Raw genomic sequence first — 71,823 nt, forward strand, 5'->3', positions numbered from 1 at the left:
CATGCAGTGTGCAAGTCTAGGGCAGAGAACACTTTAATTTTACAAACACGATTTTGGTATTTTAGAAATGAACACTTAAATTGAGCGCTGCTGTGCAAAAGAATGCAGTCTACTGCAGGCCAACAGAAGTAGCTCTCTTATTTTCCTTGAATCCAGCACTCACAGGGTGCAACATGGTCTACACAGAATACTCAAGTGCATGCATGATATCAGCGTGAAAACCATAAAAAAAGCATGATCTAGAATTGCAAATTATGAAAAAAGTTGATGTTTGTGAATAAGATAATTTATTGTCTAATACTATTTTTATGAATGGAAAATGTAACACACGTTCGCGCACCTAAGGGTCCTTCCACCTCCGCTTTGATTAAATGCACCAAAATTTTGGTCACATGCACTGAGAGCATTCAATGGAATTTACTCAAACGTATTTTTTATGCCAGGTGCTTGAATATGTTTGCAAAAAAATTGTTTGGTTTCACACTAAAGCCACACTGATAAACTCCCAAACGCATTAAACGTCACTCGTCTCCGATCAAAAAAGAGGCCTTGATAAAATGCAATTGGGCTTATATTCAAGGGGAAGACCAAAACTAGAGTTTTAACTTTCCGATGATGTTTTTGCTGAAAAACAAAGTAATTTCCAGTTAACAGAGTGATTCCTTTCCACATAGATGGATCTGTTGACAGTGGTCAGAAAAATCCATTGTATTTTGTGCAAACACAGAGTGAATTCAGAAAAAAACAATGCACTTATTTCAAACAGACCAAAATTAAAAGTGTATATCTGGGGGGTGAGTGACTGTCCAGCTAACACTATAATTAAAATAAGTACACTTTCTGATGTGAGACTTGAAAATGGATATGTATTTATGTAAAGTACTGAATGTATTTGTTCCCTTACATAACCCCTTCTGCCTCCCACCTCTTTCTCCTTTTTCTCTCAACCTTTCCCAGGTAGGGTGTGTCACAGTTTATCTTCTGACAATCCCTCCCTACCTGTTCTACAGGACCAGCCACTCCTGTTCTTCTGAGCCGGAGGCATGAAGGTAGGGAGGGACGGCGGTTGGCCAGTAAAAGTGAGAGGAGAGGTTGTCGTGATGAGGATCCTCCCCTATCAGTTCAGCTCAAGCATAAAAGCAAGCAGTCTTTTCGGTCAGACACTCAGAGGGACTCGACTCTCCTTTTAAGCCTGCACACCTCCAGTTCTCTGTCCAGCCGTGACAACCCCAACAACTACAAAATGTTCGCCAGGAAGTCTTACTCAGTCTCAGGCTCAGGTGGCAGCACCAGGAGGTCCCTTGCGGGGCCAGTAACTAGCAGCTACACGATCAAGAGAAGCAGCTATGGTCTTGGCTCATCTGCCGGTGGGTTCGGCGGTGCAGGCTCAGGTTTCGGCGGTTCCTTCAGCTCCAGTTCAATGATGAGCGGTGGCATGGGTGGCGGTGTTTATGGCAGCGGAGCTTATGGCAGCGGAGGTTATGGCAGCGGGATGATGGCCGCCCCAATCACCGCAGTCACAGTCAACCAGAGTCTTCTGGCCCCTTTGAGTCTGGAAATTGACCCCAGCATCCAGGCTGTTCGCACCCAGGAAAAGGAACAGATCAAGACCCTGAACAACCGATTCGCTTCATTCATCGACAAGGTTGGTTTCATAGTCTATTTTGACTTGGTTGTATAGACTACGGGTTGACTGAGTTTGTTTGTAGGGATCAGCAGAATACAGCCAAACAAATGCTTACTTGTATTTCATTGACTAATCCGTAGAACTGGGACGCTTATCTGTGCTGCACCGTCTCCATCAATAAGTAACAGATTGGCCTGTGGGGGTGATATGAAAAAATGTACTTTATTATAATTTGGAATAATCTCAGAAGGCGTACTTCTGCTAATATTTGACTTTTTTTCAATGAAGATATAACATATTATGTTGCTTGCATTACCTGCTGCTCGATAGCTGAAGAAACTTTGGTGTTGACATGCAAACAAAGCAACAGAACAATTGTCCACAACATTAAGGCTTTTTTCAAAACGCAAAGAAGTAGTGGTTTAGTGCTGCAATAGTAAGGGGCGTGGCTCTTTGCAAAGATCATACCGTAAATCTCAGACTCCGCCTTTATTTAATCAACAGTCTCATTGATGAGATTGGGAGTTGGAAAACAGTGCTGTGTAAAATTTTTGCAAAAACATAAAAATGTAATCCAATAATAAAAGATAAAAAAAATGTTATAAATTTTGACATTTGTCTGATTTTTTTGTCTTTCCAGGTACGTTTCCTGGAGCAGCAGAACAAGATGCTGGAGACCAAATGGAGCCTCCTGCAAGACCAGACCACCACCCGCTCCAACATCGAGGCTTTGTTTGAGGCCTACATCTCCAACCTTCGCAGGCAACTCGATGGGCTGGGCAACGAGAAAGTTAAGCTGGAGGGAGAATTGAAGAACATGCAGCTCCAGGTGGAAGACTTCAAGAGGAAGTGAGTCTTGAGTGGATTTGTCGTTTGTGGTCATTTGTTTGCGCTAATGAAGCTGATTGAAAGACAAAATGTCCTTCGTCCAATAGGTACGAAGATGAAATCAACAAACGCACAGCTGCAGAGAATGAGTTTGTAGTCTTGAAGAAGGTAGGAATTAATTCCTAACGTACTGATTGGTGGGTGACTGTTCCTCCAAAGTACTCGATTCAATGCCAACAAAAATCTTCCTAGGATGTTGATGCTGCCTACATGAACAAGGTAGAGCTGGAGGCCAAATGCGACGCTCTTCAGGATGAAATCAACTTCCTCAGGGCAGTCTATGAGGCTGTAAGTTCAAATTTGCACTTACTTTAAGTTATTGTTGAAGCTGGCCCAAGTTGTGACTTCTTGCAACGATCTGGTTCTGCAGGAGCTTCGGGAGCTGCAGTCCCAGATCAAGGACACCTCCGTCATCGTGGAGATGGACAACAGCCGCAACCTGGACATGGATTCCATCGTGGCTGAAGTGCGCGCTCAGTATGAGGACATCGCCAACCGCAGCAAGGCCGATGCAGAGGCCTGGTACAAACAAAAGGTGAAGGCATCACTAGCGATCATTTATGATCATTTTACCTGCTTGGTAAGCAAAATATAATGACTTGTATTTTCCACAACAGTATGATGAGCTGCAGAGCTCTGCTGGTATGTACGGCGAGGACCTACGCACGACCAAGGCTGAGATTGCAGAACTGAACCGCATGATCGCCCGTCTCCAGAATGAGATTGAAGCCGTCAAGGCACAGGTACAGAACTATCCTAGAACATTTTACAGTGACTCCTGCAAAAAGGCCACAGAGAAGAGCTTGTGATAACCTTCCCACAGAGGGCCTCTTTGGAGGCTCAGATTGCAGAGGCCGAAGAGCGCGGTGAGTTGGCAGTGAAGGACGCCAAGCTCCGCATCAAGGATCTGGAGGAAGCCCTCCAGAGAGCCAAGCAAGACATGGCCCGCCAGGTGCGCGAGTACCAGGAGCTGATGAACGTCAAGATGGCCCTGGACATTGAAATCGCCACCTACAGGAAACTTTTGGAAGGAGAGGAGACCAGGTAGGGTTGATATTAAGACACCAACTATCTGATAGGTAGTCTCAATCATGAATTAAATTGTTAATCCAAAATGTACAATCCCTAGGCTGCTTTCTGGACCTGCTTCCGCAACCATCCACGTGCAACAGTCAACAGGCGGTAAGCAATTAGTACTCTGCAGCCTTCACCTGTGCTTTCTCATTAGAACCACTAAATCTCACTGCCGTTCCCTATGCAGGATACTCCAGCTCAGCCGGTGGCTCTGGATTTGGCTATGGTGGCAGCAGCGTATCTGGCGGTAGCTACGGCGGTAGCTACGGCGGTAGCTATGGCGGCAGCATGTCCGGCGGTTATGGCGGTTCCACCACAGTCACCAAGTCCACGGTGTCCTCAAGCAGCTCCAGCAGAAGATTGCTTTAAAAAGGAGAGCAGTCCCTACTCCCTTTCAGAATATCTGGAATTGACCTAAAATCTGTTTACAATTTCACGGTGCTAAGCACATACAACAATCGAGCAAAAATGAAATTTCCAAATTTTTTATTTGCCAAGTATGTCATCTTAAAAAGAGTTACCCGTGGTGGTCCAAAAACCATTGGGTCCATTTATCTGTCACTCAAATGTGACCTTCATCATCATGCAAGTGTTTCTGTAAGAGAGTGGTGCTGTAGACCTAAGGCAAAAAGTCATGCAAAAGAGGCCGTTAAAACTTTGCAGGGGGATGTTTGGATATCTGTTAATAATCCTGACAGTGATGCTCACATATGGATGAAAAGTAAGACATTTCTCATATGAGCGCCACTAAGGAGAGACCGAGACAAGTAATAGATACTTAATAGGATTAAGATCAGCTACCAAGGTCATTGCCTTGATTTTTGGGAGCTGCTATGCCAAATAATTCTCTTCTTTGTTAGACATTTCTTTGCCTCAATGCTTCAGTGATCTGGAAAGTGGATATATGTTTGAATAGGCACTTTTAAGACTATGATGGATGATTGTTGCAACAAATAACATCAACAATAAATTTGAGTCCCCTACTAGTCTGTCTTGTTTTTGAATTGAAATTGCTTTCAAGATGAGTTGGAAATGCACCACAAGAGGACAGCCCTGTTCCAGTTTTTTAATATCGACACCTGCTTGAGACAGATTTTAGTCTTATCCTGAATATACAATTCATACATGGTTGCTTTGATGGTTAGGGTTAGTGTCTGTGGAAGGATTATTTTTTTCAGCTGAGCAGAATATTTTATCCCGCAGGTTAATTCATTAATAAAAATCTCATGTTTCTTTATGAATGAATTAATAACTAGCTTGGAATCATAAGAGTCGTCCAACCCATAAAGGTACGTACGTGTACAAAATGTTTAAAGGAGAGCTGAGCTATTTCATCATCAGGTTCTTCATTTTTACTTGATTGTGAATATCGGCAGGTATTATTCGTTGGTTTATGTGAATTAAAAATAGGTCAAAATAATTCCTGTAGCGACTCATGCCCAATACTAAAATATTATGTCTGCCTTCTGCCATAATACTGACACATCACAAATAAGAACATAGTTTTGAGGAGAATGAATATACACACAAGTACAATTTAAGTTCAAACACGCACAAAGGTGCTGTAATAGAGCATAAAGAATGTTAAATGCTTTTGCCCAAGCATTGAATAGAAGCTTGAGGAGCGACTATTGTTAACCGTAAAGCATTTCTACAGCATGCTTTTGTTGAGAACTTTCACATAGGGCCCCTCCTTACTCTTGTCTTCTTGCTGTCCACCCAAACCAGCAAACGATGATTATAATGGTCCATATTGTAGGGAGTTAACATTTTTTGATTGACCTTAAGTTTGTATGAATAAATTATTGATAAGAGAAAACATGCAGCATATTAAAGGAGAATGTCCTCAAAAGGTTTTGATATTGAATTTGGATGCATTTAAGGGCCCATTTAAGTGGAAATTGCAAAGTGGATAAAACGTTTCTAGAACACTGCAAGAATCAGTTGCAACATTTAATATTTGAATTGCAGACTCATGACTGCATAAACAATGAGATCAAAACTCAAAACACAGTATATACGAATAAACTGGCAGCAGTTAAGAAGCTACTGCAGGAGTAAAGACATTTCTCAATCGTTTTCAATGCAGCACTGGTGCAGCAGCATTCAAGAACACGCAGGAGAACTTGTTTCTCAGCATTGATTTGTGGCAAAAGAATTCAAGAATTGAACAGTGTTACGTAAGCTACAGAACCCTGTTGGGCTAGAGCAAGGGTTGGCAACCTAAGATGTTGAAAAAGACATTGGAAAAAAAAATTGTGCTTGGCGCTGCAAAAAATGAAAAGCTTTACATAAGCATTTAAGGAAGGAAAATACATGCTTGTATATTCTATATACATATATATTCTATATATATATATATATATATATATGTATATATATATAAAACTTATTATACATATATACACTGTATGTGTCTATATTCCTTGGAAAACTTTTAGAATATTTTTCTTATCTATGTCCTTCTACACAAACCATATAACAAATATATTGAAAAAGCTTGAGGGAGCTACTAGGGAGCGCCAAAGAGCCGCATGAGGCTCCAGAGCCACTGGTTGCCACCCCCCAGGCTAGGAATGGTGGACACAAATACTCTTTGGACTTTGCAGTCATTGAATAGGAGAAAAAAAAACTATGCCTACAATTAGGACCTACACATACTTGTTTTGTTGACTTTGTTAATGCATGTCTTATCACAAGGAACGTTGCAGGTTGGAGGGTGTGGCAAAGCTTTCCATCTTGTACAGTGAAATTTGAATGCATTCCTCATGGGGAGACACGCCTTGTGTTGAAGATTCTGTTAATTAGTGTTTGCGGTGATGAGTTAGTGAGTAAGGGGAGGGATATCTGAAGTGTCAGGTAAATAGACTGAATGATGATGATTAAGGCTGCATGCAATTGACATTATAATCTCAGTAAAAAGGAGAGTGAAATGTGATACCGTCATACATAAAATGCCTATGGAAAGTATAAGGCAAGTGCAAATTTATGATTCATAAATGTGTACTTATACGTGTGTAATTAAAAATATGACTCTTTAGGGTCTTTTTCCAAAGTGGCCTGGCCAGTCTGCCTGCCTTTTCTGCAGTCATTAGGCCTCTCTCCTTAGGTGTGGTGCCTTTTACTCACACGAGAAATACCTTCATCAATAATTATGAGTGACAATGGTGAACAAGTCATAGCCCAGTAAGTACTGCTGACTTTGCTGAATTTTACGACCCGACAGAAGACAAATAGTTTAATAACGGTTTGTGAGGCACTTGATAATGGATGACACAAATTGCAATAAATGACAAACCTTTCGCAAGTATGGCTCACTAATAAGACGCTGCAGACCTGTAGGTTGATTTCGATTTGATTTGTATGTACACTGATGTGATTGCAGAAGATATTAAAAAAAAAAATCGACCATCAAAAGTTTCACCTACAAAGTTTGAGGACGATACTGGGGAATGCTGGAAACATTCAGTGGCAGAGGGAATGCGTGTAACGCATATAACGCACCGAAGAGAATTTCACACGAGAATGACAGGCTGACAGCATAATCAAAAACATGCAGGGTTTTGGAAAAATGATCTTCTATGCTAGAACACACTGCAACACATGATGGCTAAAGCTACACCTTAGCTTCCAAATGTTTAAGTGGCATGAAATTTTACTGCCCCCTGTTACTTGTTGAAACAAAAAATACTTCTTGCTTATTGAAACTACTACATCAAAATCAAGTCTGCGTAGTAAAGCTTGTCGAATGTTGGTACTGGAATTATTTTTCTTTCACGTAGCTAAACTGGGGTAGAATTTACAAAGCAGCACTTTACATTACATAACCTTTTCAGTTTTAATGATACTTATCTTACCTCTATGGTACATAAACAGAAACAACCCTGAAGATCGTAAAACCTAAACTCTCTGATCACTAAAGTAACTCATCTGCCAGAGTGTTCCTTTAAAGTGGTCAAGCTTGTCTACCTGGCTTTCTTTTGGCATGACCTAAATGCTTTGCCCCCTGGCTTAGGCGTGTCAAAGTGCAAAAAGACTAGAAACTTGCACTTGTTTTGCAAAAACTGAAAATAGTCTGCTTAATAGTAGACCTTCATCACACTCTTTGTTGCTGATCTTTTATAAACGGACCAGATGATGAATTGGAAGAACTGCATCAGGGATGATGTTTCAATAATTGAATGTTGCGAACATATTTCTTAAAAGGGAGGGGTGTCTGTGTTTATTGAAGAAGCGCATTTTGCGTGTTTTCAGGACTGGAAAGTCCTGTTTAAACGCTCAAGGCATGTAGGGTAGGAGGCTGTCAGGATGGCCAGTAAAAGTAAGAGGACAGGTTGTCATGGGGAGGGTCCTCACTCCGCCCACCTGTCAGCTCAGCTGACATAAAAGAAAGCGGAATCCCCGGTCCAACATTCAGAGGGACTAAACTCTCCTTTGAAGCCTGCACATCTTCAGTTCTCAGCTCCCCCTTGACCACCGACATCTCAAACATGATTTCCAGGAAATCCTACTCTATCGCAGGCTCGAGCAGCAGCTCCAGGAGGTCCTTGGCGGGGCCCCAGGGTGGCTTGAGAACAAGCTACACCATCACTTCCTCTGGTGGTGGTTTTGGTTCTGGCGGGGGTTACAGTGTCGGCGGTTTCGGTGCTGGCGGTTATGGCGCGGGGGGCTTCGGTGCCGGTGGTTTTGGAGCTGGCGGCTCTATGAGCTCTAGCTCCATGCTTGGCGGTGGTTTTGGAAGCGGTGGTGGCTTTGTGGCTGCACCAATTACCGCAGTCACAGTCAACAAGAGTCTGCTGACCCCCCTGAGTGTGGATGTTGACCCAGCCATCCAAGCCGTCCGTACCCAGGAAAAGGATCAGATCAAGACCCTCAACAACCGCTTTGCTTCCTTCATTGACAAGGTTCGGAATTTGAATTTTGCGTTTTTGTTTTTTGTCTTAAAAAAGATTGTCTTTTTCCAACACTTTGCGCTTGGAAGTTATCATTATCGCAAGCGAGCAAATACACAAACCATAGTATTGATTCTCGGACGGGTGTTGTGGCTAACTGATTGAAGCATGTTATGATCTTTCTGACCTAAAATATTACAACAGTAGGGTGTGGTTATTCACATCGGGAGGATGAATTCACTGCCTCAGTGGGAAAAGTGGAGTTGTCAAAGCTCGATGGAACATGCTAAAAATATACAGTAGAATTCTAAACATTATCCCTTGCAATAAAGAGAAACCAAATTCAAAATGTGTCTTAAAGAATGTTTGGCAAATACTCATTTGTGTGGGGTGTCTTTTCAGGTGCGATTCCTGGAACAGCAGAACAAGATGCTGGAGACCAAGTGGAGCCTCCTGCAGGACCAGACCACAACCCGTTCCAACATCGAGGCCATGTTTGAAGCCTACATCGCCAACCTGCGCAGGCAACTCGATGGGCTGGGCAACGAGAAAGTAAAGCTGGAGGGAGAACTGAAGAACATGCAGCTCCAGGTGGAAGACTTCAAGACCAAGTGAGCATGAGCAGTCAAGGTTTCAAACATACTTTTGAAACAACAACAGGATACCAATGTCTTTGATGTCTTGTTTAGGTATGAAAATGAGATCAACAAGCGCACAGCAGCAGAAAATGAGTTTGTCATCTTGAAAAAGGTAAACAGTTAAAACAACTTTCTGTATTCCACAGTTTGTTTAACTTAATTAAAATCATTATCTTTTCAGGATGTTGACGCTGCTTACATGAACAAGGTGGAGCTGGAGGCTAGAGCCGATGCTCTTCAGGATGAAATCAACTTCCTCAGGGCCGTCTATGAGGCTGTACGTGCAATTATCAAATAATGTGTAAAATAATATGCATAAATCAGGCCTACGACATGACTCTTTTGCAACAACTTGGTTCTGCAGGAGCTTCGGGAGCTGCAGTCCCAGATCAAGGACACCTCCGTCATCGTGGAGATGGACAACAGCCGCAACCTGGACATGGATTCCATCGTGGCTGAAGTGCGCGCTCAGTATGAGGACATTGCCAATCGCAGCAAGGCCGATGCAGAGGCCTGGTACAAACAAAAGGTGAAGGCACCACTAGCGATCATTTATGATCACTTTCCCTGCACGGTAAGCAAAATATAATGAGTTGTATTTCCCACAACAGTATGATGAGCTGCAGAGCTCTGCTGGTATGTACGGCGAGGACCTACGCACGACCAAGGCTGAGATTGCAGAACTGAACCGCATGATTGCTCGTCTCCAGAATGAGATTGAGGCCGTCAAGACTCAGGTACAAAACAACCCAAGAACATCTTATAGAAAGACAACAGAAACAAACTTGTGATGACCTTCTGCAGAGGGCCGCCCTGGAGGCTCAGATTGCAGAGGCCGAAGAGCGCGGTGAGTTGGCAGTGAAGGACGCCAAGCTCCGCATCAAGGATCTGGAGGAAGCCCTCCAGAGAGCCAAGCAGGACATGGCCCGCCAGGTACGTGAGTACCAGGAGCTCATGAATGTCAAGATGGCACTGGACATTGAAATCGCCACCTACAGGAAACTTTTGGAAGGAGAGGAGACCAGGTAGAATGTGAAAGACATGTGATTTATCATCAGCCTGTATCTTGAACTAAATCAAGTTTCATTCTTAGACTGGCTGCCGGACCCACAAGCGCAACTATTCACGTGCAGCAAACTTCCGGCGGTGGTCAGTATTCCTCTGTTCTATAATGGATGCTTAAAAGCAACAAAAGAAAACAAATACAAACATTTATTTTTCTCTTTTAGGATACTCCAGCTCCAGCTCTGCTGGTGGCTTTGGTTTTGGTGGCGGCAGCGCCATGGCAGCCGGTTTGGGCGGGGGCAGTATGTCTGCTGGTTTCGGCAGCAGCAGCATGTCCAGCGGTTTCGGCGGCAGCAGCATGGCCGGCGGCTACGGAAGCAGCAGTGTCACAAAATCCAGTGTGTCCACGACCAGCTCCAGAAGATACATTTAAGAAAAAAAGCAGTTCTTCTGTGCCGTTAGTGTGCTATCCAAAATAGACAGAATGTTGAGGTATCTAAAACAGTTATCAGATATGTCTTAAAATCACTGGTGTTATGTTGACAATTCCACCCAACATTACTGAAGAACTCCAGTTTGGTCAGACCCTCGCGGAATTCCCATTTATGTGATGACCGCTGAAAAGTAATAAAAACATATAAACACATTGCCCACGCGTCTTCGCTTTTTCTTTTTGTGAACTACCTTTGGGAAATCCTTTGCTTCTTGCAAACAAAACACAGTTTTTGAGGTCTGTGCTAAGGAGTTGTCTGACGGATGGTGGATGTAAGCAGAGACAGAGTGTCTATCCCCAGAGGTCTGACAATGGACCATTCTGCTAGTAGAAATTGATAAATGTTCAGGCCCATGATAAACTTTGTAGAGTAAATTCACCTTAAGAGAAACTCTAATGGATAACTGGAGAACAGCTGGAAATTCCTGATAAGAACCGCTCTTGTCTCCAAGTCCTTTGTGCCTTTTAAACAGTCACACGTGTTTAATGGTGACAGTCAAATTGTGTCTTGTAAATTGTTGGGGCACAGGCATCCTAATGAACACAAAGGGTTCACTATTGGTAGAATGAGAACGTAATACCCTTAAGATTTTAAGTTAACACTAAATGGATATGGAGGATATGGATATATGCACACAAATTACAACACAAAATAATCAGCTTGACGATGACAAATAGTCATAGCCACATTCTGGTCGTATTTATATGAAAGGAGTGTAAGCCCTGTAGCACCTAATTACAATAAAAAAAACTTGGCTAAGATTTATTGAATGCAAGAATGCGTCCAATATAGTGCAACACATTGCTTTCTTGCCTGAGAAGAAAAAAAAAGAGCATTTAAGATTAGGAATTGTCCTATTTACATATGCCACAGTTTTTGCCAGGCGTGTCTTTCCATTTCCAAGCTATTTCTCTTTTTTTTGGTAACAAATTGCTAGTTCAGCTTCAAAGAAAAAAGGGCAAACATCATGGAAGTGCAACTTCGTTGAGTTAAAGGTTGATAAATTCAGGTCGGATGTCGTATCTAAACATTACCTCTGCTTTTCTCCTCAGGACATTATCGACCTGGGAGTTGGTTTTTGGGCCTAATAGGCCAACGACCAACATTGTTTTTGTAACCTCAACCTAAACATTACATTTCATGCCGGGTCTCACATAAGTCATTAATCACTGCAGGTTTGTAAGCGACAATTATTTTGTCTAGCTCAGCATATTTCAAATAACTTAGTTTACCTGTTAAGGCTATTTGCCTCTCCCTTTTGCTAAGAACATAAACACTCTTGTCAGAGTCTCTGTCACAGAAATTACATTCAACAAAAGGAAACCAGTCTGTCTTGTTTGCTAAAGTTTGGCCTGTGTCCACTCTTACTTTACAACATGATCCTGCTAGTATATAACGTAGTCATACCGTAGGCCTCCTTCAAAGGAGTAACAGTATACCCGCACTGCAGACACAGAAAATAAACAAACCAAGTCAGGCTTTACTGTTTATGTGAGCTTCTCTGGATGTCAGCTTGTGTTTGCTTTGCTGAGTTGCTGATTGACTGTGAGAATAAAAAGTATTTCAAAATAGTAGCAAGTGTGCTGCTACTGCAAAGATCTCCTACACCACCAACTGATTTTATTATTCTAGATTGGAAACTAGAGAAGGGGAGCATGACACTTTTTCGCCGTGTTTTTTGAAAGTGCACCTGTGTGAGTCGCAAAACGATTCAATCAAGAGAAATGTTTCTAAGTACAGTAGGTTACCCACATATATTACTAAAATCCTTCCCTGGTTGCTTATTTTTTCATAGTGTTACAGCACCCCCTATTGTTTTAGAAGGGGCCAGCTCTAGGCCTGGAAAAAAATACCGTGGCTCATCATTTTTCTTATTTCAATAAACACAATATGCTGGATAAATGGGATGCCGATATTTTGCTGTTATAATATTTTTCCAGTATTAAAATTTGTAAAAAAAAAACGTTAGAATTGGCATAAAATATCTGCCATTTGCCATGTGACTGACAATTTTAATTTGCATATTTTACCCTATTTTTATTACAGTGTCTATTTTTGGGAACATTATTTAAATGCTCTTTATTTTACACGTTATATTGGGTATTTTTGTATTCTATATCTCTTATTTTATTTTTTTAACACATGGATACTGCTGGAAATGTGAATTTCCTTACGAATGAATAAATTATCTATCTATCTATCTATCTATCTATCTATCTATCTATCTATCTATCTATCTATCTATCTATCTATCTATCTATCTATCTATCTATCTATCTATCTATCTATCTATCTATCTATCTATCTATCTATCTATCTATCTATCTATCTATCTATCTATCTATCTATCTATCTATCTATCTATCTATCTATCTATCTATCTATCTATCTATCCATCCATCCATCTATCTATCTATCTATCTATCTATCTATCTATCTATCTATCTATCTATCTATCTATCTATCTATCTATCTATCTATCTATCTATCTATCTATCTATCTATCTATCTATCTATCTATCTATCTATCTATCTATCTATCTATCTATCTATCCATCTATCTATCTATCTATTTATCTATCTATCTATCTATCTATTTTATTTTTTTGCAACATTAACATCTTGGAAACGGATGAAATATAATGATATGACAAAAGATCACAGATCAATTAAAAGGGGGGAAACCACTGTAAAGTGAAAACACGTTAAGTCGTGGGTCTACAGTACTAAAAACGAAATACATTCTACAAAATAATCGCACCATTTTCCATTTTCATCTAGCCAATTTATAATTCCTGCTGAGAAGTGGTAAGCTAGAGTGTTATAACTCAAGAAGCTTGCATGGCTTTTTTATAATCTCACTCGTGCAGATTACAGGATGCTTTGCTGACAAAATGAGACACATTTTCAGGTCTGGGGGGTAAAGAAGGTGACTGCACTGAAAGAAGTGTTGCTGGAATGAAAAAAAATCTTTATAAGATATTCTTACCGTGGACTGATGTCCTTAAAAGAGGTCAGCAATGCAACTCCTTCCTCCTTTACATGATCCAGGGACACCAGTGAACTGTGGTTAGGCAAAACATGTAAATGAAATGAAGTCGCTGCTAATTGTGATTAATTTTGCAAAGATGGCATGGTATAGCTTGTGTTTACCTGTCAGTAAACGCACTGAAAGTAGGCTCTAACATCACAACCAATCAGCTTTTTCCAAGCCCCTCAAGATCTCCTCAGCACAAACGTACCCGTTGATGACACCTGTCAAGGATTGGTTCCATTTTTTTAATCATCCATCAATTTCAGTATTTTTTTTAACCTTTACCAAGATCCACCACCTTTTTCATAATTTCAGCCTTCACCTTATTCACAGGACTCTTGTGTAGAGTGCAATATTTTTGGGGGGGGAGTTATATGTTGGGTTATCTAATTTTATCTAATAAAACCAACAGCAATCATTTAAATGAGCAAGAAATGTCTAAAGTATCTGATCGCTCTATTGCAAAAGATTACTAAAGTCTCTGTTTTTCTCCGGAAGTGGGTATTCTTGGGGGGGAGAGACAGACAGAGATGGTCCAATCCATCCTGTGAGGACCACTAAATTATTTTTCTGCCTTTGCGTACATTTCCTTACAAAAGTTAAAATAAGATAGATTGCAATACAGTAGACCCTCAGGTTACTGCTTACACTCCTTACAATTAGTCAGACCCTCTATACGACATCAAGACCAAATTTTATGACAAAAGCTTACAAAATTTAAACATTGCGATGTTAGTGTGTATGACTGTGGGAGTTAAGTGCTTCATACGTCTCAAAGACGCCTGTCTGCTATGGGTTGACATAATGTAAGATGCTGATCTGCTATCGGTTTGTGTCACAGAATCAGAAAGATGCCAATATACTATTGTCTCAACTACCGTACACAATGGTTTAGCTTTCTCTCTTTGTTCAGTTCAGAATCTTGTGTAACAAACTTGAATTTGTTTAGCAATGTGTCCCAAGGCTGGCAGTGATGTAAAGGGAGAAGCAAGAACAAGATAACAATGGAAACAAAACTCAAGGTAATAAAGAAATACAAAGAAGGCACAGGCATTGTTACCCACGCTGCATACTATATCCGTAACCAATCAACAATTGGGACAATGATTAAAATATAAGGAGGTGATTAAAGCAACAAAGTCTTCTAAGGGCATGTAAATCCTCACAAGTGGAAGTTTTCAAATCAGTTTTCATTTTATTGCACTCCTCTGTGTGTAAAAGGGTAAAGTGTGAAGCACATTGTAAAGCGCTTTGGGAGGTCTTCATTGACTTGAAAAGTTCTATATAAGTGCAGACCCTTTACATTTAAATCCATCCTGGTTGGGGAGCTCTGCAAGCATCCTTTATTCCTACAAGCAATACCTTGTAAATATTGCCTGTATATCCTAATATTATCAAAATTCTTCTGTAAACAGTTTTATTACATGTTAATCCTGGAGTGCCACGTATAATCTTGTTTTGAACTGTATTACTATGTTGTTATCAATGACAATACTATTCTTTTTCTGTCAGGACCAGAACGGAGACAGGACCCATTTGCATTGCGTTTCTCACAAGTTTTATTGGAAGAAAGAGAAAGGGCTGTGCCCACGATCCGGTGTTCACTGGACGCGGGAAGCAAGTCGCTCTGATACTCGGATTGTGCTCCGAACGCGGAAGTGGATCTTCCGTGGCAGGCGATGGCGGTGTCAGGGACGGAAAAAGCGGGTCAGTAGGCGGGACAGGAGAGCAAAAACGTGGTCGGGGTCGGAAGCGAGTCGTAAGCCAGAACGGGAGAGTAGACGTAGTCGGGGACAAAAAGAGGTCATGAGCCGGGACAGCAGACGTGGTCAGGATGAAAAACGGGTCGAAGCCGGGGACAGACGGGAGCAAAAACCGGGACAGGTGGGAGTCAGGGTCGAAAAACGCTTGCCTAGTGTTCACTGAGGTTTGCAGATGGACTGACAAAAGGGGACTGACAGGACTGGGTACAAATACTGATCGGGAGACAATCGGAACCTGCGGCAGTTTTCGCCAACGGAGCGGGCATAGCTGAGTCACATCAGTAATCATGACAATTTCATTCTGTATGGGCGAACATTTTGAGAAAAAGTCTCCAGTTTTCACAACTAATCTGATTTTCCAATCGGATTATTGCCTGCTTGTCAACTTGATCAATAATTTTCTTTTGACAAAAAGCAAAGCACAGCCAGTTACCATAAATACTGTTTGGGATCAGAGTGAGAGAAAAAATTACATCTTCAACCTTCTTGACTGCACACATAAGGTTGACCTGTGATGCTCTTGTATAATTAAACATAAAGCATTTTTTTCCTTTTACACACTGATACCGTACCACCACAGCTTTCCTGTCAAGCTTGAGAGAATCTTGCAGCCCAACAAGGAAAATACTCATCCTGTCGGTGCAAAGGATTAGCTGTGGTGACAGGTCATTAAATACCTGGAAGCCAAAGCTAATCAGAATGTCAGCAGAGCCGCATGCCTCGGGAAATTATCACCTTGGTTCTAGTGTTTAAAGCTCATCTGTACTAATAGTATTGTCACAGCTTTGGCATTTTTATGGCCACCTACAGCCCATTTCAAATGCAAACACCAAGACAATATATCAATAACTCAATGCTTGAACAAAATTCAGCACAGCGTGGCTGGAAATGCAAATCTTTGGAGTCGGGAAACCGTGTTTACGCTGCGTGTAAGAGTTATAGCCCCATGACTTGTAGCATCATTACCTCCACCAGTGAGGTTATGTTTTAAACGGCCCTCGTTTGTCTTTCTGTTTAGCCACTCACAGAATCTGTGAAAACACAAGATTTGAAAAGCTTATTTGAGCTGTAAAAAAATACTTGTACCGTACTTTAATTTACAAAGTAGAAAAAGAATGAAGAAGAAGAAGAATTTACTTTTATTGTCATTCTTTGTAACCATGCACACAGAACGAAATGTCGATACACCCGTACAGTTAAAATATAGCAAGCCGACGCAGCCACAGCCAAACAGGGCACCGCCATTTTAAACCCAACTGCTGTATTTGGAGTCATTAGGTGACCAAACTCCCCTAATTCCAACCCTTAATACCAAGCAGGGAGGCAATGAGTACCAATGTTGTAAGTTTTAGGTATGACTCAGCCGAGGCTTGAACCAGCAACCTCCCAATCTCGGTGCGGGCGCCCTACCATCTAGGCTACCGAACTGGTGTAAAACACACAGTTGAACACGCTTAAGTAATTAATTAGTTCGTCTATAAAAGGAGTAGGCAAACTTAAGTCATGGGCTGCATTGGGTTAAAACATTTGGCCGAGAAGCCAGGCTAGGAGGATGACAGGACCAGAACGGAAACAGGACCCACTTGCATGACGTTTACCACAAGTTTTATCAAGAGAGAAAGGAAGGGCTGTGCCCACGATCTGGTGTTCGCTGTGCGCGGGAAGCAAGTCGCTCTCGTAATCGTATTGTTATCCGAACACAGAAGTGGATCTTCTGTAGCGAGCGATGGCGGTGTCAGAGGCGGAAAACTGGTCGGCAGCCAGGACCTGGGAGAGCGAGACGAGGTTGGGGTCGGAAACGAATCGTAAGCCAGAACGGGAGAGTAGACGTAGTCGGGAACAAAAATGGGGCGTAAGTTGTAACGGGAGAGCAGACGTGGTCAGGATCAAAATGGGTCGTAGCCAGAGACAAACGGGAGTAAAAACGGGACAGGCAGGTGTCAGGGGTCGAAAAAGGCTTTCCTTGAAAAACAGAGGTTCGCAGACGGACTGATAAAATGGGACAGACAGGACTGGCTTTAAATAGCAGGGAAGCCAATCTGTCAACGAGCTGCAGCTGGCGCCACACGGGCAGGGCCAATTGGGCGCCATGGCAACCGTGACAGAGGAAAAACAAATAAATGGCTGCAAGATTTTACCGTATTTCTGGTATGCATTTATAAATAAATATAAATAAAGAAATCTATATATACTGTACATGGCATATTTCATATTATATTTGTTAGAAAACATACAATTTCAAAAATGGGTTTTGAAATACTTAGAATAAAAAGTAATATAAAAGGCCCCCTTTTTGTGTGTACGTGTGCCTGTCTAACCACTAGGGTCCTTGGGGCAGCATTTCCTGTGGTGTGTCTTTTTCTGTATGAAATTTAATAAATACCTTGATAAATAAAATAAATACCTGATAAAAAAAAAAGTGCAAGTAAAGGAAAAAGTATGCAGCTATTTGCATGAAATTAGCCTACACGGGAAGCGAAACTGGGGAGAAAACAAAACAACAATTTAGCTAGTAGCACATTATTATTATTTTTTTTGCAATTATAAAATTACAATTTTGTTATTTTTAATCAGGGGCATAATTAAAGGCATGCATGTGGGCTGCAGGTTGTCGTTTACCCACCCTGGTCTGCAACATTGGCATTTGATTTTGAATATTAATTTTACAGATATATTTCACTGTCAATAAAATTAACAGAAGTCCGATGACAAAAACATCAAGCCAATGGATGCATTCAATACGTCAAAGCACAGAATGTTTACCAACTCGTATCTTTTCACAATGAATCGCCTCTCTTCCCCTCATGATTTTGCACATCGCAGCAGAGCACTTGTCCAAATTTGCCAGAGGGGACTAAGTACGTTTATTGGGATAGCTTGCACGACTTGCTGCAGTAATAAAAACCCGTCTGCGTGAAGATGTGACTCAGACAGTATTGTGCGAATTAAGCTAATGATTGGCATGCAAGAAATACTTGGTTATTTGTTTTAGTGGACTGAATCGGGTGGTTTGTTAGGAAATACAGTTCACTTTGAAATGGATAAACAATTGGCGGATGGATTTCATACTAAAATATGTTTAAAAAGATAGATTAAAAGGGTTGGTCTGTAACAGGCGCAGGAAAACTTTTAGCCTATCTAATTTCTCTCATACTGTAGCTGCTATTTAAAAAAATGTATTTCGGGGTTTTTGGGGGATACATTTTAAACCGTTTTTGCATTTTTCACTTATTTTAAACATGCATTTATTAAAGGAGAAAAATGTGGATAAGTCTTTTTTTGGACAGATACGATATACTGAAATTTACTTGAACAATTTTTCACATTTCTATTTGTCTTGAATAAACCATTTAATCCCGAACTGTTTTAAAACTCTCATAGTTAAAGCAAAGTTGTCAGGACCAGAACGGAGACAGGACCCACTTGCGTTGCGTTTCTCACAAGTTTTTATTGGAAGGAAGAGAAAGGGCTGCGGCTACGATCTGGTGTTCGCTGGACGCAAGTCGCTCTGGTACTCGGATTGTGCTCCGAACGCAGAAGTGGATCTTCCGTGGCTAGCGATGGCAGTGTGAGGGACGGAAAAAGCAGGTCGGTAGCCGGGACAGGAGAGAAAAAACGTGGTCGGGGTCGGTAGCGAGTCATAAGCCAGAAAAGGAAAGAAGACGTAGTCAGGGACAAAGAGAGGTCGGAAGCCAGGAAGGGAGAGCAGATGTGGTCAGGATCAAAAAACGGGTTGAAGCCGGGGACAGACGGAAGCAAAAAGCAGGACAGGTGGGAGTCAGGGTCGTAAAAGGCTTGCCTAATGTTCACTGAGGTTCGCAGACAGACTGACAAAAGGGGACAGGCAGGACTGGGTTCAAATACTGATCGGGAGCCAATCAGAACCCGTGGCAGTTAGCAGGCACAGCTGGGTCACATCAGTAATCATGACAAAAGTAATATTTAATGTCCCCTTTGAAGCACAGCATTTGATCAGATGCTTTAAAAAACAAATTTAGGATGTGAAATTTTTGCATGAAATCTGATAAATATTTTCATAAATAAAAGAAATACAGGATAAATACAGAAAAATGTTGGCAGCTATGTAAAGGTTTCCCCAAAAGCAGAAAGGCTTCATGAAAACTATTTATTATGGGGGGAGACACACTAAGGGACATGTGTATTTCCAATCAACGATAAGAATTCATGTAATTTTCAGACCCTAAAAACTATTCTGTGAACTATTTGTTTCATATATAAGGAGCACTGAACTAAAAGTCGCATGAAATAAAAAGGAAAGTAAAAGCGAGGGTTGCATTAAAAGACATCTGAAAATTAGAAAAAAGAATGATTTCATAGATCATAAATATTTTGAAATCAGGTTTCACAACAAAAGTAACTTAATTATTTCATGAATGGTTACTGTATGTAGGAGTACTTCATTGCAATTATGCATTCCCGATTTTATTTACTGGATTTCCAGTTTATAAAGTGCACCAGATTATTGAGAGCACCGGATAATAAAGGGCACTTTCAAATTCCTGGCAGCTGTTTGTTTTTTGGGTGAGCCTTATAGTCAAGGAAATAAGGTAATTTTTATATGTAGTACCTTTTTTCGACATTATAATATATGTCATCTTTATATTTTTAACATTTTTGTTTGGCGGGCCAGATTAAACAGGCTCGTCGGCCATACGTGGCCCACAGGCCATACCTTGTCCAACCCCGATCTGGACCTTGCTCTTAAAAGCATCCTTCGGGTTGTCCATTTACAATCCCTGTCAATTGGAAGGCTGTAAAAAGAACCTGAGTGAGCAATACTGGTAAAAATTAGGAGATGATTGGGAAAAAAAAAAGAGTGAACTGTGATTCTTGCCGACTGTGCAGAAATGCCGATGGCTGAAGAAAGTGTACACGTAATTAAAACTCCTCCTGCGTAACAACGTGAAAAACAAGCTTGGCAATAGAATGCTCTGCTTGACAACCAAAGTAGAATGGTCCTGTCTTAGTCACCATTCACCAAAATTCAAGTAAATTCATACTTATTTGTGACGGCCCTAATCACAAGGAGTCACAAAGGGCTGCACAGACCACAGACTATGATGACACTATCCCTTGATCTAAAACCTACATGAGGGCAAGGAAAAACTCAAAAACCTCAAGTCAAGTCATGTTTATTTGTGACACCCTTAATCACAAGTAGTCTCAAAAGACAGCAGAGACCACAGATTATTGAAAACTATTATGACACCATCCCCTGATCTCAAACCTACATGAGGGCAAGGAAAAACTCAAAAACCTCAAGTCCAGTCATGTTTATTTGTCACAATCACAAGGAATCTCAAAGAGCTGTACAAACCACAGATTATTGCAGACCACGGACTATTATGACACCATCCCCTGATCTAAAACCTACATGAGGGCAAGGAAAATCTCAAAAACCTCAACATGAAGAAACCTTGAGAAGGGACTGCACATGAGGCAATCCCCCTCCCAGGATGACCAGGCAGCCAGAAAAGAAAGCAAAATAGACAAAATCAATTCCTTTAAGACAGTGTTCCTTCAATAGTGGGGCGCTCCTCCTGGGGCTATTACCAAGGGTGTTGCGAGAGGATTTCTTCATCCTAGGGGGGGCGTAACAGAAAATAATTTAGAAGCTCTGCTCTAATAGGACATTTTAAGCTACAAATGTGTCCTCATTTTTAATTCATAAATCACTCAGATTGTTCCTGTCCCGCCAACAGCATCTTCGAAAGAGTCGGGCGTGACTGGAGTTCTGGTGGAGAAATTAGAATTCATCAAATATGATGCAAGGCGCAATCATCAGCAGCTCGCAAGCTGCTCCATCTCTATTCATTGCGTGTTTTCTGTCAAGCGACATTAGCCTCGGGAGGACGGCGGCCTGCAGAGATTTGCTCGATGTGGCGCAGCTGCTCTCTCTTGGCTTCTCAACAATAGTTGGTTACCATTGCGCCAGGAAGAAAGGGTTAAGATTTACCAGAGCGCAAAAAACGTGTCCAGTGAAGCAGAAAACGATGCCGTGGTTTTTGGCCATCATGTAATTCTTTCTAAATGGTCAGCAGGACGACAATGACAGAGGAGATTGGTGGGCTGACCATCTGTCTTGCTGCAAAGTGATGAATTCTGTAGGCTGTGAAAACACTTTGTTCTCCTTGGGATCAAGAATTAAGGTTCCTTGTTCATCCTTGGGTTGATAAAGGTAAAAACAATCGATGCCTTTAACTGTTTTACATCTGCTGCTTTTGAATGGCATTAATGAAGACGCTTTATTTCTCTCTTTCAATGTAATGTTGCTTAACAGGACTTGACACGCTGCAGTATTTGAGGTAAGGTATAAAACATTGACATAAATGTACAGGGCGAACAAAAAAACATCATTTGATAGAATATTGTTAATTCTTCCAAACATATACATTGCAAAATAAACTAACATATACGCGTACATTAAATTTGTCAGCTGGAGATTCGACTCCTTATATTGTAGTCACAAAATAAGAGTTTAGAAAAGGATTATCCATCCATCCATCTATTCATAATCTGCAACGCTTATCCTCAATAGGGTCGCGGGAGTGCCGGAGCCCATCCCAGCTGTCTTCAGGCAGTAGGCAGGGGACACCCTCAACTGGTTGCCAGACAGTTGCAGGTCACATAGAGACAGACAACTCACTCGCTCATTCACACCTAGGGCCGATTTGGACCGGCCAATTAACCTGAAACTCATGTTTTTGGAATGAGGGAGGAAACCGGGGTGCCCGGAGGAAACCCACGCAAGCACGAGGAGAACATGCAAACTCCACAAAGGAAGGTTCGATCTCATGACCTCAGAACTGTGCCGCACACATGCTAACCACTGTGCTGCCGTGAAAAAGATTAATTAACAGAAAAGGGATCATCATTGGACAATGTACGGAAATAACGTTTACTTGGATCTTCAGAATTCAAAGACATGAAAGTTACTCTAACCAGTGTTCCCTCTAAGCTGCGTGCGTGCGCAATTGCGCACTGCTTGCACAATCTCTGCGCACAGGAAAAAAAAATGAGGGCTCAAAATTACTAATCAAGAAGCGACTTAAGTCAAAGTTACAGTGGATGAAGGTAAAAATACACGGGTTCCCCTGACGTTGTGTCCTAAATGCGGTATTTTGAAGTCGAGTCAGAGTAGATTGAAGTTGAGTAAAGTTAGTAGAGTTGGTCGAGAACCGGCTTCTTTGGCTCGGCTCACTAAAAGGAACTGGCTCTTTCGGGTCTTAAACGGCTGTTCAGGTTGTTTTTGCTTCTTTAATCCCAACATGACCAAATATTATGTAAAACTATGCACAAAATGACTTAAAAGAAGGGGGGATAGAACAAAAAACAAAAAATACCAAAATGAAAAAGTAGTGAAAAGCTGAGAAAAAACAAAAGGAAGAGAAAAAAAGAAGGAAAAATTTAGGAAAAACCCAGAAAAAAAGAAAAGAAAGAAATGTAGGGAACAAGTAAACAGAGAACAAAAATGAAAAAAGTAACAGCTCGTAATAAATAAACTCAATGAGATTTTTTTAAAGGAATTTAGAAAAGTAGAAAAAAACAGGGAAAAAATAAGAAAAAGTTTGTGTTGCATTCAAATAATTTCCAATTATATCAAGTCAATCTTGTTGCCAACATTGTACTTTCACTAAAAAAATGCGATTAAGTACAGTTCTGTATCTTGCAACCGACAAAATAAGCCCCCAAAAATGTTAATATTATGCGACAAAATATGTAAGGAAATAAAAAGAAATGGATATCTTGTGAAAGAATTGTAAGAACAAACCACGTTTATAGGCCGTACAACCTTTGCAATAGTACATGAGTCAATTCATTCAAAAGAGAAAAAATATTTTGCATTGCCGGAAACTCAGCAAAATGTAACTTGATGTCAAGTTTTGGACATGTTTGATAATTCATTATCTTGCCACACTTGGGATTATGGTTGCTCACTGTTGTTTCAAGCGTTGCTCAACTACTTTGTGTGAACGCTCAGACCCGTGGAAAATAAGAGGGAACATTGACTCTAACCCAGCTTCGACTAAACATCCCTGTCACAAAATTCTGAAATACTTACTACATCATAATAAACACAACATGAAAGCGTCTAATAACAGGCACCACCCGAGAAATCAAACTGATTCCTGAGCACAAATTCATCATATTAAGGTTCATGAATCCCTTAACCACCATGGTCATAGGGCCACCACTGCCTGCTTGCTGTGTCTTTGGCAGGTACAGCCCATCCCTCACGAAGCCATTTTTTTGGGCAAGGGGTTTGCTCCCCCGCATGAAACAAACAGTATTGGATTCCAAGGTTACAAGTAGCGGGATAAGCTCCCTAATCTGACTCAAATACAGCACCTTCGTCATCTGGCCGCCGTTGTTTTTTCAGAGATGAGACGGACCTCGGCATTGATGGGAAGCAGAGTGTGACATTAGTGATACTAGATCCTAAATCACAGTTAAAACTAATTCTGTACTGTAAGAAGACCTAAAACATGAGACTGCTTTAAAAGGCCCAACTGAAACCACAGCGCCATTGTGACAGTTCTGTTATTGAGGTCACGCCATGTTGCCAATAAATTAAATCTGCGAATCATTAAAAAAAGACCAATGATAAATCTTACTAAATCTTTTTAGTTCAAACAAGAATACATCTTATTAATGGGTTCACATTGTTAAGACTTTCGAAAATTGTATTTAAGACATTTTAATGCCAAAGAAGGCCTTATTTTTAGAAAAATGAATTCAATGCCTTTTAAGACTTTTCAAGAATCCGCGGGAACCCAGATTACTTATTCACAGGAAACATATATAATTTCACACTGTACTGTACCGCATTGTTCTTTCTTTACTGCAGGAACTAACATCTTCTTCTTTGCCTAAAATTACAGTATTGTTGTCTTCTTCTACAAAATAAAAATAGTTTCTTTGCTGAAAACTGGCCTTTGCTTCTTAAACCTGGAAAGCTATCATAGTCTTTTTTCACACTGAAAATAAGTGTCATATTCTACCACACCAAACAATTGTTTCACAATATTTAAACGTGTTATCTTATTCAATTTCAAGTTTCTCTAAAAGTAATCACATACCTGTCAACCTCCACGGCTCCATGCCCGTACAAACTGTCATATTTTCCCGTACAAAATACAAAATAATTGTACACTATATCTTTTTTTTCTGAATGATGCATGATGGAAAATCCCCAGGCGGAAGACGCAAGTGATTGAAAAATTTGTGTTTTTCCGTACAGATTTCCTTGTACGTCTTACTTATCTTAAAATGCATAAAAAACATACTTTGTACGGCATAACCGTACAGGTTGACAGGTATGAGTAATCATGTCCAAAAAATGCTCTGGTCTGCCCAAAACTCAAAAGGAAGATGCTTTCTTGCGCCAACAAAGGTGAATTTCTTCCCACACTCAAAGAAGGTAAAAGCAGTTTTACATACCATCCACATCCTGGCGGCAAAATACCATGTGAAGTAAGGCGGATTGTTTTGAAACATTCAGAATTAATCTTTAATTATTTTTTTTAATATGGCCTGCCAAACAAAACTGGCAAAAATATAATGATAATATATCGTCTCAGTAATACATACCTGTCAACCTGTACTGTTTTGCCGTCCAAAGTATGTTTTTTATGCATTTTAAGACGAGTACTACGTACAAGGAAATCTGTACGGAAAAAACGTAAATTTGTCAATCGCATGCATTTGCATTTGCCGCCTGCGGATTTCCCATCATGCATCATTCCGAAAAAAAAGATATATTGTGCACAATTATTTTGTATTTTGTACGGGAAAATATGACAGTTTGTACGGGCATGGAGCCGTGGAGGTTGACAGGTATGCTAATAACATACGAGTATAATTCAATTTTTGGGCAAAGTTGAGATTTTTACCTAAGATATTCATTTATAATGCACATCCCTAATTTTCCATTAAAATCTTTAAAAATGCCGTTTAACTAAATTAGATCAAACTAGTAGGCTGGGCCTACTAAAGCTAAGCATATATCTTTTACTGACTTCTAGCGGCCAGAGTGAGCTTTTGGTTTGGAATTATCCCCCAAAAAAATCTGAACGTTTGATAGAAATGCATACCCGTCAACCTGTACGTTTTTGCCGTACAAAGTAGGTTTACTATGCATTTTAAGACGTGTACGACGTACAAGAAAATCTGTACGTAAAAACGTAAATTTGTCAATGATGTATACCATCCGGTATACACCGACTATCACCAAATGGCAAATCAATCGAGTCAAACGAGTTCGCAGCGGTAGCCTTTATCTCGGTATTGTTTTTTTTCATTGCAAACGAAGCCAGCGGTTTGATGCTACTGTGCGCATGCGTCTGCCGCCTGGGGATTTCCCATTGCATCCGTGTGGTAGTTGTGTAGTGAAGTCCGTCTCTTTAGAGAACCGGCTATTTCAGCTCAACTCATTAAAGAGAGCAGGCTCTCAAACGGCTCACTTGCATTGATGCATTATATTACGAATTATTATGTTGTATAAAGAAGTTGAGAAAAAAGAGGAAGTATAAAAGGAGCAAATGAAAAAAGACAGGTTTGTGGTTATCCCTTTAATCAGTGTATTACCAACAATAATTTAATACAGAAAATGAATTCATAATTTGAATAAGAAAATGTATTATTCTACTTAATTATATTTTCATGTATTTTTTCCTTCTACGGTGAACGTCCAAGCTACTTCATTTTTGAATTTTGTTTATAATAAACCTCATTCATGTCGAGCAACTCAGTATCTCACAACAAAATGTTAATTAACAATATACATGATATAATAAAACACATGTAGAATATAACATGTTAAACTACATAAATAAACATGTTTGAAAAAAAATGGTGTAAGATTATTTTGTATTTTGTAAGGGAAAATACGACAGTTTTTAAGGGCACGGAGCCCTGGAGCTTGATAGGTATGGACATTACTTAGAGACTTGATTTTTGGGACACTTGGGACTACTTGGAGCGGGCCGGATAACACCATCCAAGGGGCTGGGTGGGGCCCACGGACCATGTTTTTATTATTGCTAATTGACAGGAATGAAGAAATGTAAAACCACTGGGAGTCGTTATACAATACACACTGGGGACTGCACTTCCAGTTAACACAGATAGGGACCTGTCCTATTGGTAAATGGTCTGCATTTCTATAGCGCTTTTCAAGTCAATGAAGAGCTCCCAAAGCGCTTTACACTTACCCATTCACACACCCACTCACACACCAATACCGTACCCCCTGAGTTAATACCACCCCCATAGCCGGTTATTTCAATTCTATGTCACAATTATTTTAAAGTTGCTAAGTGGGTAAACATAAGTGAAGAAAGGATTATTATATTTTTCAGTACAAGCTATTTGAAGTGGTATGGTCATTTTAGCAACGTCATGGCGTGTAAAACGAATTTCATGACTGGGATATTTGACTCAACAACAACACATTCACTTACGGTAATTGAATTGGCTTTTAAAAAAATAGTAAAGAAATTGCAAGATGTTCGTTACAAAAACAAAATAATAACTTCAAAAGTACAGTTTATAATTCGACGATTTAACACTCGGCGCCGATGGGTTTGAAATTGAAATCCCTCCGCGTAATTGACCGTAAACTCTAGCCGCTCCACAAACCCTCCTTCGGTGTGACTCCTTCCGCGTAATGCCTGGTCACGGGCAAAGCAGCAAACTAGTCCCCGTGGCGCGTCGCTTCAGCAGCAATTCCACGCACTGTTCAGTTTGATGTCCGAGACGAAAGCGAGCAGAATGCTCCCCACCTAAAGAGTTTTTTTTGCATTTAGTAAATATCTGTAAGCGATGAAGGGCGTCCTGGGATTATTGCAATGCGTGGGACTTTACCTTCAACTTAACGCGGTGATCTCTGGAGAGCACCCCGATCTGGATAATCGTTTATCTGGAAATGGTAAGTTTTAATTCTCCCATGTTGTGGTGTTTTCAACCTCTAAATTTAGAAATATTCGGATGATTTAAAGGTATAGTGGTCTTTTTTCAGCGCCTAGAATATTGATATGAGTAATAAGCAAAAAAGGAATGACCAAACACGGGCTTTTTTTGCTGGGGCTTGTTCAATCCAGAACAAAAAAGACAAAGAGACACTTGAGCTTGATTTACACATGCGGGAGTGCAGCATTTTGCACGTAAACTCCTCGATTTGCATCACATTTACATGGTTAAAAGACGTCATGTCCAGTCTCGCAAGCTTAAAGGGACAGTATGTATTATTTAGTGCACCCTGGTGGTGAAAAAAACAATATTAAAACAAAGCAAAAATATTTGAACTATAATGCAAGCGTGTATTTCCTGTCCAGTATTGTTCCCGTTTATTTTGTCCGGGTTAATATCGGTTTCCAGTTTTGTTCCCGTCTAGTTTGTCCTGTTTAATTTCGATATCCTTTTTTATTATCAATCCTGTCTGTTCCGTCCTGCCCGGTATCATCCACATCCGTCCGATATCTGCTCGGACAATCGGTATCGATCTCGCTGGCCTCTGGCCTCCTGTCACTCCACGCCAGACTGCTGCCTAACGTGCATGACTCCCCATTTCCTGTAAAATAAAAGGCTTGTGTGAGAAACGTCACGCGTTTGGGTCCTGATCCAGTTCCGGTTCATGACATAACCTGGAGGGAGCTGACATCATTGTCTGCCATCTTGCTTCTTTTATTTTTCTTTGTTTTTTATTTCTATAATTGTTTTTCTCATTTTTCCTTTCTCCTTCTTTTTCTTTATTCTTTCCCCTTTTCCTTTATTTCTAATTTTCTACAAGAAAAGTGAAGTGTAAGGTTTGATTTAAACTAATGCTCCTTTTCCTTTAATCAATTACGTTTTTTAACCACCAGGGGGTGGTAAATAATACACACTGTCCATTTAACATTGATTAAAAAAACAATATACTTCTATATCCAACCTTGGGCTGGCGGGCTACTGTTGAGCCTTAATTGTATTTTAAGTGAAGAGGCACGGCAGACGGGTTCTTAGCACGTTCTGAAGTCCCAGGTTCAATTCCAGCTACCCGCCTGCCTGTGTGGGGTTTGCACGTTCTCCCTGTGCCTGTGTGAGCATTTGAATGAATTGAATTGTCTTTATTGTCATTGATATCAACATTGTGCAACATTGTATGCAATGAGATTAGACATGGCACTCCAAGGGTAAACAGGTAATAAAGACACATGACTATCAGGATAAAAAGCAGAAGAAAACATATTTACAATGTAGTGCAGGGGTGTCAAACCCATTTTAACTCAGGGGCCACACAATGGAACAAACATCCTCTTGGGGGCTGGACTAGTCGATTGAGGAGAAAGAAAAAAAGAGAGAAAGAAATAAGAGAAAGAGAGGGTGAGAAAAGGAGAGAGTGTTGGACAAGGAAAGAGAGAAAGGGAGAAAGAGAGAAAGAGAGAGAACATGAAAAACAAAAGAGATAAAAAGAGAAATAGTGAGAGAGGGGGAAATAAAGAGAGAGAAAGAAAGAAATCCAAAGAGAAATTGAAAGTGAGAAAGAGAGAAAGAGAAAAGGGTAGAGAGAGAAAAGGGTAAAGCGAGAGAGAGAGAGAGAGAGAGAGCAAGAGAGAAAAGGAAAAAAGGAAAAGAGAGCAAAAGAAGGTAAAAAGACACAGAGGGACAAAGACAAAGCGAAACAAAGAAAGAGAAAAAGCGACAGAGAGAGTGACAGAGAGAGATACAGTGAGAGAAAAAGGGAGGAAGAAAGAGAGAGCGAGAGAGAGAAATTACAACTACTGCGTCTTTGTGAGAGGCACCTGGCTTTGGCAACATTAAGTGGACATATTTCAACTTGCAGCTCGGTTTTCTCTTGGGTTTCCCTCAGAATTGGCTCGTGGGCTGGACTCAACCCCTTAGTGGGCCTGATCCTGCCCGCGGGCCGCCTGTTTGACACCCCTGAAGTGGTGCTTAGAGACTGGCCCATGTTATAACAATAGTGCAATGTTTGTGAATGAAAAAAATAAGTATATATTTTCACAGTTTTATGCAATAACATTTAGCATCAACAAAAAAATAAAATATATAAAAATAAGTTGCAAGATATGTTTTTACAGTTTTGTGTGCTTGTTTAGGGTGGTGATGGCCCTGGGTAATAAGCTGTCTCTGAGCCTGTTTGTCCTTGTTTTGAAGGGCCTGTCCAGTAGTGCCTACTAGAGAGCAATAGGCCAAAGAGGTGGGCAGAGACTAGACTAGGCAGAGATCAGCCGATTATCTTCTGGGCTGTGTTGACTTACTCAACTTATTGGATGTATAAATTGGTCCACCATTAATTACAGGGAATAGATAAGATAAATTAAAAAGTCGAGGATACTGGTTGCTGGTTATTCATGTCTCATTGAACTTCATCAAAATTCTGGAAAACCGAAATTATCTCAATTTGTCTCTGTTGTAGTTGACAAGGGCGGCACAGCGGCTGAATGGTTAGCGTGTCTGCGGTAGAGTTCTGAGGTCATGGGATCAAACCTTCTGTGTAGAGTTTGCATCTTCTCCCCGTGCTTGCGTGGGTTTCTTCCCACATTCCCAAAATCATGCATGTCAGGTTAATTGGCTGCTCCAAATTGTCCCTAGGTGTGAATGAACGAGTGAGTTGTCTGACTGACTGGGAACCAGTTCAGAGTGTCCCCTGCCCACTGCCTGAATCTAGCCGGGATGGGCTCCAGCACCCCCGTGACCCTACTGAGGATAAGCGGTGCAGATCATGGATGGATGGATGTCATTGACTACAGCATAGAGTACATATTTCTCAAAATTGTGGCATTCCAGGATAAACATGTACAATAATCAAATTGAAAGGAAAACAAGTTTGTTAGGATAGGCAACACTGACAAAATACTGCTCTGTTCCTGATTCCCCGTTGTCTTTGGCATCGACCCGTTTTTACCTTTTGACCACGCTCTGATCTCCTGCTCCGGCTATCGACACGTTTTGCCCGTTTGACCACGCTACTATCTCCCACACCGGGAGATCCTCTTGTGCATTCCGATCACGCTCCGATCCCGTGAGCGGTTTGTTTCCCTCTTCCAGCGAGTACCGGATCGCTGGTGTTTGTTTTCCTCAATATCTCATTAAACTTGTGAGTATGCGTTACGCGTCTGGGTCCTTCTCCTGTTCTGGTTCTGACATTACTGATGCTGTGGTTCCGGGTCAAATTTTTAACCGGTCAAAATGACGGCAGCCTCAACCCTTAAAAAAATCTGTCAATGATGGAAAATTGCTTGTTAACGAAAGCCCAGCAGACAGCGAAATATAAAACATGAACATGTTTATTGAAAATAGGATAAGTTACAAAAGACAGGCTTTGTGTTGCTCGTCACATTGGGATGCAGAGCAACCAGGGGATAAACAAAGAAAGAAAGCTGACAGACGATTTGCAATTATTTAATATGTATTCTTTGATAAAATAGGGCGACACGGCAGATGGGTGGTTAGTGCACAGCCCCACGGCGCAGAGGTTCAGGGTTCAAGTCCAGATACCGCAGCTTCCTAGTGTGGAGTTTGCATGTTCTCCCCATGGCTGCGTGGGTTTCCTCCGGGCACTCCGGTTCCCTCCCACATTCCAAAAACATGTATGTCGGGTTAATTGGCTGGTCCAAATTGTCCTTAGGTGAGAATGAGCGAGTGAATTGTCTGTCTTTGGATGGGCTTCAGCACCCCCTGTGATCCTACTGAGGATAAGCGTTGCAGATAATGGATTGATTGTCAAGAACCAGGACAGGATAAGGACCCAATCGTGTGACGGTCTCACACAAGCCTTTTATTTTACGGGAAATGGGGAGTCATGCACGTTAGGCAGCAGTCTGGCGTGAAATGATACAAAGCCAGAGGCCGACGAGATCGATACCAATTGCCCGAGTTGATATCGGACAGATGGGGACGATAACGGACAAGTAATGAAACAGGATATCGAAAATAAACCGAACAAACTAGACGGGAACGAAACCTGGAGAAAATAATAAACAGGACAAAAATAGACAGAAACAAAACTGGAAACCAAAATTAAACAGGACAAAATAAACAGGAACAATACCGGAGAGGAAATACCAACAGGAACAGGACCGAGTCGAAACCCACCTCTTGTGGGGCGGAAGTTCGTTGACGGGCTAACACTCTCATCCGCGTTGACTGTTTTTAGGAATTAAATATTAAAATGTACCGTTTACCAAATTGTTCGAATGAGTTATCTGACTCCATTAACCAAACACAACCTTCATTCTCCTAACAATGCGTGCTCATTTCTTTTTGGGAAAATATGAACAAGAGACCGACATTTCCTCACGGGGGTAGATTTAATTTTATTAGCAATTGAACTAAGTGAAGTCCATCGAATATGGCCGAATTAGCCAAAGTAGTCGAATTAGTGTCGTTGGAGTCTCTGGTAAGCCTTTTCTGAAGTCCTCAGCCTTTCTTCTCTCGGCCCATGTCTTTCCGCACGCTGGTGTGCGGGCTCCTTCCATGGGCTTGCCAGGAAGGAGTCCCTGCCTGTTTACCCTCCACCACCCCGCCTCGATGTCTGGAAAACTCATAAGAGCAGAGCATTTTTAAAAACAATGCCTGCCGTCCTTCGTCATCAGGGCCTTTTCTGCGCCTGGATGCGCTGATTATCTTATCAGTCTTACGTTAGCTTCCGCCACTCCTGTAAACAATATTCTCCACTGGGTTGCACTGACCTTGCACCACAGCCCTGCCAGTGAATATCTTTTGCATTAAATGTAATTTGTATTCGATCGTACAAAATCCTTTATAGTCAAATGTATAAAATCCTTCACTGTGTCTAAATTTATAACTATATCTTACACACTTTTCAACCGAATAAAGCTCTTTTTGGACGGAACGTTGGTGTCTTTTAACATCCATTCTCTGTCTTTTCAACCAGTATTTTCTGGGTGATATCCTTTTGACTCAGGACTACATCCAATTTTCCACAGAATGGCAGCGTGACTATTTCTCTCTCTGGAGTTTCACCCCGAGTAGGAGTTGTCAACAAGGCGCGTTATTACATGTTCTCACACAGCGCGAGACATCGGAAATAACCTCCGAGCGTTCCGTCCCCGAGGCGATGACAAATCCGTCCTGCAGGTCTGGATGATCTGCAGCAACAGGGCCAACATCTTCTGCCCCTCTCAGTTCATGATTTTTACTTTCCAGCTTGAATTGTTGGGGTAGATGTTGGGGGGCCTCTCAGCATCCACTTATTTCCCCCAGGAGCTCCCTGCCTGTTTACCCTGTCGCCGGATGGGAAGCTAATGCAACGAACGTTATTGACTTTCTGGCAAATCCCCTCGTGACTTATTTTTATTTATCGCTATGTAATGCTGTGTTTTCGGGGCTTGCCGGCAATCTGAGGCCTGTCACTGTAAGCCGGAGTGATCAAATGTTTTCATAAGAGAATCGTCGCGGGAAATGTAAGACGTCTACATTTTCATACCGTATTTTCATGAATGTGATTAGTATTAGTGTACAGCGTGTCATGATTACTGATTTGACTCAGCTTTGCCCGCTCAACCACCGCGGGTTCTGATTGGCTCCCTGTCACTATTCGAACCTAGTTCTGTCCGTCCCCTGTTGTCAGTCCGTCTGCCAACCTCAATGTATACTAGGTGAGCATTTTTTCGACTCTGACTCCCTCCTGTCCCATTTTTGCTCCCGTCTGTCTCCGGCTACGACCTGTTTTGTTCCTGACCACGTCTGTTCTCCCGTCCCAGCTTACCACCTCTATTTGTCCCCAACTACGTCCACTCTACCGTTCTGGCTTACGACTCGTTTCCAACCCCGACCACGCCTTGCTCTCTCAGTCCCGGCTACCGACCAGTTTTTCCGACCCTGACACCGCCATCACTCGCTACGGAAGATCCACTTCTGTGTTCGGATCCCAGTCCGAATCAGAGAGCGACTAGCTTCCCGCGTCCAGCGAACACCGGATCGTGGGCGCAGCCCTTCCTCTTTCTTCCAATAAAACTTCTGATAAACGTCACGCACTTGGGTCCTGTTTCCGTTCTGGTCCTGACACAGAGGGGTGGAAAAAATATCAAAGCCGTTCATTGGAGGGATAGATTTCTTCGTTCATTTCAAGAAATGATTTGAATCTGTTGCAAAATACTGTGTATTTTTGAATGCTAAGTGTGGATTATGTTATGACCCAAAATGGTGTAAGACAATTCATTTATTTTAATAAAACACTGTTTGTCAGGAACCAAAACTGTATCAGGACCCAAACGCGTGACGTATCTCACACAAGCCTTCTATTTACGTGAAGTCGGGAGTCAGGCACATTAGGCAGCAGTCTGGCATGAAATGATAGGAAGCCAGAGGCCGACCAGATCGATACCAATTGCCCGAGTTGATATCGGACAGATGGTGTCGATACCGGACAGGACAGACAGGATAGATAATGAAACAGGATATAGAAGAATAAACAGGACAAACTAGACGGGAACGAACTGGAAACCGATATTAAACATGACAAAAATGAACGGGCACAATACCAGACACGGAATACCGACAGGTAAACAGGACCGAGGCAAAACCCATGTCTTGCGGGGCAGAGGTTCGTTGACGGACTGACAAAGTAAGAGAGAGCGCACTGAGCAATGGGCAACTTGACTGCCCCATTTCCCGTGAAATAAAGCTTTTGTGAGAAATGTTACGCATCTGGGTCCTCCTCCTGTTCTGGATCTGACAACTATTTTTGGTGAGATATTATTTCAAAATAGCCAACAACTCTTAAAAGTTGATTGAGCTGATTTTAAAGCTTCCCCGAAGGTCTAAAAATTGTAGTTTTATAACACTAAGATTTTCCTCTGACCTGAAGAGAAAAATATCAAATTGTGATTGATGGCTCTCGGGTATTAGTCAATGTGTTGGAGTGTGTATACATTTCCATGATCTCTCTCTTTCCTTTCTCCCCTCTTTAATTTTTAATGATTTTTCGGTGGCCAGCCAGCAACCCCTTTACCAAGCCCTCGCGGTCTATTCGCTCTCTCGGAGTTCAATATTGGGACGCTGTGAAAAATGCAGCTTTAAAAAATGCATGAGGTGTTTCCTGAAACAATCTTTTGCCGCTTTTGCTTGTTAAAAAAGGTCAGTTCAAATACTCGGAGACATACGTTCGGTATAACGATTTACACTCGATTTAATTGAATGATTTTAGAGATTCTACATATAGAGTTAGATAGATAGATAGATAGATAGATAGATAGATAGATAGATAGATAGATAGATAGATGGATGGACGCCAGACGCGAGTCAAAAAGTTCGACGTCCCTGCAGCAGAAATCTTTGTGCCCAGGGTTACACCACCTCGTGTTCACGTAGATAGCGAGTCCACCTCCTCTCCGCTTTTGTGTCTCTGTCTAATAGCGCTGAAGCCGGGTAGCTCCGGGTATCTCCGGGTATCTCCACGTTAGCGTCCGGGATGCTAGACGTGACCCACGTTTCCGTAAAACACAACTTCACTCCCTGTACGCTTTGATGTTTTTCACCAGCACAGTCAGTTCGTTGGTCTTCTTTGGTAGAGAGTTCACATTTACCATGATTTCGGACAGTACCGAAGACGTATAACGCCGCTAGCCGCTTAGCCTTCACCTTAGCTCCGGCTCTTCATCCACAATAGGGCCCCCTCATCACGCCGGCATGAGAATTCTTCAGGGCAAGGAGTTGAGTCCTCGTATAAACACAGTTAAGCTTTTCCCTGTAGTTTTATATATTTGCACACACACACACACACACACACACACACACACACACACACACACACAAACAAACACAAGTGTATAAATTGCAAGCGAAGGGAAGACGGACAAAAAAAAATCTTGATGAGATGGCAGCAAGCACCGACTCGATTGCAACCTAATGGGACGGCAATCACGGCGCTGGTGTTGGGAGACAAGCTGATTAATCCTGTGTGGCGAGGAAAGTGAAGACGAAATGGACCTGTCAAAATACCGCGTGATGTCAGACTCTAATTAACGATAAGTTACATTCAAATGCATACTACCTGCGCCTCTTATTTTGCTGTAATTTCCGACTCAAATGAACTGCACTTTCCGCGATTCATTATCTACGATCCCATACTGCTGCTAGTGGGGAAAAAAAGCACTTTTCTCGGGAGGCGTTATTTCAGACACTGAAATTTTCCTTTACATTTTTTTTTTGGTACAGCGTAGTGCGTTGAGACTGACTGGCAACCAGTTCAGGGTGTCCCCTGCCCACTACCTGAAGATACAGCTACACTAATGAGGATAAATTATGCAGATAACGAATGAATACATGAATGAAACATTGTAAAAGCAAAAGTTTGGTTGTGTCTGGTTCAAGGTTATGTATTGTTGGACTGCTTTTGAGTGAGACTGTAAAATAGGCTTAAACGTATTTACTCAAGGTGTGTATTTCTAATCAGTTTGATGTTCCTTTTGGCCGTCTCCTAGTTTTCCTGCCTTTGTTGAAAGGTGTTGGTATGTTTCCAGGGGGTGGTCTTTTGTCTTGTGTCTCAACATACCAGTGCTTTTCCATGTCTTCTGATTTCAATAAAACAGAAAGACATACGGGGGAAAAGCCAGAAGGAGCGTGACCAGCGAGACAAGAGCGAGTAAATTATCCGCTCCTCCCGCGCTTATTCTCCAGCTGCAGTTGTTAAAAAACAAAACAAGTCTTTGCCTGAATTTCCTTCTAGAGTTAGCTAATTTTCATAGCTCTCCCACACATCAGTGGTCTCTTTAGACTCAACAGAGACTCATCTTTGCTCTTGGTTATCTTAATTCGTCACATCGGTTCTCTTCTTACGACGGATGCTGATTTGAGGATGTGATGTTGCCGGGTTGGTTAATCCAAGCAATATCAAGGCTCCTCCGATCTCGGACTTGGCTTCGCAAAAGCTTTTGATTTAGTACCTGGGGTCACCACTAATGGACACAGAAAAATAGCCCTTCCTGAATCAAACACTGATGATCTTAGTCACTGATTGTTTATTTTTGCAGCTCTATTCACAGAAGTCCCGCATGACATCACCACGCAGAGCGGCCAGGATGTGGAGATGGCCTGTTCTTTTCGAGGTGCCGGTTCTCCTTCCTCCCTGGAGATCCAGTGGTGGTACATCAAGGAGGACAGAAACAAGCCCAAAAAGCCTGAGGGGATAACTAATGATGTAAGAGTTTTTTTCTTTTAATTTGTATAGTTAACAATCTCAACAGAGAACCATTTCAAGTCGAATTGTAGTCATCAGTATGATTTCTATAGCAATGTCCAATTATACCTCTATATACAAGAACCTCTGAAAACGAGAATTTTGTTGTAAAAAATCTTACATTTATATCATATATCATCAATAATGTAATGACCAATGCATGAGTGACCAATCGGGAAGAACCGGAGATGCGCCGCTTCCTCTTTCAAGTTAAGTCAATTTTTTTTTTTTTTTGTATAGCCCTAAATCACAAAGAGTCTCAAAGGGCTGCACAGGTTATTGCACAGACTATTATTTCAGACTATTATTACACCATCCCCTGATCTGAAACCAACACGAGGGCAAGGAAAAACACAGAAACCTCAACACGAGGAAAATGAAGAAACCTTGAGAAGGAACCGCACATGTGGTAATCCCCCTTTCAGGATGACCAGGCTGCAATGGATGTTGCAAGTACAAATAGTACAGAGATATTGTCAACAAAAAATGTAGGTTATTCATATGCTATAGAGTAGAAGTGTGTTTTAAGCTTAGATTTAAACATTTCCACTGAGGTTGCAGATCGGATCTAAGGGGCCGGTCACACAGACATTTGCGGCTGAATCACGGCCAGAAATTTCTGCCTGTGAGGCGGACGCTATTGGACGCTTTGAGATCGCCATACAGACGAGATACAGCGGTGCTTAACACGCGGTCGGAAATTCGCGCGCGGGTGGCAGCGCGAAAAAGTTTTGCGCTGCTCAATTCTTCAGAGTGCGGGTACACAGCCTTTCACGAGCGTATCGAGGCTGAACCACGGCCAGAAATTTCTGGCCGTGAAGCAGACACTGTTGGGCGCTGTTGGACGTTTTGAGACCGCCATATAGACGAGATACAGCAGTGCTTTACTCGCGGTCGGAAATTCACACGCAGTTGGCAGCGCGAAAAAGTTTTGAGCTGCTCAAAAGTTTGAGCACGTGTTAAACCGCGTGCCGCACACGTGGTCAACACGAGGTAATGACGCGGAAATGACGCGGAACGACGTGCTTTGGCCGCGGCCAGGGCGTGGTTAGGACGGGAAATTTCTGCGGGTAATCGTGGGTGGAGCACGGTAATAGCATGTTCTGCGCCTGTATCGCGGTGTTATTACGTGAAATTAGCGTGTTACGCGTGTGACAGTCAAACGCCTTTCTCCGCCTATATACAGCGCGATTTGCCGAGCACACGTCAGTTGTGCTCGAGACGTCAAGGGGGTGAACATGGATCCCCGTCAGCGTAGTGACCTCGTCTTAATCCATTTTTATTTCTTGACATTTCTTTTCAAGATAATAAAATAAAAATGATGCCATAGCTTGAAATCTTGATCTTCACGGGACTGTGTCTTGAGCGGTTATGATTTCTACAGCCCGGTGTTATCCGAGAAATGCATCCCTGCCGAGATTTGCATCCCCTCGCTACTACAACCACTTTTACCTCGTTTTATCTCACTTTTAGGGAATGTAATGGCGAACATATAACCAAAACCACTTCGTCTTGCATTTGTTGGGAATGTAATCCAACTTAAACCATTCCGTTTTTGTTTTTGTTGTGAACGTAATCGAACGCTAAATCCTCCCCCCCTCGCGTGAACGCGCATTCTGCTGCGCTTCCAACAAAAGCGATCGTATTCTATATAAAACGCTTATTAAAACAATAAAGCGAGCTAATTATAACAATTGGGAGATCCTAGTCTATATAACGCGTTCATTTAAACAATAAAGTGCGATCGTATTCTACAAAATGCGTTTGTTAACGCGGATGAAAAAGTCAAAAGCGATCGCAGCAGAATGCGCGTTCACGCGAGGGGGTGGGGGTGTTACGTAGGAGTCGGATTTGGGCACAACACCGGCTTGGGAGCTTTTATACCCGTGGTCCACACGAGAAAATGACGCAGAAATGACGCGATGAGGAAGCGGAACAGTCGCCGGCGTCTGTTTTGCGGGCATACCACCGATGAACAGCGGGTTGGCTAATTTTGCGCATTTTAAATCGCGGGCAACCACGGGCAAAAAAAAACGCAAAATTTTAGCCGTGATTCAGCCGCAAACGGCTGTGTGACCGGCCCCTTAGGGGGAAGAGCATTCCACAGCACCGGGGCCCGAATGAAGAACACTCTCGAACCAGCGGAACACTTCTTGGCTCTTGGGATCACCAGTAGGCCAGCGCTTTCAGAACGAAAGCTTCGGACCGGAACATAGGGGGAAATCAAATCTGAAAGTCCATGTATGATTTTGTATAATACCAAGAGAACCTTGAAATCACATCTTAGGCTAACAGGGAGCCAATGCAGGTTAGCCAAAATCGGCGTAATGTGATCGGACTTTCTTGTCCTAGTTAAAAGCCTCGCTGCAGCATTTTGTACCAGCTGGAGACTCTTGATTCTGGACTTCAGGAGACCGGAGAGTAGTGCATTACAGTAATCGAGACCGGAGGTAACAAACGCGTGAATTATAATCTCTGCATCTGACTGAGACAGCATAGGACGAATTTTAGCAATGTTGCGAAGATGGAAGAAAGCGGTTCTAGTAATTTTCTTCACATGTGTTTGAAAGGACAGATCGGGGTCAAAAATAACACCTAAATTTTTAACTGAGTCACTCTGTGTGATGTGACGTTTGTCAATGTTCACAGCAGTTTTTGAGAATAAGTCAGTTTCTACCTCGAAGGCCCTTATGTCATTTCCGCTTCTCACCAAAAGTTTTTCAGGTTTTCTTTCTGCTTTTCGGCTGGATATTTTGCATCCTGTAATTTAAAGATTATGATTTTCTTATCAGTGCCATCTCGCCGAAATGCGCACTTCGGGGCCGGCATGTTCATTTGGGCGCTGCACTTTAAAGTGCACACTTTATTTGAGGGACTGAGCTACAAATTAAAACCAAGCTGGGTACTTCAACCAAAGTGCGCTGGAGTAAAAACATCGAATCTACTTCGGGCTAAATCCCTCAAATCAAGGTCGGGTTCGGGCAGGTTCGCGTTCATATACAGACGCTCTCCTACTTACGACCATTCGACCTACGTAAAACGGTAGATACGAACATTTTTTTCGGGATGTGGAAATATATCCGGACATTGCTGTAAGTTAGATTTTGTATTGTGTGCACCCTTTTCCGAGTACAGGACATTACTGTAGTGCTTCTTTCCGCCACTACCGGTGTGTGGCGCTCTGAGAGGTCACCCACCATCCACCCTGTAGAAGAAATTAGCTTCCTCTTTCTAGTTCGTGTGTAAACATTCTATACTGCATCTCCAGCGCGCTAAGGACTTTGACATTGTTATTGTTTAATGTCTCCATTCAATATGGCTGGTGTAAAGTGTAAATAACAGGCGAGCTGTTTCTTTTGAAACGCAAGTGGAATAAGAAAACTTGATGCGGTTGATTAAATGGTCGGAACTCTTTTTTTCGGCCACTTTTTACCCCAGAGGAGGACCTCTTAAAGCGCATCTTCCAAAAGTAAGTTAAACTTGACTATATGTATCTTTTTAGAGCATATTATTTTATGAAATGTTTATTTTTGAGTATAAAACAGGTTACTTATACAAGCCTTAAACCATAAACATACAAAATATAGCACTGAAGCAACTTACCAACAAATTCAGCTTACGAACGATCATCCAGAATCTCGTATTTTTTTAGACCTGATCTTACCTTTACGCTGCATTAAACGTCATTTTGATAGTAGGCTAAAATAGATACACAAAGCATGTGCAATTATTATATAGCTTATATAAAGCTTTGAATATTTTGCAGCTCCAGATAATGTCACGACCAGAACGGAATTAGGACCCAGATGCGTAACGTTAACCACAAGTTTACTGAGGTAAAGAGGAAAGGCAGCGCCCGCGATCCATTGCTCGCTAGACGCAGGAAGCAAGCCGCTCACAGAATCGGAACATGTTCCGAATGCGGAAGTGGATCTTCCGGAGCGGGAGATCGTGGTGTCGAAGATGGGAAAAACAGGTCGATAGCAGGAACGGGAAAGCAAAACGTGGTCTGGATCAAAAACAAGTCGTAAGCCGGGACGGGAGAACAAAACGTGTTTGGGGTCAAGAAAAAGGTCGTAGCCGGAGACAAACGGTGAAATCAGGAACGGACGGGTGAAAAACGGGTGCAAAAAGCGGGACTGACTGGAGTCAGAGTCAAAGTACTTGCCTTGTAGAAACAGAGGTTCGCCGACGGACTGACACCAGGCGAGTGAAAGGACTGAGCTAAAATAGGATGGGCACATTTTTTTGGGGCACATCCCTCAACATTTTGGGTCACAGACCCTTGGACTAAACCAACCATCTTCGCATAAGACAACCCACAAATGAATCCCCTCGCGGCACAGAAACAGCTATATAATTATTAATCAGCAATCGCTTGAACGAAGAGAAACGGGTTGGAAGGGGCAACCTTCACTCTCCTGCTGCGCCTCGGGAGAACTTAATTGGCACGGGAAAATAAATGGCTTTTGAAAATGTCTACATCTTGCATAATTCATGCCAATACCCCACAGAAATGCCGCACGGATTTTCTCGAGCTCGGAAATGTCGAGGAAGACGCAAGGCGATATGGGAATGCATAGGAGATGAGGGGAAAACATACATATAGATCACATCATGTAATTGTTCAGGAATAACAACCTGGGGACTTGTTATTGTCGTTTTTTTTAAATTGAATTGTTTTAAAGAAACAAGTTCTGAACTACTATTAAAATTGTCCCTGTAATTTTTTTTATCCTAGCTTAATGTTTTCCGACTAAACAAAAATTTCGAATAAATCAATGTACTTTTTTTACTGTAAATACCCGGTCCTTATTATTAAATGTATGCGACTGTCACAGACCAGGAACGGAGACGGGACCCAATTGCGTTCGTTTTACTCAGTTTTATTAAGAAGGAGAACAGGACTTGCATCCACAATCCGATGATCGTCGGTCAGGGGTAGCAGATAGCAGGAACGCGGTAGTGACACTTCCGTGTCGAGCGAAGGTAGTCGTTGACAGTGAGAAAAAACAGGTCGATGGCCGGGGCGGAGGAGCAAAAACATAAACGGGTCCAGAAAAGAGGTCGGTAAGAAAACAGGGCAGGATAGAGTTGGAGAGTCACAAAAGCTTGCCTAGCTGGGAGCATAGGTTCGCAGACAATCTGATGGGTTCTTCCAGTAAGACGGGGGTTTAAAAAGATTCCAACAGCCAATTAGGGTCCGTGGCTGTTGGTGCCAATGGGGCAGCCTCAGGTGCCCCGCATCAGTAATCATGACAGCGACATTAAACTTATTATTGACCGATTCAGAAAAATTATTACTTTTTAATTACATTTCAACAACTACTAAGGTACAAATAAGATCATAGAGAAACCAAAACAAATTCCTGAGATACCATGTGACGGTGACAATATTTGTGTGCAGGTTGTTCCTCCGGAGATGACGTTGAAAGATGCTACTAAAATTAGCGTGAGTACAAAACTATTTTTTAAAGCCTTGGTGAGTGATATTTGACCACTAGAAGGATACTTTATTGTGTAATGCAAATGAAAACCACGGCACACCGTGGCAACGAGTTGCCAGACAAACATGGCGGCGACCTTGGGTAGGGATTCCACTATGCAAAAGAAATGTAAATATAAATGTGATTTTTTTTTTTGTCCCACTAGGAGGCACTACATATTACACACTGCCCCTTCAAATCCATTTATTTTTGAAAAAAAATGAACAAGTTTAACATTTTGACTAAAAACAATCTCTAAGCAAGCTCAGCTTACAAAGTAGACCCTCTTTCATTAGTAAGTAGCATGGCATTAGCCGGTTTAGCTAGTTAAGAATTGTCTTTGCTACTTTGTAACGTGTTTTGAATTTTTTCCTGACCTTACTTAAGATCCAACTTCCAACACTTAGCTAGCATTAAGCTAGTTTAGCTCACAAAACAAACTCCCTTTAATTTGCTATTAGCACGGCGCTCATCGCATTAGGACGCTCAAAATTCCTGTTGTTACTTTTTCCTGATATAGTTTCCTCTGATGTAGAAAGAGGCTAGCAGTAATATTAATGTTCACAGAGCAAACGTTATTTTTTATTAGCATGGCATTAGCAGGATAGACTAGCTGAACATTCATGTTCAGAATATTATAGCTCTGATATTATTATTAATAAACATTTCACCTACAATACAAAAAGCACATTACATAGGAAATGTTTTACTTAGAAATAACTTATTTGAGCTAGTGCTAAGCTCGTTAAACTCACATCGCTTCAATGGTAGCGTTAGCTAGCTCCTTTTTCCGTTATAGTTTCCTCTCATGAGGTGAAAGTGGCTGGCAGTAACAAAAGCACTAAGCTAGCTCCACTCAAATAGTAGACCCTCTTTGATTTGTTCTTGGCAAGGCATTCGGTAATATAGCTAGCTAAAATTCCCTGTTTGTAAATTACATCACTAATGGTTAATGAACTAATTGCTTACAGTATAAAAACAACATTAAAACATAAGACTTTAAATCTTATAGTGTAAAATAGCATTTCTGTGCTCGTGCTAAGCTAGTTCTGCTCCCATAGTTAACCCCTTTTCATTTGTTATTAGGACGACGTTAGCCAAATTAGCTAGCTAATTTATGATATATTCTACACAGATTTGGTAAAAGTGGCTGGCAGTAACATTAGCACTAAATTGCTCTGCTCACAGAGAAAACACTCTTTGAGCAAAATGTTAGCAAAAAATTGTTGTTCATCATTAATCTATAAATGGTATATTAAAATGGTAAAATATAATAATGAACTAATCACTTAAAGTAAAAAGAAATGTTAAAGTAAAATGTAAAATGTGACATTTTTAATCCCAAACAATTTATTGGAGGAGGCGCCAGGCTAGTACAAGTCACAACGCTAACCTCCTTTCATTTATTACAAGCACGCCATCAGCCAAATTTTAGATAGAAGTCTTTGTTAATACTTTTTTAGATATATTCTACACTTTGTTGGTGAAAGTGTCCGGCAGAAACATTATCACTAAACCTATTCTGCTCACATGGCATATGTAAGGTTTTAACATTTATTAAACTGAAATCTGACTCCTAATTCCTTACAGTAGAAGCATATTCAGAAGTCGGAGAAGTTGAATTAACCGTACCGACGAGTGTAGTCCACATATCAATTTATTCAGGCGATTCAAAGAGTTGAACAGATCTTTCTTTTTTGCCAATTACAATCGTGTGTGTAAGGGCCCGGTCACACAGCCGTTTGCGTCTGTATCGCGGGTAAAATTTTGCGTTTTTTTTTTTGCCCGTGGTTGCCCGCGATGGAAAATGCGCAAAATTGGCCAACCCGCTGTTCATCGGTCGTATGCCCGCAAAACAGACGCCGGCGACTGTTCCGCTTCCTCATCGCGTCATTTCCGCGTCATTTTCTCGTGTGGACCACGGGTATAAAAGCTGCCGAGCCGGCGTTATGCGGAGAAATGCATCCTTGCCGAGATTTGCATTCCCTCGCTACTACAACCACTTTTACCTTGTTTTATCTCACTTTTATATCACTTTTAGGGAATTTAATGGCGAACATATAACCAAAACCACTTTGTCTTGCATTTGTTGGGAATGTAATACAACTTAAACCATTCCGTCTTTGTATTTGTTGTGAATGTAATCGAACGGTAATGCACGCCGTATACAAATCACTTTTGAGCAGGTAACATGTTTATTTTGCCTTTTTCTATTCAAATCGCTCGTATTGAAACTGTTATGCACTCTACCATAAAGCTTATTTCTGCATAATGAGCTTTACGGTAGAGTGCATAACAGTTCTCAAAAGTGATTTATATACGGTGTGCATTACCGTTCGATTACGTTCACAACAAAAACAAAGACGGAATGGTTTATGTTGTATTACATTCCCAACAAATGCAAGACGAAGTAGATTTGGTTATATGTTCGCCATTACATTCCCTAAAAGGGAGATAAAAGTGAGATAAAACAAGGTAAAAGTGGTTGTAGTAGCGAGGGGATGCAAATCTCGGCATAACACTGGGCTGTAGAAATCATAACCGCTCAAGACACAGTCCCGTGAAGATCAAGATTTCAAGCTATGGCACCGAAGAAGCCAATATGTTATTATTGTTATAGTTTTTCATTTTTATTTTATTATCTTGTTATGAAATGAAAAGAAATGTCAAGAAATAAAAATGGATTAAGACGAGGTCACTACGGTGACGGGGATCCATGTTCACCCCCTTGACGTCTCGAGCACAACTGACGTGTGCTCGGCAAATCGCGCTGTATATACACGGAGAAAGGCGTTTGACCGTCACACGCGTAACACGCTAATTTCACGTAATAACACCGCGATACAGGCGCAGAACCTGCTATGACCGTGCTCCACCCACGATTACTCGCTGAAATTTACCGTCCTACCCATGTGTAACCACGCCCTGGCCGCGGCCAGAGCACGTCGTTCCGCGTCATTACCTCGTGTGTACCACGTGTGCCGCCCGCGGTTAACACGTGGTCTAAAGTTTTGAGCAGCACAAAACTTTTTCGTGCGGCCAACCGCGTGTGAATTTCCAACTGCGTGTAAAGCACTGCTGTATCTCGTCTATATGGCGATCTCAAAGCGTCCAACAGCGTCTGCTTCACGGGCTGAAATTTCTGGCCGTGATTCAGCCTCGATACGCCCGTGAAAGGCTTGGTGACCGGGCCCTAAAGTTTTGAGCAGCGCAAAACGTGTGTAATTTGTTTTCCTTTCAGGTTGTGAAAGTGGCAGGGAGTAACATTTCCCACAAGCTGCGTCTGTCCAGCGTGAAAAGTTCGGATGAGGGCACGTACGAATGTCGCGTCATCGACTTTGGTGCTGCGGCGGCGGCAGCGCGGCGACATCGCGTTCGGGCGCATCTTTACGTAGAGCCCAGTCTGGGCACCCATGTTCACCGGTCACGAAACGGGGGAGATGGACGGGAAACGATGGGGTCACAACTGGACTGAGGTGGTCTTCATCTTAATCATCATCAGTGTATATTTAATTTTTGTAATTTTTTGTGGGTTGTGCAACTTCTCCTACTTCAAACAATTAGAAAGGCCTATCATCGTCAACTAGGGTAAATCTTCTATCTATCTATCTATCTATCTATCTATCTATCTATCTATCTATCTATCTATCTATCTATCTATCTATCTATCTATCTATCTATCTATCTATCTATCTATCTATCTATCTATCTATCTATCTATCTATCTATCTATCTATCTATCTATCTATCTATCTATCTAAACCCAAGTAGGTCACGCTTTGGTCCCCCCAGATGAAACGGGACACAAGAAAGGGACCATGTCACTCGGGTCAGGGTGACACAACACGCTCTTCTGTTCAACATCAGGGCCCGACAGCTTTCACTGGTTTACCCCTGCCGCATCATACGGGTGCCCTGCCCATCCCTTAGAACACGTCTAAACATCCCACTATTCTTTTATAACACCTCTCCACTCATTCCTATCGCCAACAAGAGCTCTAGCTTCCACTATATTTAGACCTCTAATATTTAGACCTCTCATCGTCAACAAGGGTAAACCTAAATTTTGTGCCATTTTTTGTGTAAATATGAATTAACTAGCAATGAAAAACTATTTTTTCTCCCTGCTAAAATTAGTGTTCTTTTTTTATATTACTTTTTTAATATATATTCCAAGATTGTCCTCCGCATGTTTTTATGAATTTTTGCTTAATTTTATTTGTGATTACTCATTAATTTGGACTGAAAACAGTATTTTCATTTTTTTGTCATTAAAAGTGTTTTTTATTTATGTTACTTATTTATATATTCTGTTTATTTAATTTCATTAATGTCACAGTTCATTCACTTGGTAAGTATGTGTTGATTAGCATGGAAAGTGTTTTTTTCTTGCTTAAGTGATGAACAGATTTTTAAGTATCATTTAATTGACATGATTTCTTTATTTTTTCTATTTTTTTCCCCATCATAGCCACTTTCATGTACGATAAATCTAAAAAAATGCACGTTTTTCCCATTATCTCTCAATGGTTCATTTAAAAGTTGTCAAGATGTCATTTTCTAACATAATTTTCTGAGAATAATTATGTTCATCCTCCTGACAAATGTATTTTTGGAGTTTTTCTCACTAAATGTTGAGCTTTCTGTTTTTGATTTCTTTTTTTAAATGAATGGTTTTCAGTGACAAAATATGATATTGCTTTGTAATTGCTCTTCTATTAAAATCCATCTTTTGTCTCCCACAAAACGGTAAAACACGTGAATTAAACCTTTATGCTTACTTTGTCACTTGTCTTTTTACACACATTTGCATACTGAGGCGTCAAAAACTTATTACAGTATACCCCGGGATACGGTGTCCCCGCCTTATGACGTTTTCACTTCACGATATGGAATAAGATAAGGGTTTTTTTCGGTTATTCGCAACCTATACGTCTATTTGAATTTGCGAAGCCCACCTCAGAACGCATTGCATGTTGTATACCGGGGTCTATTGTTGTCATGGTTGCCATGGCCCCCAATTGGCCCCGCCCATGTGGCGCCGGCTGTAGCTTGTTGATAGATTGGCTTATTTAAACCCTGTCCTGTCAATCCCCTTTTGTCAGTCCGTCTGCGAATCTCCGTGTATTCGAGGCAAGCCTTTTTCGACCCTGTCCCGTTTTGCCCCATTTGTCTCCGGCTACAACCCGTTTTGATCCAGATCACATCTGCTCTTCCCTCTTGGCTTACGACTCTTTTCCGACCCCGATCACGTATGCTCTTCCGTTCAGGCTTAGGGTTAGGCCACGTTTTTGCTCTCCTGTCCCGGCTACCGACCCGTTTTTTATTTCAGTCCACGACACCGCCATCGTTCGCCACGGAAGATCCACTTCCGTGTTTGGATCACAAGCCGAGTACGAGCGTCCAGCAGACTTCGGAGCGTAGGCGCACACCTTCCACGTTCCTTCAATATAACTTGTGGTAAACGTTATGCGAGTGGGTCCTGTTTCCGTTCTGGTCCTGAAAATTGTATTTGTTTGAGGCTGAATGCCTAAAAATAACAATTAAAACTGTCTAGCATTTTATATACAAAAATATCACAAATTTAGCGATTGTAAAGCCAGCGTATACTGTATCTTCTGCACAATAAGGCGCACCAGACTATAAGGCGCACCCCCAAAAATAGCCTTTTGTCAGAGTCTTTTCATATGTATGGCACACTGGACTATAAGGCGCATTGAATTAAAACTACTGTAAAAGACCGGATTCTAGAATAACCGTTGCGTTCCATGCACCTACAGTACGGTATATATTAAGTGAACCAGCTGACCTAAATTGCACACAACAGGAGGTAACAACAAGACCACGAATGGTACAGAGGATATATGAAAAGGCATTCTCGTGAGAGGCCGTTTGAGTAGTAAATCACACTCTCACTGTTCAAACATTCACAACTATACTCTCATACAGACACATTCATGCCTATGCACAAACACTACTATACTCTCATACAAACACTTCTATACTCTTTCACACATAGTATATTCTCATACACACACACCTATCCTTCTCATACACACGCTACTATAATCTCTGACGCATATTACCATATTTTCATACACACACATAACACGATACTTGTATATATTTACACTACTATACCCTCTCACACTTGCTACTATAGTCTCATACGCAGCCTTATATACTCTTTAACACATATTACTCTCATACATGACACAAAGCTCTCTCACACACACACCACTATACTGGGAGTATATTCCAGTTTGACATCGAACTGCACGCCATATACACACATTTCTGTGTGCATCACCTTGGTGACCAAAAGTAAAAAAAACACTGAGAGTTGAGGTGATCATTACACTAAATGCGGAAAAAAATGTAATAGTAATAGCAATTTTAATGGTGTGTGAGAGAAAAAGTAGCAGTGTGCGTGAGAGAGTGTAATAGTGTGTATGAGAGTCTATAGTAGTGTGTGAGTGGGAGTATAGTAGTAAGAGTATGGGAGTATTGTATTAATTATGTGAAAGCATGGTAGCGTGTATAAGAGTATAGGATGTGGAAGAGTGTATAATAGTGTATGTATGATAGTATAAAATGTTGCGTGAGAGTACAGTAGTGTGTTTGAAAAGAGTATAACAATGTGCATTGTTAGGTCTGTGTTTGTATGAGAGTATAGTTGTGCATGTGTGAGAGTATGATGTTAATGTGAGAGGAAGTATGATTTATTTCATAAACTGCCTCTCATACTGTAAAGTAGGCTTAAACGTATTTGCTCAAGGTGTGTATTTCTAATCAGTTTGATGTTCCCTTTTGGCGTCTCTTAGTCTTCCTGTCTTTGTTTGAAGGTGTTGGTACTTTCCCAGGAGGGTGGTCTTGCATTTTGTCTCATCATACCAGTACTTTTCCATGTCTTCTTATTTCAATAAGACATGATGGCAGAATGGAGAAAAGACAGTGTGACCAGCGAGCCGCGAGCGGGTAAATTGTCCGCTCCTCCCCCTCCCCTCCAGCTGCAGTTGTAAAAAAAACTAAACAAGTCTTTGCCTGAATTTTCTTCTACGGTTAGCCAATATTTTTTAGCTCTCCCACACTTCAGTGGTCATTTTAGACCCAACACATATGTTACAGCTTATCGCATTATAACACATTTTCTACTCTGCCAGAAACGAATGTCATGGAAAAAACAAAGAGTCCTCCTGAAATTCTGGACAAGGGAATCAAATCATTTTGTATTTAATGATAATTATCGGACTTTGCGTTTATATACAGTATATCTTTCAGGACAACTTTTTGTTTTCTGGTACTGTAAAGATAGTGTGATAATGAGATACAACCCAAGGCCTTTTCGAATCTTGTCTGAATCTTATAACTTAAGGGGCTGTAGTAAATTCATAATCCCAAAGGTGAGAACCACCAGGAAAAGTATGTGTGTCTGTGTGTGGAGTCAAACTTTGGAAAAATTTACAAGATGAGATCAAACAATGTCGAACTATTCACTTGTTCTAACTTAAATACAAAAAAACATTCCTGGCGGAATACGGAGATGAAGAAAATGGGGTATGAGTGATACGAGAGATTGGGAATATTGTGTCTAGAACTGTGGTTAACTTTGTGTTATTGTTGCTGTTGTTATGCCATGACTGTTATTATTATTGTTGTTATTGGTGTATTTAATAGGGAAGATGAAAGGGTACGGAATATAAGCTTCTTACTACCCCTTTTCGAAAATATTATGTAACATTATTTTGTCGTTGAGTAATTGTTTTTGTTCTGTTATCATTTTAATGTTCGAATAAAGTTTTTATTCATTCATTCATTCATTCATTGTCTGTCCGTTTTGGCGTTCTCACTACCGCGACCCAGGTTCAATCCCCTATGCATACAATGTTTTGCAATTTTGGTCACGAATGATCAATCATTACTCGAAATAAATACCGTATGCATTTCCAATTTTACCCACGAGAATTTTGCAGTATAGAAGGCGCACCAGATTACAATTTCCTGGCAAATTTGGGTTTTTCGGTGCGCCTTATGCTCGTGAAAATATTGTACATTTTTCATTTCTGCAAAATAAAGTCGATTCCTGGCGTTTCCTCGTATTCCTCTCGTCAATTACTTCCCAATAATGACATTTTTGTAGCCTTTGACGTGACACAACTTGGTGCTGTCGAAATCCACCACCAATTTTCTCAGTCCGCTTCGGCTTGGAGTGAAGTAGATTTTCACCTTGGCGTCATCTCCGGGCCCCACCGCCGAGTTTAGCCTGTGGACCAAAGTAAATATTAGTCCCGTGCAATCTTCCGGCCTCTGCTGGACTAAATATTTACATGACAAATCACCATTTATACTACAAACATGGTTGGTTGATTTGAACCGCTCTGGCTTTGAATAGTGATAAAACGTCAAAGGTTTAACTTTAATCTTCAACCAGTCAAGGAGCTAATCTGTGTTTACCCTCGGCATGCTTTGATTAATGCTGATACTAAATACCAGTAAATACACTTCTAGGGCTGGACAATTATTTACGTCATGATTACTGATGTGACTCATCTGTGCCTGCTCATTTAGCGCCAACCACCGCGGGTTCTGATTGGCTCCCTGTCCCTATTCAAACCCAGTCCTGTCAATCCCCTGTTGTCAGTCCGTCTGCGAACCTCTGTTTTTACAAAACAAGCCTTTTTTCGACCCTGACTCCCACCTGTCCCGTTTTTGCTCCCGCTTGTCTCCGGCTGCGACCCGTTTTTGACCCTGACCCGTTTTTGATCTTCTGTCCCGGCTATCGACGCCTGTTTTTCCGTTCCTAACACCGCAATCGCCCGCGACGTAAGTTCCACTTCCGTCTTCGGATCTCAATCCGATTGCGAGAGCGACTTGCTTCCCGCATCCAGCAAACATTGGATCACAATGGTCGTGACACTTTGGGGTGGATAATGCCCAAATATTATGTCAGTTATAGGCCTGATAAGAGAGAATTGACCCAATAATTACTTAATTTACACTATGCTAGAACATTCAATCAGCCCACAATGCTTGTTAGAATGATTCTAAGCACCTGTGTTCATGGGAATATATTTTTCTTTTCTATAGACGTAATAGCAAAACTTGGTCGTGTATCCTTTCTACCTCTTCATAATGTGTGCTGGGCACTGGAGAATTTGGCCATAATCAGTCACAGGTCTTCGGAATATTGCAATCATACGGGCTGATTGATTTTTTTTAGACGTAATAGCAAAACTTGGTCGTGTCTCCTTTCTACCTCTTCACAATGTGTGCGAGGCACTGAGGAGCTCAGCCATAATCAGTCACATGGCTTTGGAATTTTACAAGAATATGGGTTGATTTATTCTCTATAGACCTAATAGCACAACTTGGTCATGTCTACTTTCTACCTCTCCATAATCCGTGCGGGGCACTGGGCAGCTCAACCATATGGCTTTGGAAATTTATAATTATACGGGCTGATTAATCTTCTATAGACATAATAGCACAACTTGGTCATGTCTCAACTCTACCCCTTCATAATGTGTGCGAGGCAATGGAGAGTTTGGCCATAATCAGTCCCAACTCTTCGGAATATTGCAAATGTACGGTCTGATTCATTTTCTATAGACATAATGGCACAACTTGGTCGTGTCTCCTTTCCACCTCTTTATAATGTGCGTGAGGCACAGGAGAGCTTGGCAATAAAAAAAATCACATTGTTTAGGATGTTGTGATTGAATGGGTGGATTGGTTTTCTATAGAAGTAGTAGCAGCAAAATGTCTTGTGTCTCCTCTCTACCTCTTCATAATGTGTGCAAGGCACTGGATGGCTCAGCCATAATCAGTGGCTTTGGAATTTTCTAGTTATACGGGCTGATTGATGTCCTATAGATGTAATAGCACAACTTGGTCGTGTATCCTTTCTACCTCTTCATAATGTGCGCGAGCCACCGGAGAGCTTGGCAATAAAAAATAAACATTGCTCAGGGTGTTGTGTTTGAATGGGCTGATTGATTTTCTGTAGAAGTAGTAGAGCAAAATTGGTTGTGTCTCCTCTCTACCTCTTCATAATGTATGCGAGGCACTGGAGAGCTCAGCCATAATCAGTTGGCTCAGGATGTTTACAGGGTATTGTACGATTGTTTTGTATTGAAAAAACATTTTGTCACACTTTTGTGAGTGTTTGTGAATGGACGTTAATTTAATTAAGATTGACAGCTGCCTGCCCAATAATTATATATTACATTGTGTACTGAAGCACTTTTATAATGTTTAGAAGTGACATATTTTTTACATAATGAACACACCCATAATCATACATTTTCTCAAAAAAAGGCTGTAATATGTTAAAAACGATTATCTGTGTTGGTCTCCAGAAGCAGGATTTAATCGGGACGAATAGGCGCAAAACTTATTGCACATTCCTGTAAGATTCCTGAAAATTGTATGATAATATGTCTATGACTTCTTAGTGTAAAACGGCCACTAGAGGGCAGCAGATATTTGTATGAGCCCCTGTTATCAAAATGCCAAATCTGGCATTGGGAATGATACTGACACTTAATATTGCTGCTACTCACTGATACCTAATTAGACTGCAACTTACGAATATTTAAATAGTAGAATAGTCACCGACGATTGATACGATTAATTGAATAATTGGATAATTATTAAGTGTTTTCAATTTAGTATTAAGTGGATTCAAGTGAGAACTCAACAATTCACTATAGTTTGAAATCATACGGTTTTAACAACTGACTTTTGTCGTTTTTAATGTTTTAACAACTGACGTTTGTTCTTCGGACCGCTCGCATTTAACTTCAAATCTGTTTGTCAGGCCGAGTCTGACATAGTGCTCAAGCTCTCCTATGTAGCAAAATGCACGCTTATTAATGTACAATGCATGTCATCAAAACCGTATTGGATTGAATAATACTTAAATATTACCGAGGCGAGTCAGACTCCGTTTCGTTCAACTGTCTGTTATGTTTTGTCTTTAAATGTAGTGCTGTGATACGCAGGGTCTGCTTTGAAAACGTAGTAGTCTTCTAATGGCTGTATCCGAGTCATCTCATCTCATCAGCTGCACGGCTTATCCTCAGTAGGGTCGCGGGGGTGCTGGAGCCCATCCCAGCAATCGTCGGGCAGTGGGCAGGGGACATCCTGAACTGGTTGCCAGCTAATCGCAGCTAATCGGGACAGACAACTCACTCGCTCAGTCACACCTAGGGACAATTGCCCGCTCATTTGGCGCCTACTTCCTTGGACTCTGATTGGCTCCCTGTCCCCATTTAAACCCACTCCTTTCTGTCACATGTTGTCAGTCCGTCTGCGAACTTCAGTGTACTCTCGGCAAGCTTTTCGACCCTTACTCACGCCTGTTGTGGCTGCCGTCTGTTTCCCGGCTTCGACCCGTTTTTTGATCTTCACCACGTCTACTCTCCTCTCCTGGCTTTCGACTTGTTGCTGATCTCGACCACGCCACTGACCTGTTTTTTCCGCTCCCGACACCACCATCGCTCGCCACGGAAGTGCCACTTCCGCGTTCAGAGCGTCCTGCTCCCCGCGACCAGTGATCACCCGATCGTGTGTGCAATCCCTTCCCTTCTTCCCAATAAAACTGAGAGAAACGTACGCAAGTGGGTCCTGTGTCTGTTCTGGTCTTGACATAAAGTAATAGAGACGCTATAACGCATGAGGGACTCTCAGGCTCAGCACAGATACTTATCCTGTAAGAGACCTCACTCTGTTGGAAATAAGTGTCTTGCGACAATAGTGGACAATAGAACTCATTGTTGACTATTTTGGATTTTTATCGACATCATCGTCTAATCGCTGCACCCCTAACCCTAATAAAATACCAAAACATAATGAAACCTCTCTGAAAGGACTCTCCCTCCAGTCAAGTTGGCCCCCTCCACGCTAAAGCAGCAGTTCTCCAACGGCTCCGGCAGAGGGTTTTTCAGCGTGATCTCGGCCGCCAGTTTGCGATTCTCCTTAGGTTCGCCCAGGATCTGCGAAAGACACCCAATGGATGAAATCCAAAACGCCCGGTTCTCCATTCTGGATTTTCCAACTCACCCGGACATGAATTTCGGGATTGTCCAGCACGATGTTCCTCACGGCCAGCGTAGCTTCTCGGGTGGCGTAGTCAAACAGAAGAGCGGCGAGACGGATCATGTTGTCCTCGGTGAGATGATCGGCGTATTTGGAATAGTTGAGCCGGAGCGCCACTTTCCTGGCTGGAAGAAAATCATACAGTTAGGGCCGAATGGATATTTTAGATCATAGGTGTCAAACCTACAGCCCGCAAGCCAGATCAGGCCCGCCAATAGATTTAATCAGGCCCACGAGACATTGCTGAGAGAAGCACAGTAGAAAAATGAGCAACAATGACCTGCAGGATTTTGAATAACCCGCCAAAGCAACGCATCTCTCCAAAGTACTCACTGTAGCTGTATATGATTACTACAATTTATCAACCAGAGCACATTTGAGAAAATAACCATCCTGATGCTAATTGACTCTGAAAAGAAGTCCCAGTTGCCGTTGTCACGACAGGAATAAACAGGGGACCCAAATGCGTATCGTTCACACAACACTTTATTAAGGGATCGGGGTGATCAGGGAGAAATGAAAAAACAGCAATCTGGTGCTCGCTGGGCAGGTGGAACAGGAAGCCCCCGCGGTTGGTGACAAGTGCCGAGGCGGACAGCTGGGGCCAGAGAGCAGACCGTGATCGTCGATCAAAGCAAGTCGGGTAGCCGGGACAGCCGAACGAAACGTAGTCTGGGATCAGAAGCAAGTCAGGGGCAGGGGACCGATAGCAAGGATCAGGGTAAGGAATCAGGCTGGAAGACGAGGAGGGCAGGCAGGTCACAGGATGCAGGAACAGGTGGGAATCAAAACGGGAGCCAGAGTCAAAAGTGCTTGCCTTGCATGTGCTGAGGTTTGCTGACGGACTGACCAAGAGTGACCGGAAAGGAAGCGCTTAAATAGGTAGAGGGATAATTAGGAAACGAGTGGCAGCTGGGGCTGAAGGAGTGAGCGCAGGTGAAGGAAATCAGCGGACAACCCTGTTTCAGGAAGTAGGCATCCCTATAGACCACTACATTTTCTTTTAAATAACGCTTTTTGTTCCCAGCGATTGAAAATACCATTCATCAGCTGAATTGAAAAATATGAAATAAAAATTGCCACTCTTTTCTATAATAGATATTAAATGTAAATTCAGGTTTCAATTAAAATATAGATTAAAAGCGAAAAGAACCGTTGGAATCAGTCATTTGAATTACCGGTAGTGTTTGTTTGCTATTTGAGTCATTTGAAAATTTGCACAAGTTTTTCAGAGTTAAGAAACAGTCGTGGGAAGGAATTTGATTATTGCTATTTTTTTCAACAAATGTAGGGTTATGGAACACTACACGACGTTAAATCTTAGTGAAAGAAAGAAAAAAACCTCGATGATTGTTTTAAAAATCAAATAATAAACCCTTGAATCATTATTGTAATAAAATTGTAAGCCTCTGAAAGTTCCCCAGCCCTACAAATAAGGCTTACTTCGTATGCCATGGATTTACAATTCCGGGCCACTGTGAGAGCGCTTTTCCTCCCATGAAGCCTCTGAGCTAAAATGAGTTAGATGTTGAATTAAGGTTATTAGTAAGAAGTGAACAATCATGAGAAGGTATGTTATATTTTTTCATACTGATGGTCAGGATTGTTTCAATGCTTATAATACTGTAAATACTAAAATATGAAAAAAAATCTTGCAATATAATATTTGAATGTAGCATATTTTGAAAATATTTTACCCTATTTTTCTGTATTTTTGCTGTTAACCCTGAACCTTTTTTGTCAGATTTCAAACTATACTAACCTATGTACTTTCCTTATTGTAATTTTTTTTTCCCTAGTTTACCTTCCAAAAACAAGTAAAACGTGTCGTACAAACGGAAAAAATAAATCTTAAAGTAAGCAAAATGATCTGCTGAAACTGACAAATACAAATATGCACCACTAATTTTCTAGAAATCTGTAATTGGTTAGACATTTCCTAGAAAATCACAATGATCCATCACTGCTGTGCTATTTTTGTGGCTCTATATGTGGTCTACCTGGGTTGCTAAATAAGTGACCCCTGCTAATGTCCAACTATATTTTTGTTTATTCTCTTGCACATTTTTACCTTTTAAATTTGTTTTACTTTCACCGAAATGAGAAACGCTCCAATTTAGTTATATGTATCACAACAACGAAGGCAATTCTTTTAATTTTGTTTCCTCCATTTCCCATGAAACAGGACGAACAGGAGCTACAACTAGTGGGGAACCAGTACATTTGTGACCTGGCTCCACACAATGATCCCCAGTGTTAACGTGCAGCTAGCCAGCCACCCTCTAAATTGCTTTCATGCACCGAAAGGAGAAGCCCACAAATGTAAATTGACGATCAAAACCATTAATTTCAACTGTGAGGCCGGCTCACCTCCTCCAGGCGGCAACTCCAGATTGAGCAAATCCTTGAACCCGCAGTTCCCTCCCTGCAAGCCGTTGTAGGACACGGCGCAAGAACCGAAGAGCAGTCGGCATTTCTTGTCGCTTTGCGTGTTGTTGGTGACCAACGCGTACACATCGAAGTCGCAACCTTTCTTCATTTCGCCCGAGACTTTGACGGTCACGTTCAGGCCGGCTTCCTCCTTGGACTGGAGAAGCTTGTTCTGGTGCTCGGCCTTCTTGAAGGCCTCTCGCTCCTCGTCCGAGCCTAAGAGAGGAAATGTTCACATTTCAAAAGGACTTAAAAGAAATGAATGAATGAATGAAAACTTTTTTTCGAACATTAAAATAAAAACAGAACAAAAACAATAACTCAACAACAACATATTGTTATTTAACTTGTTTGAAAAGGGGTAGTGAGAAGCAGATGCTTATTTTCACTATCCCTTCATCTTCCCTATTAAATACACCAATGATAATAACAACAATAGTAATAATATTAATAATAACAGTTATGATATAACAATAGCAACAATTACAACAAGGTTAACCATAGTTGTAGACGCACTATTTCCAATCTCTCGTATCACTCATACTTCATTTTCTTCATCTCTGTATTACGCCAGGAATGTTTTTTTGTATTTGAATTTGAACAAGTGAATAATTGGACATTGTTTGATCTCATTTTGTAAATTGTTCCAAAGTTTGACTCCACACACAGACTCACACATACTTTTCCTGGTGATTCTCACCTTTGGGATTATGAATTTACTACAGCCCCTTAACTTACTATTTCCCTCTTTCCGAGTGAATAATTTTTGGATGTTTTCTGGCACTATGTTTTTGTTGACCTTAAATAGCAGTTGTGCAGTGAAAAATACTGGAATGTACAACCATTAGAGGTGGGTAGAGGAGCCAAAAATTCTACTCAACTACTTCAGTATAATACAGTGTTCATCTTACCTCTGAAAAGTGATGGTCCCGGGGACTCGCATGGTCAAAAATATATGAGTCCCAACAGAGATCTATGGGTCCCCAAAATTTAGTGTTATCACGGTTTAAATTGTAAATTGGTGACATACATATATAATAAAAATCTATATATTCATTCAATTTTAATCATCAGTTTATTGGTAATACAAATCAGTTATCACTTCAAGATTTTTCAATTCACAACAATATTGTACATTATACAAAATAATATTGCTGAAATAATTATATAAATCCATATTTTCATTCAGTTTTAATCATCAGTTAATTGGTAATACAAAGCAGTTCAGATCTTTCAGTTCATATATTCTTCATGGTTTGCTGTCCCGCCACAGTTGCAATGCTTTCTCAAGGTCCAATCCATTATCATCCTCCTCATAGCGTAACCAGGAATATAATTTAATCCATTTTGGCAGAAAAGTCATTTTCTTGCTAGGAGTAGTCTTTTGTTTATTTTCTTTCGTCGAATCATTCGCTTCAACACACGTGTTTTCCTTGCCTCTGCGATCTTTCAAAGAATTTCCATACCTGTCAACCTCTACGGCTCCATGCCCTTACAAAATGTTGTATTTTTCCTTACAAAATACAAAATTATCTTACACCATATTTTCTTCAAACGTGTTTATTCATGTAGTTTAACATGTTATATTGTACATGTGTTTCGTTATATCATATATATTGTTAATTAACATTTTGTTGTGAGATACTGAGTTGCTCAACATAAATGAGGTTTATCATAAAAAAGGTTCAAAAATTAAGTAGCTTGAACGTTCACCGTAGAAGGAAAATATACATGCAAATATAATTAAGTAGAAAAATACATTTTCTTATTCAAATTATTAATTTATTTTCTGCATCAAATTATTGTTGGTAATATACCGATTAAAGGGAAAACCACAAACCTGTCTTTTTTTTCATTTTCTACTTTTAAACTTCCTTTTTTTCTCAACTTCTTTGTACAACATAATTCGTAATATCAATCATCAAAACAAGTGAGCCGTTTGAGAGCCGGCTCTCTTCAATGAGTCAAGCCAAAAAAGCCGGTTCTCTAAAAAAAAAAGACGGACTTCCTTTCACTACACAACTCGAACTCGTTTGACTCGATTGATTTGCCGTTTAGTGATGTCGGTGTTTACCGGATGGTACCCATCATTGACAAATTTACGTTTTTATGTACGGATTTTCTTGTACATCGTACACGTATTAAAATGCATAATAAACGTACTTTGTACGGCAAAACGCACAGGTTGACAGGTATGAATTTCTCCGCCGTTTTTTTCGTGCCGGAATTTTTGCCGTTGTTATCACTTTCTGCATTATGTTTTGACTTATTACTGAGGCTGAAGAAATTACCAATTTTGTGTTGATTTTCACCTTCCCTCGACGACACCCACCACAACAATGACGTGATCTCGAAGCGCCGAGATCGGCGTGCAGACGAAAACTCGAACCGCAAGACCAAAACAACAATGGCAGATCTGCCTGACGAAAAGTTTGGAGTGCGGTAAATCTTTGTTAAAAAAAAAGTAATCGGGTAATAATGACAATTTGGTCCCAAAAAAGTTGCGTCCCGGGGACGCATGTTGATTTGAGACTATGCGTCCCCAGCAAAAATGGTGCGTCTAGGACGCAGGGACGCGGGCAAACGAGAACACTGACAATATGACTCAAGAGGAAGTGAAAAATAGTCATTCGAATAATTACATGAGTAAAAGTTAAAAAGTACTTGGTGAAAATAAATTACACAAGTACTAAGTAACTCTAGAAACTTTTTATTGAGTTTTTGTAGATAAACAATCAACCAGATTAAAAAGAAATTTCATTTGATTTATAATTAAGTTAAAATAATCAAGGGAAGTTAATTCAAGTACTATAACAAACAATAAAATGTATTTTTTTAAACCAAAGAAACAAATTAAGCACAAGTAGTACATTTAAATCCCCAGTACCTTTAACGGGCTCTGCAGGTAGAACAAGATAGCCCTGGGGTCAACAACCCAAAATGTTGAACGAGCCATATTGGACCAAAAAACAACCGAAGAAATTAAAAGCCTTATACAAGCCTTACAATGAACGCAACACATGCTCCATGTTTCTATATTAGCCCATTATAAAAATGACTAAGTTGGATGCAGCACATCCTGTGGAGTATGACGTGTCTACTCTTAAAGTTGTTTTTTTCAAGCATAAAATGCTAATTATATTCCAGTGCGCAGTATATCCAGAAAATACAATACATTTATTTATAAGGTTATTTCATCATGTACACGTGTATTGCACATACATTTTAAAATTGGTTTTAACTTTAATCTGCTTTTTGCTCCCACTCTGCATCCACCACTAACTCCACTGTACCAGGTCAAGTCATGTCCCATCAATTTAATTTTTCCTTTTGACAAAGATTTATTTATGTTATTCAATCATATGCTTGAATATTACACATAATTGAAACTTACGATACATTTTTTATTTGAATGTATCTGCAGGGTTTGGGGCTAATTCCCCCAACTTTAAGGCAGTTTCTGTCATGATTACAGATTTGAATCACCCTTGCCCGCTCATTTGGCGCCAACTGCCGCAGGTTCTGATTGGCTCCCTGTCACTATTTGAACCCAGTCCTGTCTGTCCCCTGTTGACAGTCCGTCTGCGAACCTCAGTGTACACTAGGCAAGCCTTTTTTCGACCCTGACTCCCACCTGTCCCGTTTTTGCTCACGTCTGTCTCAGACTACGACCTGTTTTGATCCTGACCACGTCTGCTCTCCCGTCCCGGTTTACAACCTTTTTTCTCCCCGACTACGTCTACACTCCAGTTCTGGCTTACGACTCGTTTCTAACCCCGACCATGCCTTGCTGTTCCAGTCCCAGCTACCCATCAGTTTTTCCGTCCCTGACACCGCCATCGCTCGCTACGAAAGATCCACTTCTGTGTTCCGTGATCACAATCCGAGTACGAGAGGGACTTGCTTCCCGTGTCCAGTGAGCATTGGATCACGGGCGCTGCCCTTCCTCTTTCTTCAATAAAATTGTGAGAAAATGTTACGCGATTGGGTCAACCTTGTGTGCTGGTTGTTAAAGTTTCACTTTGTGGTCCCCACCACAGAAACGGATGAATATCTTATCCCGGGGTTCTACCGTAACTTCAACCTGGAAGGTGTGTCTTGACGCCGTCACCACTGACCTTCAGGATGTTTGTAGAGATGAGTGATGTCCTCCCTGCGGTCGCTGCCGACGGCCTTGGTGCTGATCTTTTTCCCCACCAGTTGGGTAGAGGTGACTTTGGAGCTGCTGCCATCTTTTTTCTTCATGATGGTGATGACGTCTGCGTTGACTTCGGCAAAAACGAAGGGGGCGTCGTATTTGTACTTCAGCTCACCGTCCTTGATGGCTCGGACGGGGATGGGCCCACAGCAGAACACTCCTGAATGAAGACAAACTGGGAGTTTCTGGGATGTTCTCCGATGAGGGACGAAGTCATGGGAATGCTTAGCTACCGTCACTTTTTTCTTGAGGGGTGGGGTCACTGACTTGCCAGCCGTCATAAGCGGAGCCTGTTAAGTCGGGGCGCGTCATCCAGCTCTCTAGCCAGCAGTGATAGTTCCTGCAGTAAATAGGAATTCATAGGAAACAAACAATTCATTGATAGCATTGATGTCCTAATCTCAGTCGTAGTTTCTACTTCTTCTTGTTGGTGGAAGGAATGAGTGGAGAGGTGTTGTAATAAGAATAGTTGGATGTCTGGACACGTTCTAATGGATGGGCAGGGCACCTGTAATGATGCGGCAGGGGTAAACCAGTTAAATCTGTCGGGCCCTGCTGTTGAACAAAGAGTGTGTTGTGTCACCCTGACCCAAAAAACATGGCCGCTTTCTTGTGTCCCGTTTCATCTGGAGGGACGAAAGCATGACCAACTTAGGTGCCGAGGTTCTTAACTTGTTTGATTGTTTGGGCATTTTTGGGTTGGCCATGGTCCAAAAAATGTTGTGTGTGTTTTTTACATTTTTTCCCTTTTTTATTTTCTTTGTTATTGTATGTTTGTCTTGCTGTCAGTCACCCCTCTTGAGGGATATGACCAAGATAGATAGATAGATAGATAGATAGATAGATAGATAGATAGATAGATAGATAGATAGATAGATAGATAGATAGATAGATAGATAGATAGATAGATAGATAGATAGATAGATAGATAGATAGATAGATAGATAGATAGATAGATAGATAGATAGATAGATAGATAGATAGATAGATTGCCACGCATTGCGTGGAATTCTCTTTGGCTGTGTTTGTTGAGCACATGCAGCTTGTACACGAAAGCAGATGTTTTTCGATTTTGTTGGTATTTATTGGGTTTTCCTTGACACGAAACCCAGCAAAAGACAATCGCAGAGGCCTAAAGTACAACTGTGTAAATTTTCAACAAAATCCATCGAGCCGTTTCGGAGACAATAAGTCACAAACACATACACATCCTTGGTCCTTTTGTGACTCCTTTTGGGTTATTTTTACACAAGTGTTTTTAGAGTTTTGGACTTAAAAATATATGGATTGCTGTAAGTGTTCCCTCAAAATGGAAGTCATTAACAACACTCCAAAATCACAGGTTCAAAAATAACCCAAAACAGGTCATAAAGGGACCTATACCTTACGTGATCATTTAATCTGATATTCTGTGCACTTTCAAATAAAATGATTAGGATTTAGGTGGTTTCTTTTGCCACAGTTTATTTTTCTCCCCAAAAAATAGCTATATACTGGGCCAAAGGGGGCGACAGGTTTTGGAAGACGCACATTTGTGTCATGATTACTGATGCGAGGCACCTGAGCCTGCTCCTTTGGCGCCAACTGCCTCGGACACTTATTGGCCGCTTGTCTCTTTTCAAACCCCCGTCTTCCTGTCACCCGTTGTCAGTCCGTCTGCGAACCTCAGCTACGCTAGGCAAGCCTTCCGACCCTGACTCTCTCCTGTTCTGATTCCTGTTTGATTACCGGTTACGACCCATTTTCTGAACTTGACTACGTTTTTGCTCCCCTGTCCCGGCCACTGATCTGTGCTTTACTGCTCTCGGCACTGCCATCGCTCGCCAATTCCGCGTCTGAGCAACCTGCTCCCCACGACCAGCAATTTACAGATCAGATATACTATCCTTTCCCTTCTTCCTTATAAAACTAAGCGAAACGCATGCAAGTGGGTCCTGTCTTTGTTATGTTCTTGACATTTTGGGGACATTTGAAGCAACCTAATGTGGAATTTCAAACAAAGCAATCCACTCATTTGTTATGATTTTCATCAAAATTGTTAATTTGTTTAGCATAAAACGACCTGTTTTTGTGACAAGTCCATCCTTAACTCAAATTGGGTTGAATTCTGCCCTTTTTTTTTTTCAATGTAGACTTTTAGATATACCTAACATTTATTCTAACGACAATTTCCTTTAAATAATGTAATTTAATTGTTAGTTTTAAATGATCCAGAACCACTGCTTTGGAATTGTGGGTAACTCCTGTGTGGAGTTTGCATGTTCTCCCCGTGCTTGCTTGGGTTTCCTCCAACATTCCGAAAACATGCATGTTAGTATAATTGGCCGCTCCAAATTGTCGCTAGGTGTGAATGAGCGAGTGGGTTGTCTGTCCCCGTGTGCCCTGCAATTTGTTGGCAACCAGTTCAGGGTGTCCCCTGCCCACTGCCTGGAGATGGCTGGGATGGGCTCCAGCCCCCCCGCGACCCTAATGAGGATAAGCGGTACGGCTAATGAGATGAGATGATATATATATATATATATATATATATATATATATATATATATATATATATATATATATATATATATATATATATATATTGCTTATAGTTCATTAATGTACCTAATACAATGAAATTACATATATTCATTAAAATTTACCTGAAATATTGCAAGCCTCATATTATTTTATTATTGCTGTTTATGGTTTGCCCTCTACAAGTAACCCTTTCATGATATTGTTTTTTAATAAGCAGAATAAGCTATTTTAAATAGGTTTTACAAATAAATACCAGATCATTTCTCTGGATCGAAGGAGTTCCCCATTTTCATTGATGTATCGCTCGATCACCAGGTTCCTGTTCACGTCGTGGGCCGAGTAGTAGTTGGTGACAACTCTGCAGGGGATGCCGAGCGCTCTGGAAACTAATAAACGCATGAACATTGCGAGTAAAATTGCAACACTGCATAAAAAAAGTGTGTTTCCTTGAGATAGGTCAGCACGCTATCTTACTTGTGCAGGCGACAGCAGCAAAAACCCAGCACTGGCCAAAACGAACAGGCTGACAAGCTTCGGTATCCCAGTTATGCAGAATCTCCACGCTGCCCTTCCAGAACATGGGGCTCACCCCTCCATCAAAGTCGGTGGTCCAGTTTCCCAGTATGACCCCTTTGTCGTCATTGCAATTGACCTGTTGGGCAGAAAAAATGTGAAAATTCATCAAGACAGCTCAAAAAAAAGGATAGACCAAAAAACAACGGTGACTAGGTGATGAAGGTGCTGCATCTTAGTCAGATCAGGAGGTTTCTATTGCTACTAGTATCTCTGGAAACCAGTACTGTTTCACGTGGGGGAGCAAACCCCTACCCACAAAACCGGTCTGGAAACAATGGGCGCATGCAGGCCGTACTTGCCCTAATCACACCACAGGAAGTGGTGCTACTACGACACTAGCGGTTAAATGGATCTATGAACTGTGAACTTATAAAATGATGCTTCTGGAAAACAATACTGTTTTAATGTGTGTTTTTATTTTGTTAATAATTATAATAATATTATACAGCTTCAGTAAACACGATGGAGGGACCGGAGTTTCACTTACTCTGTTTGTCAGGAATAACTACGATAACAATATATTTTTATGGGTGCATATGGTTATGGGTGTGTTCCTGATGTAAAAATATTTTACTTTTAGAGATTATACAAGTGCACTAATACTTTAACTGTTGATTGCATTGTCTAAAGAATCCTTCAAAAGTTTTAAAGTGAAATATTTTCTCTATTAAGTATTTGTCAACAATGCCTAACTTAGTTCAAAGAGCCCTGACGCTTTATTTTCTACCGCACCTATCTGCTTTTATCTAGCTTTATGCAAAGCTCTTCGCGGCAGAACCCATTTGGTCGGAGGAATAATGGGTGGGGGAATGTTTGAGGGTAACATCATGCTTGTTTTTTGTCAGTGTAGCCTGAAAACGGTGAAAGTAAGAAAATGATTATTTCAAATACAATACAAATGCCAACCCTATCCCAAAAAAACATGAAAAAAAAGAAGAGTTCAATCAAGTGCATCTAAGTAATGCACATACCTTCACGCTCATTATGAACCACCTGAGGGGCTACTGTTATGACACAAGCCAGGAGGTGGTGGCAGTGAGTACAAAAGTTTAAGAATTTCATACAGCAACTCTAAAGTCACACATGCCTTGGCTTTGACTGTCAGTCTTATTTGAAACAGCGTAATGCACACATGCAGGAGAGCGGCTAAGAAATAAATATAAACCCTTCTTACAACAAAATTCAATGTATTTGCTAAAGTACAGGAGCCCGTACGATCACAAAATTGTGTGCCATGTGTCTGATTATAGCCACGCTCTCCGATGCCTCGGGCACATAATGAAGAAGTAGAGAATAGATTCAACAATTTGTGCAACCACTTATATTGATAATCAAAATATATAATAATGTCAATATTACTGATTTGGGGCACCTGCGGTTGCCTTGTTGGCACCAACAGCTACAGGACCTGATTGGCTGTTGAACTCTTTTTAAACTGCCGTCTTCCGAAAGGAACCCGTCAGACCGTCTGCGAACCTATGCTCTCAGCTCAGCAAGCTTTTGTACTCTCCGACATTAATCTGCCCTGTTTTCCTGCCTGATACATGTTGCCGACCTTTTTCTGGACCCGTTTCTGCTTTTGCCCCTCCGTGCCGGCCATCGACCTGTGTTGCCCTGTTTCCTGCCTGATACCTGTTGTCGACCTCTTTTCTGGACCCGTTTCTGTTTTGCTCCCCCATCCCGGCCATCGACCTGTTTTCTAGCTACCTTGCTCGACACGGAAGTGCCATTTCCGCGTTCCTGCCATCTGCTACCCGTGACCGATGATCATCGGATCGTGGATGCAAGCACTGCTCTCTTTCTTAATAAAAAGTGAGTAAAACGAACGCTATTGGATCCTGTCTCCGTTCCTGGCTTGTGACAAATAAGCAAGAACATGAACGCTTAGAACCTTTCTAACAAGCAATGTCGGCTGATCGAAAATATAGTGTGGCCTCAAGTGACTAATCATCGGCTTTGTTTTTTCCATCGGGACAATAGCTGTGACATCATGTTTGGCTCGAATGCATCCCTCCTCAAAAACCACAATCTGATGAGCTCACCATAGCACTGAGGACTCTGGACACATAGATGGGGTTTCTCCTGCCCGAGCAGTCTTTGCCTGGATTACGCAGACATTTGGGATTCATATCCAAAATCCGCAGACATACATCCAGGATTCCGTTTTCAAACTGTGTATTAAGAAAGATGAAATAAGAATAAGAAAGTTATTGGCTCCTTCTGCTGAACATATGTAAGAAACGTGGTTTGAAAATTACAGTTAAAGTACATAGGTTGAGAGTTGATGGTGCCAGAAGAGAAAATGAAAATGGAAACGATAACAATCCTTGTGTCTGCTGTCAGATCAGTTATCAGCCGTGACTTTATATTTGATCCGTAGTTATGGGATGGGCATATTCAGAGTCTGGCGATGTCTGTGTTGGTCTTGGTACCTGGCCAAAGTTCCATGGGGTCGAAATAGGATGCTTGGCATCGCCTCGAAAGATGATACCGTCCTGCGATAACACATATTCTTCCAAACTCTCCTTGTTTTCCAAATAGACGGCGTCTCCTGTTGTCGGGGAAACACTGTCAATCGAACTGTGTGGGCACCATTCATGTGGAGTCAGTCGATCATCCATCAACCAATCAAATTTTCTTTTATTCATTCATACCTTTAACACCTTCCTTCAGCACTCCGTCCTATACCCCCTTGCTTGTTCCCTCCAATTATTCATCATGATCAGTACCCATCCATCCAAATTCATAAAACTCTCATTCTCTGTATCCCTCCTCCTATTCATTCCTCTTCCCTAGCACTTACTTCCTCCATCCATCAAATCTATCCTGACGAGTATCCATTCATCAATTCATCCAGCCAGCCATCCATCCATCCCGTCATCCCTCCCTCCTGGGTTCCATCTTCTATTCTTCCCTCACCCTTCTTCCATCCATCCGTTCTTATTGGTAGACATCCATCTATCTATCCAACCATAAAACCATACCTTCATCCTTCTTTTCCTCCATACATCCATCTCGATTAGCATCAATACATCCATCTCGATTAGCATCTATCCATATATCCCATATTCATTCCAGCCTCCATCCCCGTCTCATGGGTTCCCTAGTCTCTTCTTACCTCACCCCTTCCTTCATCATTCCAGGTATTCTTATTAGTACCTGTCCGTCGTTCCATCCAACCATAAAACATCCCTCCATCCTTCCTTTCTGCCATCTATCAATCCATCTGTCCATCACTCTCTTACTCACTCATTCCCTCCAACCATCCTTCCTTTCAGCATCTATCCATCTGTCCATTTCTACTTCTTTATCTGTCCATCCATATATACATACATACATCCCTTCCTTCCTCCTTTTGGCCCTCCCTCACTCCTGAATTCCCTTATCTCTCCTTTCCTGACTCTTTCATCCATCTATTCCTTACTCGTACCTGTCCAGCAATCCTTCCAACCACATGACCATCCCTTCATTCTTCCTTTCCTCCATCTATAAAATTCACTCATCCATCTTTCCCTCCCTCCATCCTTAACCACTTGCTCCTTCCCACCATTCCAATTCGCATCTATCCGTCTGTTCCTTCCTACCTTTTCATCCAACCATCCACCAATCCAAAACTCAAATCTACCCACCTGAACACCAGGGGTTAAACAGCAAGATGAAGTCAATCCTCGCCGATCGTCCCAAAGTCAAAATGTAACGTCCTATTGGTGCATCGGGGGCAGCACAGAGAGACAGCGCCACACTGTCTCCGGGGGGGCTGACCACCGCTGCACTCCAGCGCGAAGTATCAACGTTGGCCGACAGACCAAAGCAGGCTCGGGTGCCGTATTCCTCGGAAGGTTGTGGACCTGGAACGGTCATTACGGTTAAAGTAAAAAAAAAAAAAAACAGAGTCAGGGAAACAAACCGCAAAAGAAGAATTTCAAACAGCCAAAACCCTAAACTGTTTCCCGTGAATGAACAGTGAAATAGCTCATAATTATGACCCTATAAGGTGGCCATATAAGGCAAATGCTCAAAATGTTGTTCTGGTAAGTTATATAAGCATCAGTCTGGTCATCTTTCTTTCAATTCCTGATACTGCTAAAGCAAAAGGGTCAGGGATTCAAGGACCTTCCTTGAACCCGTGAAATGACGCTTGACATAAATTGTCGAGACACTGTTATCAGTGAATACACACATCTCTTCTTGGCAAGCGCCACTTCCTGATGAAACTATCCAAATTTGCTGCCAAAAAGTCTTGTCGTCGCTAGCTAAATGTTGGATGACAATTTGATGGATGACATCTTACATTCAGGTAGTGAAAAAAAAGAACAATGCATTGAATAATAGAACATCCTATTGCTTCTGTTGATAAGTGTAAAAACCAAAAGGTTTTTCCTTTTTCAATTCATCAATATCAAAGAATTTCCTCTTTGTGTGTCTGAAATGACAATAGGGAGTAGAAAAACACGTGTCAGCGTAAAACAAGGTAGGTAATGCAGTGCTCTTGTCCAGAATTCCATTAACATCCTAACAGGACACAATAACAATAGGTCAGTTGGAAACTTGGAGAAGCTTTAAAAAACTCTCCACCCTGAGAGGTATTTTCTCACATTTGTACAAACATTTAGCACAAAATAAATAAAGATACTAGTGATTTCAAAAAAAAGAAACCCGAAAAAAAAATGGTTCCGAATGAACAACGTTGTAATGACGTCTTGTCAAAAGTGAGGCGAGCCATTCAAAGCTGTCTTTCACACGGGGTAGAGTTGCATAACAACGTGCCTGCTCATATTACATTTTCATAATCCATTTGGTGAAGACAGAAGACGGCGATGGATGTCTCCGATCAATCAAAGAGACTAGCAGCCATTAATGTAATCCAGGATTTGCAGCGAACTGTCAAGAACCGGAGGAGGTCCCAGATGCGTAACGTTTCTCACACAAGTTTTATTTTACGGGAAATGTGGCAGTCATGCACGTTAAGATAAATGCCAGTGATTCGGCGTTCGCTGGGCAGAAGAAGTAAAGCAGAAGTCTGGCGTGGAAGCCAGAGGCCGATGAGATCGATACCAGTTACATGGGCAGATACCGGACAAATGAGGTCGATATCGGACAAGACGGGACAGACAGGATAGATATCAAATTCAGGAGACTGGAGACAGATATCAGACAGGACAAGACTGACGGGATCGATACCAGACACAGGAGACTGGAGTACGATAACAAGGCAGGATACATAAGCAGGAAACCGGACAGAGTCAAAACACACGTCTTGCGGGTGCAGAGGTTTGTTGACGGACTGACAAAGGGTAAGTGAGAGCTCTGAGCTTAAATAGGAGGGAAGCCGATCAGTCAACGAGACGCAGCTGGCCACAAACGGGCGGGGCCAATTGCCAACCGTGGCACGAGCATTTTTTACAAGCTTGGTTTTAAGTATTTCCGAGCAAATTTATGTTAAGTTGTTAGGAGACACGTACACTCAATGAAGCTACTATTAAGTTACAAGAGCTACTGTAGCTAAAACAAAAATGTTACAGTTGGAGATTTGATGGCACCGTGGATAAAAACATATTAGCATACACAGCTAACTGTAGCGTCTTACCTTTACCATAATGAGGTAGCTCCCCCTGTCAGCGCGCCAATGTGTACCAGAACAAAACTAGCGACGAATAACTGTTAAACATCCAGACTTATATAAGCTTTTAAATCAGCACCTGTGTATGGTGATACTCCAGTTATATTAGAGTGGTAGAGATTGTGTAGACGAAGTCGAGCAGCCCGGACGATTTGGTTAGATCTGTGAATATGTCAGGAGGTATGGGTCGGTAGCTAGCTCATCTGACAGCTTCACAATCTTTGTTTGACTAGTCATTGTCAATGGTGTTGAATAATATAGCTTTAGTTGTTGGTGTCGACTGTTGTCACATGATTAAGGTAATTTGATTATGTTCACGAGAGTGCAAATGGTCAATTCCCAGTTCTACTGATCTTGGTGTGAGACCCAGAGTCTCTCACCTGTCTCGGCTATGCAATCCAGAACACTCAGTCCAGGCTGGTAGCTCCCTGTGCGAAGGTACAAACTGATAGTGAACGTCTGTCCCCTCCTTACGATCAGTCGGTCTACACCGATCAGGTCCGTATAATGGTCCGTGTTGTTTAAGTCACAATCCAGGTCCCATCGATCAATGTCCAGAGCTGAAAAAGACAGAAAATCAGCATCGGTTGCAAAAAAAATGCGATACTCGTCTCTTGAAATTCCAATTTAGCATTACAGAAACATATTGGTAAATCAAGTAGAGTTTCAAAAATATTTCCTGAGTATTTAGTTTTCTTAATGAGGTGACCAAAAAACAAGCATGTCATTGTAGATTTTCAGTCAAAACACCATTACCTCACTACAGTCTCTGGAAAGGTATACAGTCTGGTGGAGATGGAGCAATGAACAAACTGTTTCCTCTTATTTTTCATTTTGAAGATTCATGAAACTACACCTAAGTGCAAAACAGTTGTAGTAAAAAATAAACAGCCTGTACATGATTTTTGTGTTAGAATTATGACCCATTTTAGAGAGCAAAATCTTGCAAATATAATGAATGCATCATATTGTGTTGGACGAATGTTGGCAACAGTATATTGGCAAGAAATCCAGCAAAATAAAACAAAAACTGTTTTATGATCAGTGAGCCAATTAAAACGTGTTTGTTTACAGTATAGTCACAACAGGGATACCTGTTTTCAAAGTGTGCAAGACAAGTTCACTGCAAAAAAAAAATCATGTCAATATTTACTTTGAAAATAGTAAGAAATGTAAGAAATAACCACCCGTTCCTGGTATACAGTAAAGAAAATAAGTATTTGAACACCCTGCTATTTTGCTATTTCTCCCACTTAGAAATCACAGAGGGGTCCACTGTGAGGGAGATAAACTAAAAAGAAAAATCCAGTAAATTATTTGTGTGATATAGCTGTAAATAAGTATTTGGACATGCACCTACAATGAAAATTTCAGACCCCTCCATGATTTATAAGTGGGAGAAATAGCAAAATAGCAGGGTGTTCAAATACTTATTTTCTTCACTGTATTATCTTTTTGGGGGGTGAATGAAAGCTGAAGGCTACAATGTTACCATATACATCAAATGAGCAAACGTGACTGTCACGGACCAGGAACGGAGACGGGACTCAGTTGCGTTCGTTTTACTCAGCTTTATTTAGAAGGAGAAAAGGACTTGCGCCCACGATCTGGGGATCGACGGTCACGGGTATCAGACTGCTGGGAACGCAGAAGTGGTACTTCCGTGTCGAGCGAAGGCAATATCAATAGCGAGGAAAAAAAAGGTCGATGGCCGGGACAGAGGAGCAAAAACGTAAACAGGTTCAGAAAACAAGTCGGCAACCGGAATCAGACGGAAAACGGGGCAGGATACAGTCAGGGGTCAAAAGAGCTTTCCTTGTGTGAAGCTAAGGTTCACCGAAGATCTGACGAATGTTGACAGGAAGGCGGGGGCTTAAAAAGAGTACAACAGCCAATCAGGGTCCGCGGCTGTTGGCGTCAACGGAGCAGACTCAGTTGCCTCGCATCAGTAATCATGATACTAACTGCCATGAACCAGTTTTTTTAACGTCGTGTAGTGTTTGAGATAAATGGGATTTTCCAAATAACCTCGTCATTGCATTCTTTATATGATGACAACACAAAGAAAGGTGGAGAACTTTAAACTGCGCTACTATTGCACACTCACAGCCACTATTATTCTCCAGGGTTAGGCGTGCTTAGGACAATATCACCCTCCCATTTCCTGTTGCAGCAATTTCCATGACATGGAAAATGGGCCACTTGATGAATCACAATCTGTTGTAGGTTTGTCTTTGCGGCTGCACACCAGCACCA

At 41.4% G+C, this 71,823-nt stretch overlaps 4 protein-coding genes across 4 annotated transcripts in view; 3 read left to right on the top strand and 1 right to left on the bottom strand.

The window, feature by feature from the left end:
• Positions 1-1,150: 1,150 nt before the first annotated feature.
• On the top strand, positions 1,151-4,572 carry LOC148363823 (keratin, type II cytoskeletal 8-like). Its single transcript, XM_088337884.1, has 9 exons — positions 1,151-1,645; positions 2,268-2,476; positions 2,563-2,623; positions 2,708-2,803; positions 2,886-3,050; positions 3,133-3,258; positions 3,339-3,559; positions 3,645-3,697; positions 3,777-4,572. Exons 1-9 carry the CDS (start codon positions 1,244-1,246, stop codon positions 3,956-3,958), a joined length of 1,515 nt encoding a protein of 504 aa, XP_088194010.1. The 5' UTR covers positions 1,151-1,243; the 3' UTR covers positions 3,959-4,572.
• A 3,394-nt stretch (positions 4,573-7,966) lies between these two features.
• On the top strand, positions 7,967-10,770 carry LOC148363824 (keratin, type II cytoskeletal 8-like). Its single transcript, XM_088337885.1, has 9 exons — positions 7,967-8,493; positions 8,884-9,092; positions 9,171-9,231; positions 9,301-9,396; positions 9,484-9,648; positions 9,731-9,856; positions 9,924-10,144; positions 10,213-10,268; positions 10,349-10,770. The coding sequence occupies exons 1-9, from the start codon at positions 8,080-8,082 to the stop codon at positions 10,555-10,557; spliced, it is 1,557 nt and encodes a 518-aa protein (XP_088194011.1). The 5' UTR covers positions 7,967-8,079; the 3' UTR covers positions 10,558-10,770.
• A 16,378-nt stretch (positions 10,771-27,148) lies between these two features.
• vstm2lb (V-set and transmembrane domain containing 2 like b) lies at positions 27,149-45,806 on the top strand. The gene is made up of 4 exons (XM_088337886.1): positions 27,149-27,365; positions 36,433-36,599; positions 42,046-42,090; positions 45,366-45,806. The coding sequence occupies exons 1-4, from the start codon at positions 27,260-27,262 to the stop codon at positions 45,597-45,599; spliced, it is 552 nt and encodes a 183-aa protein (XP_088194012.1). The 5' UTR covers positions 27,149-27,259; the 3' UTR covers positions 45,600-45,806.
• A 4,128-nt stretch (positions 45,807-49,934) lies between these two features.
• Positions 49,935-71,823, bottom strand: part of tgm2b (transglutaminase 2b) — a 27,831-nt gene continuing 5,942 nt past the window's right edge. Inside the window, exons 2-13 of the mRNA XM_088337103.1 lie at positions 69,948-70,127; positions 67,577-67,795; positions 66,380-66,498; positions 65,990-66,118; positions 63,846-64,023; positions 63,625-63,757; positions 61,085-61,191; positions 60,772-61,011; positions 56,594-56,869; positions 54,188-54,348; positions 53,984-54,120; positions 49,935-50,387 (exon numbers count right to left, since the gene is read on the bottom strand). Of these exons, the coding sequence (XP_088193229.1) occupies positions 50,237-50,387; positions 53,984-54,120; positions 54,188-54,348; positions 56,594-56,869; positions 60,772-61,011; positions 61,085-61,191; positions 63,625-63,757; positions 63,846-64,023; positions 65,990-66,118; positions 66,380-66,498; positions 67,577-67,795; positions 69,948-70,127 (2,030 nt within the window). The 3' untranslated portion in view covers positions 49,935-50,236. The remainder of the gene's footprint in view (positions 50,388-53,983; positions 54,121-54,187; positions 54,349-56,593; positions 56,870-60,771; positions 61,012-61,084; positions 61,192-63,624; positions 63,758-63,845; positions 64,024-65,989; positions 66,119-66,379; positions 66,499-67,576; positions 67,796-69,947; positions 70,128-71,823) is intronic.

The sequence above is a fragment of the Urocampus carinirostris genome, chromosome 6, assembly GCF_059441175.1.
Source record: "Urocampus carinirostris isolate Australia breed hairy pipefish chromosome 6, RoL_Ucar_1.0, whole genome shotgun sequence".
Classification (NCBI taxonomy): Eukaryota; Metazoa; Chordata; class Actinopteri; order Syngnathiformes; family Syngnathidae; genus Urocampus; species Urocampus carinirostris.

Bases quoted from the DNA above. Each gene is read 5' to 3' on its own strand.
- LOC148363824 (XM_088337885.1), top strand. From the start codon at position 8,080: ATGATTTCCAGGAAATCCTACTCTATCGCAGGCTCGAGCAGCAGCTCC. The intron at 9,397-9,483 runs GTACGTGCAATT...TTGGTTCTGCAG, and splicing joins TCAGGGCCGTCTATGAGGCT to GAGCTTCGGGAGCTGCAGTC. The intron at 10,269-10,348 runs GTCAGTATTCCT...TTTCTCTTTTAG, and splicing joins GCAGCAAACTTCCGGCGGTG to GATACTCCAGCTCCAGCTCT.
- LOC148363823 (XM_088337884.1), top strand. From the start codon at position 1,244: ATGTTCGCCAGGAAGTCTTACTCAGTCTCAGGCTCAGGTGGCAGCACC. The intron at 2,477-2,562 runs GTGAGTCTTGAG...TTCGTCCAATAG, and splicing joins GTGGAAGACTTCAAGAGGAA to GTACGAAGATGAAATCAACA. The intron at 3,560-3,644 runs GTAGGGTTGATA...TACAATCCCTAG, and splicing joins TTGGAAGGAGAGGAGACCAG to GCTGCTTTCTGGACCTGCTT.
- vstm2lb (XM_088337886.1), top strand. From the start codon at position 27,260: ATGAAGGGCGTCCTGGGATTATTGCAATGCGTGGGACTTTACCTTCAA. The intron at 27,366-36,432 runs GTAAGTTTTAAT...TTATTTTTGCAG, and splicing joins TAATCGTTTATCTGGAAATG to CTCTATTCACAGAAGTCCCG. The intron at 42,091-45,365 runs GTGAGTACAAAA...TTTTCCTTTCAG, and splicing joins AAGATGCTACTAAAATTAGC to GTTGTGAAAGTGGCAGGGAG.